At 45.3% G+C, this 60,948-nt stretch overlaps 4 protein-coding genes across 11 annotated transcripts; 2 read left to right on the plus strand and 2 right to left on the minus strand.

Moving 5' to 3' along the window:
* Positions 1-3,257: 3,257 nt before the first annotated feature.
* Positions 3,258-11,091, minus strand: LOC133417082 (ALK and LTK ligand 2b-like). 3 transcript variants are annotated; one of them, XM_061704568.1, is made up of 5 exons: positions 10,779-11,091; positions 7,270-7,323; positions 5,613-5,693; positions 5,441-5,515; positions 3,258-4,147 (listed from the first exon to the last, which is right to left on the minus strand). In XM_061704568.1, exons 1-4 carry the CDS (start codon positions 11,062-11,064, stop codon positions 5,451-5,453), a joined length of 486 nt encoding a protein of 161 aa, XP_061560552.1. In that variant the 5' UTR covers positions 11,065-11,091; the 3' UTR covers positions 3,258-4,147; positions 5,441-5,450. The 3 variants fall into 3 exon arrangements, with proteins under 3 accessions (XP_061560552.1, XP_061560554.1, XP_061560553.1); XM_061704570.1 differs by lacking the exons at positions 3,258-4,147; positions 5,441-5,515; positions 5,613-5,693 and adding exons at positions 6,267-6,551; positions 6,646-6,817; XM_061704569.1 differs by lacking the exons at positions 3,258-4,147; positions 5,441-5,515; positions 5,613-5,693 and adding an exon at positions 6,578-6,817.
* Positions 11,092-28,891: 17,800 nt separating this feature from the next.
* On the plus strand, positions 28,892-32,303 carry fam110c (family with sequence similarity 110 member C). Of its 3 annotated transcripts, none has more exons than XR_009770311.1 (2): positions 28,892-31,712; positions 32,240-32,303. XR_009770311.1 is itself a non-coding variant. In XM_061704438.1 (1 exon), the coding sequence occupies exon 1, from the start codon at positions 29,695-29,697 to the stop codon at positions 30,661-30,663; it is 969 nt and encodes a 322-aa protein (XP_061560422.1). In that variant the 5' UTR covers positions 28,892-29,694; the 3' UTR covers positions 30,664-31,828. The 3 variants fall into 3 exon arrangements, 1 of the variants encoding a protein (XP_061560422.1); XR_009770310.1 differs by having other exon boundaries at positions 32,210-32,288; XM_061704438.1 differs by lacking the exon at positions 32,240-32,303 and having other exon boundaries at positions 28,892-31,828.
* Positions 32,304-32,380: 77 nt separating this feature from the next.
* Positions 32,381-46,713, plus strand: fbxo25 (F-box protein 25). 2 transcript variants are annotated; one of them, XM_061703816.1, is made up of 10 exons: positions 32,381-32,481; positions 32,826-33,022; positions 40,319-40,422; positions 40,513-40,562; positions 41,058-41,150; positions 41,230-41,323; positions 41,937-42,121; positions 42,933-43,115; positions 43,379-43,525; positions 46,001-46,713. In XM_061703816.1, exons 1-10 carry the CDS (start codon positions 32,386-32,388, stop codon positions 46,088-46,090), a joined length of 1,239 nt encoding a protein of 412 aa, XP_061559800.1. In that variant the 5' UTR covers positions 32,381-32,385; the 3' UTR covers positions 46,091-46,713. The 2 variants fall into 2 exon arrangements, with proteins under 2 accessions (XP_061559800.1, XP_061559801.1); XM_061703817.1 differs by having other exon boundaries at positions 32,856-33,022.
* On the minus strand, positions 45,872-57,282 carry si:ch211-225h24.2 (uncharacterized protein LOC564539 homolog). Of its 3 annotated transcripts, none has more exons than XM_061703820.1 (4): positions 57,001-57,282; positions 53,587-53,637; positions 49,485-49,597; positions 45,872-49,146 (listed from the first exon to the last, which is right to left on the minus strand). In XM_061703820.1, exons 1-4 carry the CDS (start codon positions 57,073-57,075, stop codon positions 48,762-48,764), a joined length of 624 nt encoding a protein of 207 aa, XP_061559804.1. In that variant the 5' UTR covers positions 57,076-57,282; the 3' UTR covers positions 45,872-48,761. The 3 variants fall into 3 exon arrangements, with proteins under 3 accessions (XP_061559804.1, XP_061559802.1, XP_061559805.1); XM_061703818.1 differs by having other exon boundaries at positions 49,485-49,600; positions 57,001-57,278; XM_061703821.1 differs by lacking the exon at positions 53,587-53,637 and having other exon boundaries at positions 49,485-49,600; positions 57,001-57,281.
* Positions 57,283-60,948: the final 3,666 nt, after the last annotated feature.

Here is a 60,948-nt window from a genome sequence, read left to right on the forward strand (position 1 = left end):
CATCTAGCTCCATTTGTTCTAGCATACATTCTTCCACGGTCGCCATTGTTGTTGCTTGTTACTGAAAGGAAAGTAAAAACGGCTACTGGAAATGGCCCAAAAAATGCAGAGGAAACTCCAACCTGTGGCGTCGTAGCCAATAGCAGCCGTCGCGACACCCCCGACTTGGAGGAGCCAATGGTTGTATTAGCTCTTGCTAATTAGTGCTATATTTCTTTCAAAAGTTTCTTGTTTTCATAGAATGTGGCCGTAACCTTTTAATGTCAATTGATATTGTCTGAATCCAGTCCTTCAAAGTCTATTAGAAATGATGCTGGATGGGGCTGTGACTCATTCGCAAGGATGTAGCCAAAGTTTAAATGAAGTAAGTGGTCATTGGAGGGCCTGCCAATTGTTTCATATCCGGGCGGCATCCATGTGTTCCGTTAGCATCTGTGATGGTGTTAAAAGGGGGGAACTAATGGAAAAAGTAAGTCATAATCTTGCAATAATAATTTTATGAGCGAATCCCAAGGAGGAGAATATTTTATTCTGTATTATCTTAAGGACCAACCAGTTCAGGGTGTACCCCGCCTCCTGCCCGATGATAGCTGGGATTGGCTCCAGCACGCCCGCGACCCTCATGAGGAGAAGCGGCTCAGAAAATGGATGGATGGATGGATGGATGGATGGATATCTTAAGGACATTAACTGTTCTGACTTCCGGTATTGCAAGTCTCCCAAACATGAAGAAGTCATCCACTAATGATCTGCTCTGACACTAATAATGGACTTCAGTTTTCTGGATAATAACTGGGGCTGTTTCTTTCACTCACTCTGCTGCTAGGCTATCTGTGCACGCACAGCTAAAGGGCGTCAATGTGTACTCTTTGTGAACAAGTGCATGAGAAAAAAGTCGAACAGTTTAAGGACAATGTTCCTCAACGTACAATTGCAAGGAATTTAGGGATTTCATCATCTACGGTCCATAATATCATCCAAAGGTTCAGAGAATCTGGAGAAATCACTGCATGTAAGCGGCGAGGCCCAAAACCGACATTGAATGCCCGTGACCTTCGATCCCTCAGGCGGCACTGCATCAAAAACCGACATCGATGTGTAAAGGATATCTCCACGTGGGCTCAGGAACACTTGAGAAAACCAATGTCGGTAAATACAGTTCGGCGCTCCATCCGTAAGTGCAACTTGAAACTCTACTATGCAAAGCAAAAGCCATTTAGCAACAACACCCAGAAACGCCGCCGGCTTCTCTGGCCCCGAGCTCATCTAAGCTGGACCGATGCAAAGTGGAAAAGTGTTCTGTGGTCCGACGAGTCCACATGACCTTCTTGAAACCTTTGAATGTCGAACTGTTCAATGTTTCAGTAGTTTTTCCACAGCTTGCTTTTCGACGACAAGGCGCCGAACGGCAATACTCACAACCGCTTTTTGATCCGTGAATGTACCAAATTACATTTCCTGGTTCACTTAGAAAAGGTAGGTCAACAGTCCTCTTCATCCTGTGACCAAGACAACACCGAACGGTCGGTTAACAGTGCCTCGCTGGGATGTTCTTAGTGGGAAGTGGCCACTGAGCTGGGAGTGTCTCAGAATGTCATCAACAGGTGACAACAGAGATACAGAAAGACTGGAAGAGTCACAGAAAAAAAGGCATAGAAGTGGATGTGTTCGGAAATAAAAATATAAAAATGAGAATTTTGCAGTTCAACTCTTTATTAGTGAACATCAATTTGTGTAAAAAGTTTTGTCACACTGAACATTAAAAGTTTAGAGAAGGTCGTGTGAAATTCTCTAAAGGTTATACCGTAGTGCATTTTAGGTTCATCCTGAAATTTCTCCCGAAAGGGCAATATCCCCAAGTTTTTTTGAGTTGTGCATATGATGTGGTGTGTTATGGGGAAGCTTGTTGACCAGATGTGAGGTGTTCAGTTACCATTTTCTGATGGATTTGTTCAGCAAACCCTAAGAAATGAGTTACAGCATTCATGACAGGAATGGGACAAGTGTATGATGAAGCGTGGCAGTACTATTGTCTACTGAGAGGCAGAGAGAAAGAAGGCAGTGGTAAAATGAAAATGTTGTCTGAGGAGTTGGTGAGCCAAACTGAAACTGGGCTGAACTGGTGCTAGCGAGTAGAAGTTCTGTTTTTTCACTGATAAGCTTGAGAAAGTTGACGGAAAGCCAAACTCCGGGATGGAGACGGGAGAGGTGAAAGTAGGCAGAGTGATGAAATCGAGGTGTTGTCTGATGAGTTGTCGACAGAAAGGAAAAGGTACTGACTTTTAGAAAGGGCTGATTTGGTGCCAAAGAAGTGGCAGACGTTCTGTTTTTGCATTGTTAAAATAGGGAAAGTTGACGGTCAACCGAGTCAATTTGAGAGGGAGCTGGGTGGGCGGACAGGTGTGCTTTATAATGAGCAGGGGTGTCCATTAAAAAGACGTTGCTTGGATGGCAGCATATGTTTCTCCAAAACCTGTATGTACCTTTCAGCATTAATGGGGCCTTAACAGAATCAGAATCATCTTTATTTGCCAAGTATGTCCAAAAAACACACAAGGAATTTGTCTCCGGTAATTGGAGCCGCTCTAGTGCCACAACAGACAGTTAATTGACCGAGAACACGTAGGAGACATAAAGACATTGACAAAAAAAAAAACATGTCACTGAGCAAGAAAGGGTTGCTAGTTAGAAATCTGAACTAAAAGTCCAATATCCCTAACTTTTTTGTGAGTATTGTATTTAAAAAAAAATAAAAAATCCTGGTCCTCACATTAAAAGCCATAAATACTGTATAACGTTGCCCATGTCTCTCGCCAACATCCTCCAACTTATTCAAGCGAGTCTGATGCTTATCCTGTAAAATGACCTTAAGTGACAGGAAAGGGGCATGAAATAGAATTATTCTTTTTGTGTGGGGGTAAAACGTTTAAGGGGTTTGACGCATGTCCAGAAACAGATTGTGTTTGATTTAGGATGTCATTTCACTGACTTCAATGTTAAGGACCTAATACTGTACGCTGCATCAAAATCTCTTTTGGCCTTGTGGAATGAAGTTGTAATGTGTGGCCAATGCAAAGTGATTATCCTTAAGCAGCGTGTTGTTTTCAAGCACCCCCCAAAAAAAACAAAAAACCTTTGTACGTCTTGTTACTATTCATAACTGCAGCTGCATCGCTTCGGAATCTGCCAACGTACAAAACGTGTATTTCCTGGTGGGCGCTCGCTGCATTGAAAAATCCATTCGTACAGGTCAGACATGATCATTTATTTCCCATTAACATGACGGCTTTCTCTAATCTAACATTTCCTCAACGACATGTTTCAAGGAAAACAAACAAAAAAAAGGTTAGACACAAGCATACGCACGGACTCTATATTCGCGCTCACGCCTCGTATAAAGCTCAGGCAAGGGGTTGCTAGTAAACAGTTCATAAACAGCGCGGGTCAACTGTGTCAGCGTTCTGGGGGAAAACAAAACAAATTGAAAAACACCTGCCCCAAAAAAGCACTGACAGAGGGGGCGCCGCCGCCGCCGCCGCCATGCTTGGCTCAGCAATCACCTCATCATCATCATCAACATCCCACGCATTGTGTCGGCAGGAAAAAACTACCCCTGGCTTTTTGTACCAATTATATAATTTATTTAAATATAACTTGCTTTTATATATCATATACAGCTATATATCGCTTATATGCCGGACATTTTTTTATGTTTTTGATTGACACACAAATGTGGAAATGGTCGAAGCAGTCCAGTCGAAGCTTTTCAAATATATAAATATAGATTTTGATGGAATCTTCTGTGACTTCCCACCGTGGTTCGTGTCCCGTGAACATCTCGTGTCGGCGCTCGGGCCAACGGAGTCGGTGTCCTTTAGCGAGCTAATGGATCGTCCTGATGTCTCTCGTCTCCATCTTTGCAAGATTTCCAACATATTTGAAAGGGCTCTTGGTCCCACCGGGTTCTTTGTGTCTTTGAGCGCCGTCCATATTGTCAGTAGACTTCAGGAGAAGCGACACTTGTTATGCCCGAGTTCAACAAAAGGGCTGGTCTCAGTGTTTTTTTCCAGACGGCTCTCCCAATGTCTGAAGCACTTTTCCCAGCCAAGACCATTAGAATTCTGGATAGCAGGTGTTTAGCTTGGACCTTGAAAAAAAATGAGAACAAAAAAAATTTAGTGCTTTCTTCTTTAATTTTTTGGCAGGAGAATTCAGAAAATTCTCCCTTTCCCTTGTGCTACTTTTAATGCTCTGTGTTCACGCAACACCTGCACTTTCTAGTGAGAACTAGACTTTACACCGATTTCATCAGGCTGATCGGTATCGGCCGATAATTAGCATTTTATGCTGATCGCCGATCCGATCAATGACGTCATCGATCGGCTCCGCGAAAGACATTAACTCTGCGTCGCCATCGTGCACAGTATATTTGAATCCAAAAGCTAGTTTATCTTTAGCCTTGTCGCGCGTCTTTTTACGTAGTATTGGAAATACCTGACGGTCAATAAAGTTATTTAAAAAAAAATATATATATATATATGTGTGTGTGTGTATATGTATACGTGTATGTATGTCGGCGGTGTGGGACAGACAACACGTAATGCCGGATCAGACAACAAGACAAATTTGCTCTTTCACGATTGTACTATGTCAGACTGCTGCAATAAAATCTTGTATTCCGATACCTTGCGCATCGCGTTTTTTACGATCATTGGGCTTTATCTTGTCAACTCAAAGGCGACCGGATACACTCGTTACCGTGGCGACGACAACGAGCGGAGCGCCGACGTTGTATTGTAAGGAGAAAATAGGGGAAAAAGTGCGTTGGTGCTCAGGACGGGAGAAGTGCTGACGTTGGTTTAAGGCTCGCTTGAGGTATGTTCACGTACTTTGAATCCGATGCGGCTCGCAAGCAGACAACAAAACGTTATGTAGCCTAGCAACTATTTTCTGAGGTATCATGGAAAAGCATTTTTTTTCCTTCCAATTAAGGTTGTACAGTATACTAGTTATGATGTCACTTATAACCCACTGAGTTTAAACTTGTAGTAAATACCAGTGGTGGTGGAACACTATCGGAAGCACTGACCTACATTTACAACCTAAATGAATATTTGTTCCATGAATTTGTGTTCATTTATTCAGCAAAAATACCAGTTTGGTTCCCAACAGTCTATTCCCCTCATCAGCATGAGCATTTTTCTCGGCTGCATTGCTTCCAGGATGTGCGAGATGTATTTATGTATTTATGTATTTTGTCCAGTCAGGTTTCAGCTTCTATGTGCCACCACGTCAATCTAATCTGCCCACGACCTGAAAAATCAGCGGTCGATGTAAAACAAATGATTAGCAATGGGACTGCTTCTTTCAAAGGGGTACAAATCCCAACTAAATTTTTGTAACGCTAGTCCTGTCAGCGTTGAAGGTAGAATATGAATACCTTGCTCGTGTTAGCCCCCCGTGCACATGGGGCTGCCGGCAAGACGCGTGAGAAGCCGTGCACATCTTTTGATATCTGCCAAAAAGAAGAAAATAGAGATGCCTTAAATGAGAGTTTCTTGGACGCTTTTGTTGGGCAACATGCGGTGGATGATCGTGTTTAGCTTGCTTACATGCAGGTATCGTGCAGTCTCTGGTCTGGTAGTACACGTGGTACACATGCTTCCAGCACTTGGGGCTGAAGTAGAGGGGCCCTGAAAAGGCAAACGTGGAACATACTTCAAAAAAGGCTAACATCGTCATCATCATCATCATCACCAAACTCCTCTCCTCCAAGCTTCTCCAGCTCAGCGTGTCGCCTGCCATCTGCCAGTGGATTTACAGCTTTCTGACGGGCAGGACACCGCAGGTGAGGCTGGGGGAGGCCACCTCATCCACATGCAGCATCAGCACTGGGGCACCCCAAGGTTGTGTCTTCTCTCCACTACTCTTCTCTCTCTACACGAACGACTGCACCTCAACGCACCCGGCTGTCAAACTCCTGAAGTTTGCAGATGACACCGCTGTCATCGGCCTCATCAAAGACGGTGACGAGTCTGCATACCGACAGGAAGCGGAGCGGCCGGAGCAACCTGGAGCTGAACACGCACAAGACTGTCGAGATGGTCGTGGACTTCAGGAGGCATCCTTCGCCACAGCTGCCCCTCACGCTCTCCAGCTGCCTCGTGTCAACCGTCGAGACCTTCGAGTTCCTGGGGATTACAGTCTCTCAGGACCGGAAGTGGGCGACCGACATCAACTCCGTCCTCAAAAAGGCCCAGCGGAGGATGCACTGCCTGCGGCTTCTGAGAAAGCACGGCCTGCCACGGGAGCTGTCGGGGCAGTTCTACACAGCGGTCATCGACTCGGTCCTGTGTTCTTCCATCACGGTCTGGTTTGGTGCTGCTACAAAAAAGGACAAACTCCGACTGCGACGGACAATCAAAACTCCTGAAAGGATTGCCGGTACCCCCCTTACCCACCGTTGAGGACTTGAACGCTGCCAGAACTAAGACAAGAGCGTGCAAAATCCTCTCGGACCCTCCACATCCTGGTCTTCCAGGTCCTTCCCTCTGGTAGGTGGTACCGAACAATGCAAACTCAAACTAGCAGACATTCCAACAGCCAGTTGCCTCTTGCCGTCAACTTCTCAAACAGCTAACTTACAATTCCTCGTCTTGAGTTTGTTGTCACATTCTGTCGGGCCAATTCTATATGACTCGGGCACTCGCTGTAGTCGTCTGGCCACGCTGCACCCTTTGCATATCTGTTGTTGCCCAATACCGGCCACTCATGCCAGAGTAGCATCTGCTCCGTTTGCACACAGACTGAGGAGTATCTGCAACATTTGCACAATCGACATTGTCCCAGATGATCGCGCTACTCGTCACTTGAAACCGCATACACTCCTTGAAGTCTCGGCGCCCTTTGCACAATGCTCATTGCACCGGCCTATTGTCCCAGAAAAAATTCTAATAATTGTACCGGCATTACCAGATAACGAGCAACCTTTTATTGCTCAGTGTTTTTCTCAATGTCTTTGTCTTTTAACTATTCTCTGTCAACTGACTGTCTGTTGTCGTACGAGAGTGGCTCCAACTACCGGCGGCAAATTCCTTGTGTGTTTCTTGGACAAACTTGGCAAACTAAAGATGATTCGCATCTATATTTCCTTATTTCCAAGTATTTTGCAGCGCCTTCACCCGTCCGCCATTAATATTGTCTCCCTCGTACCGGTTGACACCTTTTGCTTTCAATTTGGCAACGCTTACTTAGGAAGGAAAGTCTTACCTGTGATATGTTTCAGGTATTTGCCCTTCCTCCGGTGATCTTGCGGGGATACGGCTGGTGAACAAGACAAAACAGGAGGGCGTTACGCGTCGGTTTACCCGCATTTGGTGATGATATGGCATTGGTTGTACTCTGTCATGCCCAACCCTGATAAGCGCCGCTATTGGCAATGAGTTGTCAGTAGCGTTATCGTCAAACATACTCTTGTGAATGGGTGGGCGCACAAAAAGCCAAAAAAACCCACCAAATAGCCTAGAAGGCACGTTTGACATTCGTCGTCTCGCCTTGGACCGTTTTTTTGCTCGGCTTTTGAAAGCAACTGTTTTGCATGAATTTTAACTGATGCATGTGATCCAATTTATATAAAAAAATAAATAAATAAATAAACAACCATTGAGGGTCTGTTATAAAAATCCCCATAAATGTAACCACATTTGTTCCTTTGCTGCATTATATTTTTCACAAATTGAGCACAGCCTTTGTGAAAACTGAAATGGGCCCTTGTTTTTTGTTGTTGAAAAGGTCCCAGTAGGCTTACGGCGACCATTAATGTCAAATGGCCTTAAACTCGGTCTCTGCTGGGGACATTTATATTCATGGACTGATTACTGCCACCGACGTGTATATACGTCAGATGTTCATCAACAGGGTGCTCACAGCGAGCTTGTCTGTGAAGTTCAGGTTTGTAAACCGGTCTCCTGACCAACAGATCGCTTTGGATTTGAAATCAGCACAGCTTTTGAGCCGAAGACAAAGATTGGTCAGTGAACCTCGGCTTGTTACGGCGATTATGAGGGAGACAAATGCCAACTGTAGCTATTAGAAAATGTGTGCCGCCATTGAGAGAAAAGATGACAGTTTATGGAGTGAATGATGAACGGCATGTTTATTAAAAAAAAAAAAAAAAAAAAGTCACTGACGAGCAATGCGGGGAGTCAGTATCTCTCACGACGTGTTTCTTAGTTGTTTTCTCGGTAATCAGTTTATTATTTTGCCATTCAAAAGCCCTTTTGCAGAAATGTTTCCAATTGAGATGAGAGAATTGCAGAATTAGGACTTCATAAACGGATTCGTCGTTTATTATGCCCAATATTTACATTGAATTGAAACCGCAGCAGCGGCTGCCTCGCTTCGCCCCCGCCGACGGCACTTACGGCAGCTAACTCTTTAACAGGCGCTAAGCGCACGTTCGAAATGGGCTTAACGGTTAAGTCTTTGCCGTCCGTTTGTGCGAACAATAGTGTCTGTCAACTGCGGACTACGCCACTTTACGTCAATTGGAGGGAGGCGTTTTAGTTGCTGTTAATTCCGACCTTAAGTGGGGTCGCTGGGGGTCGCTGGTCACTTTTATGCACCTTTTTGGCCCTGGAGATATTACAAACTGTTACTGTTTCAAATAGTTTTTTTGATTTGAGGGAGGCGCTTGTATAAGTAGGTGATCCAAAATGAATGTTAATCTTACGAAGGGGCTCTTGGTGTGGTGTTATGCACAAACAAACACTCGACAAATGACGACGCACATTTTTGGCCCCTGAAAAATGGTATTGGTTTTGATTTCGAGGGTGGCGTTTATTTTCTCCAAGTTATGTTTAATTGAGGCACCGGTCGGCCCCCTATGAATTCTAACCTTATGGGGCTGGGCACTGGGAGCGCTGGAGCCTGCTAAGAAACGCTTAGCACTTGTCTCAAGACACCATTTTTGGGCCTTGGAACAAAAAAAAAAAAAAAAAAAAAACCGTTGCTGTTTTCAATCAGTTTTTCATGAATAAGTCCATTTGTATGCGGATGACACACTTTCACGTCTTTGGCTCAATTATGGGAGCTCTGCTCCACTTGATCACGATCACATGCATTTCTCCAAGTGCGTGAACGCTGCACTCACTCGAAGATGAGCGCACGCAGCTCTTGCGCAACGACGCCGCCGCTCGCCCAAAGGATCGAATGCGAGTTTCCGCTGAGCTTCTTGCTCCCTTCAAAACGCACACGAAAAACTACCGCCAGAAAAAGGAGGCAATATAATGTGAAGGAGACTTTGAAGTTCCAGGACGCCGGCTACGTGCGCTTCTGCACCGGGTCGAGTCGCAGGAACAGCAAAATTAGCTTCCGCCGTTTTCCTCCCAGCGCAGTGGATACCCGCAATACAAAAGATTAAAATTAAAAGCTGACATTTTGCAAAGGAGCAAATGGATTGTGCTCTTTTTGTCACTTGTTGGAACGGAACGTCATTTCTTGCCCATCGTTTTCGCAAACGGGATCTCCCGGAGCTCGGAATGCAGCGGACGCAAGTTGTGATCTGGAAACCGAGTTTTCTGTCCAACGCTCAAAGAAACACCTTGACGACAACTGCGACTTGTGACTTAAAGCTCCCCTGCTATCTTATATCTTACCCCTTGTCGAAATGTCTTCCACGCGCCGAGTAGCAAGAAAACCCTCTTTTGTATTCCGCGTATCCACGACGCTGAAAGGACGGCCTCACTTGCAATTTTTCTGCCAGTTGAGGGCCTCCAGTTTTTTTGTCTGTTCATTTTACACAGAGCACGAGGCTAACCAGAAGCTCATTTACGATCGCCGTCGAGATCGGAAGTGCTTCCGGGCGCTCGTGCACGTTAATGCATTGGATTCGCTTTGCATAACAGGACTTTGTGAAAGTACCCGAGACGCGGACTCGTTCACTGCGCTGGCGTTCCTCAGCCGCCTCTAAAAGGCTTCGTTTGTATTTGCAACCGTGAAAGAAGAAGCCGAGAGGCCGGAGGTGAAGGGAGGCAACGTCGAGCGTGGGGGAGGCTGCCATTATCGGCGTGTCATCGAGAAAAACTGGTAAGTCGGGGGGGCGGGGGGGTGCACCTCGGCCCTGGCGGAGGGCGTTTCTCCCCACTTATAGAAGAACTCGAGCGCCTTCGTTCGCGTTAGCGGTTATCCCGCCGCAAGTGCGACGTGCGGTTAGAAAGCTAGCTTGGAAAATACATCTTCCTTCCTTTCGGAGGGAGAAAGACGCGAGAGCAAGAGCAAGAGCAAGGGGGGGGGGGGGGGGGATACCAACGAAAGGCCAACGTGACAGCTAGCGTTTGGACGGGGGCTTTGCGCGTCCGCTTTAGAGCGCCTCGTTGTCGCCGTGCGGAAAAGCCCAACCCGGTGTGATCTATTGTTTTTCAATAGCCCAAAGGCTTTTAGCGGATATACTTTTGTGGCTTAAACGAGTGGGCACAAGAAAGCTGCCAGGCGGAGTGGCATCCGTTTTCCAGGTGGTTTTCGCGTCTTTGACAGTTGGACGAGGCGTGGCTTCGGCGCATGCCACGCCCACAACGCTTGAGAGTGGAGAATTGTGAAGCCTCATTTTCCACACTTGATGAAGAAGACGTTGAATCTCGACGCAACTTTTTGGCCCTGGAGAAACTACAAATAGCAACTTAGGAAGCTGCGGCAAGATGCCCATTTATGTCGCCTTTCCTTTTGAGACCCCCCCCCTCATACATGTGACCCTCCACGTTTTGTAGACTTTGCCGACTCACCGGTTGTCCGATCCCTTCTGTCTGTTTTCGATCTCTTCGAATCCTTCCGCTGCCCGTGGGGCATTGTCGTCGTCATGGCGACGGCGCTCCTCCGACGGCTCCAGGGGGCTTCGGCCGCCGTCGTCCCGGTGGCGGTGGCGGTGTCGGTGTGGCCGCGGCTCCGCTCCTCCTCCGCGCGCCTCCAACCTCGGCTCACGCTCGCTCTCGTCGTCGGCGCGGCGCTGGCGAGCGCGCACGTGAGAAGCAGGACCAGTCCCAGGGCGGCGGGCGCGCGCATCGCCGTCATGGCTCACACGGATGAGAGACGGGACCCTCCCTCTCCCCCCCCAAAAAAAGCGTTGTCCTTCTTCTTGATAGCTGCAAGATAAGAGCGGATGAAAGTGACGAACACTTTAGGGAGCCACGTGATTGCAAATTCCAGCAGGAATTTGCAATCACCCCCCCCCCCCCCCTCCCCCCCACCACCACCACCACCACCGGACGGGGACCCCATGTTTATTGACAATTCACACCAAAATAAGCCAGTTAAATGCTTTTCCTTTGAATATATACTTCCGAAACCAACACAGTACGCAGAGACCCCGTCGTGTCATTCCGGAGAAGTACGATGCACTTTTATGGTCGGCGGTGGGCCGAGGAGCCGAACAAGTAAGAGTACCGTTACTTTACAATAATAGCACTCGAGTCAAAGGTAGTCACAAAGTTACTTTTACTGTCCCTCCTTCCCAAATAAGCCCCCCTCCCCTGCGACAAATAAAGGTTCTCGACGTAAGGGCCTTCTATTCTGGTGCCCAGAAGTCGACTTTTTTTTTTTTTTTTTTTTGCTTGTACTTTTGGGTCAAGTCGCAAGTCCTAGACTTTGAAACAGGACTCGGGACTTGATTTGCAAGTTGAGGGCGAAGACTTGAGACCGACTCGTAACTCGCAAAGCGGCCACTTGCTCCCACTTCTGCTATCTAGCGCCCATTCCGGTGTTAAATCCGACCCGAAAGCGCTCCGTCCGGCACGCAGAGATCCGTTTGGTTATGATGCGCAATGCACAACATTCATTCAGTCCAACAAAATGCCTTTGCAAGAAATGAAACCATTTCCCCACGCGTGCACACACAGAACCCCAAAAAGTGACTTTTACCGAAAAGTGACACAATAGTAATAATAATAATAATAATAATAGTCGCCAATGAAGATTTTTTTTAAAGGTGAGTCAATGCAAAACGACCTATGAGCGTGTTTTGAATGCATACGCGCCCAGTGCGTCTTTATGATACCTACAAAAACCTCCCAGCACGCACAGAAACCCAGTAAGTCACTTTTATTGATAAAATCTAAAAAACAATAAAGATGTTCAAATACCAAAACAGACCTTAAAGGTGCGCTGTTCCAATCCCGCTGGTTAAGTCCGCTCAGCAAATCAACTCGATGCGCAAAGTGTCCTCTGCTTCGGGTGACGAGCGGCCATCGGGCTGCGGTGCGCCATGTCCGCGTGGGCGGGGAAGCTCCTCTCAGCCTCCTCGTCTTGTGCGATGCCAGCGACGATGACGACTCTCCTCGCTCTTCCTCGCCCTTCTTTCAATATATGCCCCCTCTCTTTCCACCCCACCTCCTCCTCCTCCTCCTCCTCCTCCTCAGTACTTCCAGCGAAATTCCCAGTCTGCTGTTTGCAGAAATTGCGCCGTGCGTAAAAGGTCTCCAAACTGGATTACGCGCGGAGTGTTGCGAAACTTTGGCCATCACTTGAGATGAACTTGGCTGCGAGTCAGCGGCCCGCCTTCTTTCATGCAGACGTGGATCATCGCGCATTTACGCCCCCCCCCCCCCCCCCCGCCGTTGCGCCAGTGTTTTCAAACTTGGCCGATTTGCTGCATCAGAAATGGAAATCTGGAAAATGGAAAAGCACAATGCTTTTGTGAGGAAACCATCAAAACTGAGCAAGGTTAAATAAATGTTGAGCCAAAACAAAATATAAGTTTCGACCAACTTCTTCGACTTCAACTATCTTCGTTAAAAAAAAAAAAAAAAAATACAAATACCGTAACAAAAAACAATCTCAAATTTTAGGGGCGCTTGAGTAGACAGTGGGGGGGGGGGGGGGATTGAATTTGCACACGATCAAAATGTGGTGGGCTAATTTTGCCCTCTTCTCGAAAATAACAACGTTAGTTTAGCACGTGAATCGTGTGCAACCTTCCGTGTTCGAATTCAATTCAAAGTACTTTCTCTGCTTCAAACTTCCACCAAAGTACATCAACGGTGACATTTGGAAGGTTTTGTTTGTTTTTGGGGGGCCGTGCTGGTGCTGAAAGGAAAGCGTCACCTCGATGTCCGGCGACTGAAGAACTTTAAGAAGGTTCGAAGGCCACGGGCCGCCCACACTCCGGTCCCGGACCACGGGCGAAAACCGAATTCCACCGAGGTCACGTCGCAAAAACCAATCGCGGGCCAAGTTGACTGTCCCGCTCAGCGCAAAGCTAAAAAGAACACACAAATCCGCCTTCTGCTAGCTTAGTGCTTCCACGCGATGCGAAACGCCGTAGGTGAGCTAAAGAATAGCATCGATAGTTGCGCTAATACTCGAACACAAACGGTGCATCGACGCCTGTAGGAATACACACAGGCATATATTCTTTATCCTCAGTGAAAAACAACTCAACTCATATTGTTGCAGTTTGCTATGTCACTCTTCGTGTCGTCATGATTGTATTACACTGCCCCCCTGTGGCCGAGTCAAACACAGCGGGAGTAGGAGCAATGGAATAGTCAATCTGTGATGCGGAAGCTTCAAGTCTTCACATTCTGTTTATGTTTTATGCACAGTATACTCCACATTGGTTGGATGTGTGCAAATGTCTCCCGTGCTGCAACCGTTTCAATTTTGAGGCCATAACAGAAAAGACAATCGAGAGGTGAATGCACAAATTTCACGGCAGTCCAATGCAAACGCGATCTGAGCGGCAAGACTTCTTCAACTCGATTGTGGGAAATATGCTGAACGGCGATGAACGGCATTCATTTGGGCCACCGTTGCCTTGGGCGAACCCGCTTGACGGCTCGAATGGCGGCGGCCCACGCAAATACACTTTTTTTTCCTTTTTTTTTTTGCATAACGGTGGGCGACTAATAGCTTCGTAGCAACCGTGTGAGTTGCACAGTTGACTTGTCACCCTTCAAACTCTGCAGGCACAAGTGCAAAAAAAAAAATCATCTTATTACTCAGTGAAGCGTTAGACTTTTATCTTTATACAGTTGTACTAAGGGCAAAGAGTTGGAATGTTACGTGAGTTAGAATGTGATCGGTTGATTGCATCACCAGTTACGAGGGTGCGCACATGATCGCAGTTGTCTATTTTTACTCCCCCCGAAAAGATGTGCACTTCATCCATCGCAGCCATCGTGAAAGGAGATTGGGAACGTTTTCCTTTATTACGATTATTATCATCACAGCATTGCACAGGGGTGTGCAGACTTTTGATGGCGACTGTAGCTGTTTGGAGTCTCGTCTAATTAGGGATAACAGTTCGGTTAACTGTCACCCCAAAAATGTACTGTTGAATGAGGACCCCTGCCGTGAAGCAGATTTGTAATAAAAATCTCATAAAAAAAAAAAAAAAAAGTAAACGCAAAGCGGCAAAACAATATCCAAATATTTTTCCGGCATCTTCCTGTGATTATTTGGAAGGTCTGCCGGTGGTGTCAGCAGGGGGCGTCATTACGCAATCGCAGCACATGAGAGGTCAAGCTTTCATCCTTTCATTCATCCTTTCAATCATCCTCGTCCTCGTCCTCGTCCTCATCCTCATCTTTGAAATAGTGAGCAGTTTTGAGTCATGAGGTTTTTTGTTTTTTTTTCATGCCAATGCAAGACGAGGGGGACTGTGTGTGTGTGTGTGTGTGTGTGTGTGTGTGTGTGTGTCCACATGAGTCAGCCGAGGTAGCCACGGGTCCCCGGCCCCCCGCCGGGCTTTCGTTTTACTGCCTTGCTTCCTAATCAATTCATTGGATGAGGATGCGGTCTCTCTTCATTTATTTTTCCTGACGTGCCGCGTCCAATCGGGGGAGAATTTCACTTCCTCTCCACAGGATGTGTTAGTCAAGGGGACGGTCCCAAAAAAACAAAACAAATATTTTTGTTTTGTTGAAACTTCGAATGAGACAACCACAACTCATGAAAGTGAGTCAGCAACCTGCAGTCACATTACGTGGTTGTTTTTTGTGTTTGGTGTCGAAGTGTAGCCAAATCCATTTTCCTCGAGTGCTGCCCGTCACTTTTTGGACAAAAGGCGCGCATGTCATCGAAGCCACTTTGTCCGTTTGGAAGTGGGAGCAAAGCTGGATCGCAGGCGGTACCGAACCCTGAGCCCCTTTCGCGCTATCTGTTCGAGACCCTGTAAAGTGAACCCGAAGGACTTTTGCCAAAACATTGTACGTGTTTGGAGATAGTTTCAGGAAATATGTGCAAATACTGACAACTATGTAGTACTCACCTGTGAAGAAATACTGTTTTTCAGCGTTTCTGTGAGGGCCAGGATTTACCACTCGTCCCAATTCCGGTCGCGGGCGATCGGGGGCCTCGCGTCCAAAAGGCGCGTACGCACAAAAAAAACAACAACCTTGTTTTTCCCGGCCAAGTTCCGATGTAGCAAGAGCGAAATGAGCGCGGAAAGGTGGCGACTTCATGGCTGGCGTGCGCACGTTTCCGCAGCCGTCGGTGCTTTGGCGACGCTTGGAGGGGATGCTGGGAAACCGTTCGCATCAATCTGCACATCACAGACACGTGAGCGATTCACGCCCGCCCGACGACATTTGATTTCAACAATGTAAAAGAAGCGAGGACTCGGAATTCACCTGTTGACCAGTGTATTTATTGAATGGCTGATATTTGCGAGGACGCCTATCAATTGATCAAGGCGATCGTCGAGGCCGCCTATTGCCCTCGCAATCTCGGCCAGTCGGGCGGGCAGCAGCGGCCGGTTGTCGGAGTGGAATTGCAAAAGGGACGGGGGACGAAACCTCTGCGTTTGTGACGCCGGTGATGCCAGCACTGAAAAAAAAAAAGAATCCTTTCAATTTAATTTGAACATTTACATCGGTTGCATACGATTCAAATGTGTTAAATTGACATATTCTTTTTAGGAGGGTTCAAATGTGTCATTTGAACACATTTGAATCACGTGCGACCGATGTACATGTTCAAGTGACGTACATTCAAAGGGCTCGTTCTTTTCAGCGAGGGACGCCGGAGGAATCTGCCGCGTCTGTGACACCAGAGACGCCGCGGACGGTGGACGAATCCCCCGGACGTGTCGCACGTGTCTGTTAAAATAACAAATTGAGTCATCAAACAAGAGTCCAAGTTTTTTAAGTCTTTTTGAATTCAAAAGATTTATTACAAAGAGCCTACCGCAGACAAATTCCTTGTGTGGTTTGTTTGGGACATACTTGGCAACTGAAGATGATTCTGATTCTGATTCTGATTCTGATTCTGATTCTGATTCTGCTACATGCAACATTTGCGCACGACCGTTCCTCCCATAGGGCTGAGCGCGGCGTACTGCACGAACACATTTGGAGGTGATCAGAGTCAGCCGCGTGCTCGCAGCGACTCTCCCCTCGAACGGGATGAGGCCCTCGCCGCCGATTCCTCCGCCTGTTTTGTCCACACGTCGGCGGCGGGCAGTCGCACCTGAACGTCCGACCACTTCGGGCGCTGTTCCGACTCCGCAGCATTGACAGCCGCGCACGCGCTGTCCCGTTCGCTCCTCTTGCGCCCCAAAGAGGATTTTCTCGCGCACCTCCACTGCACATTCAGAAAATGTCTTTTTCTTCATTACCTTGCTCATTTGCCTTTTTTTCCTGATCATGCAGAGATCGGGATCTCAGGCGCAGGGTTCATTTCAATATGATTGGCACATTTAAATGTGGGCGTGGACGGGGAGGGGTCGGCTACTCCCAACACGTGCGCTCGATTCTACGACGATTGGGCGGTTCGAAGGAAATGTGCTTGGATTCGTGCGCACGCGCACGTTCGTGCATCAGGATATTTCTGTGCGTGCGACGTTTTCTGGACGCGAGCGGACGCCGTGTTTGAGCGGGACGTGGGGCCCCCCCGGAGCCCATCCCAGGCAACTTTGGGAACGAGGGCGGCCGGCCGGCCAATCGGAGGTTCACATAGAAACAAATGATTCGAGACTCGCAGCTCACGTTTGTTCCACACAATTAGGCCGATTTCAAAGTGACCGCGTCGGCTCACTGTATGTTTCAGGGTTGATTTTAAGCTTCTTTTGCTACGAACCCTCGCGGGTCCCGAGGTCCTCTGGCCTCTTCGTCATTCCTAAAGTCAGTTGCTTTACATTCCCTTCGATTATGTTTGCATACAAGCCACTGCTGCTTGATTAAAAACGGGTAAGAAGAAAAAAAAAAAAAGGTTTTGCGGGGGCTGGAATTAATTAATGGCCTTTCAATCATTTCAATGGAGAACATTGATTTGACCAATTGTGTTCCATTGATTTACGACCTTGGTCACAAAACGGATTCGACTTGTAAATCAAGGTACCGCTGTCCTTTACGTTGTTAGATAAATATTGATTTTGAGACGGTCTAGATGATGCGTGTAGCACAGCTGATTACGCCGTTGGTCGTGGTGCGCTTAAGCCGCGGGGTAGGTCCCGCCTCGGGGCCCAGGTAGCAAATGCACGGCCCGCCGTTGTTAATAACTGGTGGCGCTCGCATTGTGCGCGTGTGAAATGTTTCGCGTTGTCGCGGTGTTTGTTTGTCTTGCTGGTTATCATGAACAATGGGCGACAGAAAGTCGCTGGCTCATGTGTCCCCCCACCACAATTATGGTACAAGAGGCCTCAGCCAGGTCATTTCCATTCCCCACAAAGGCTCATCACTAAAACATTGAAGCCACATCAAGCCAGCGCCGTTCAAGCTCCGTTTGACTCGAAGCTATAAATCGAATTGAGATTTGTAAATTGTTTCAGGTACAGGATGGATCGGAGCCCCCTTTTTCTCTCATTCTTGCAGCGCTCCGACACACACGCACATCCGCACTACAATACTGTTACGGGACTCGTGCGTGCGTGTGTGAAACTGATGACTCGGCATTAGTCGGGAATCAGAACATTTCTAGCAAGCTGTGCGACCTGCCGAGCTGACGTTTCCACATCGTTGTCATATAAATGTACGAAGATGTCACCAACGCTCGTGGTCGAGTGTTTCAAGCAGTCGCAGGAGCCGGGTGCGACGTCACGAGGTCACGTCACATGGTTACGAGGACGCTATTGTTTCCGTGTATGTGTTTTTCCTAATAGCGAGGCAGCGGTTGAAGGTGGACTTTGCAGTTTTCGAACCGCTAGCAAGATTGGATTGTAGCCGCACGTCGCTCCTCGCGTCTCTGACAAAAGCCACGCCCCTCACCGACGCGAACGTGCACGAGACATGCGTTGTACGAACGTTTGCCCTTTAGTTTTTTGTCTCGGGAGGTGTCCGGTTCCTTTTTCTCCCAACTTTTGTTGCTCTTAAAATGGCTTCCCTTAACCAGGATCCCCCGCTGCGTCGCAGCCGTGGTCGGTCTCGGTGCCATAAGATGCGTAAATCCACGCTTGGCTGGCAACATCGGCTTCTACTAAGCCAGCTAGTTAGCTCAGCTGCTAGTTAGCGGTCGCTGGCCAGCTCTCGTCAATCATCTCCCGCGATGTGTTAAATGAACGAGAGCACCCCTCCGTGAGCCACGTGATCGGCGACAACTGTGCAAACAAAGCATCGCGGCTCTTGTCAGAAGAAAATCTATGATCTGAAACTTAGTAAAAAATAAAAAATAAAAAATCCTCATTAACAAACACATTACAAAAATGTGCGAAAAAAGCAACAACAACAAATCAAGAGGGTGGGGTCAAATACTTTTCATAGCATTGTATATTCCATGCTGCGACCATCCAAAATGAGACGAGATGAGATTGTCAAACATCTGCGGTAGTTCCTGCGCATGAGTCGTCCGTGCGCGGTGCCGAACGTGTGAATCATGACGACGAATCGGCACGAATCCAACATCCTCCCAGGGCAAATCTTCTCATGGACATCCACAAAGGAATGCGATTGCACACATTAGCGAACTTTGACGACTTCCCGTCATCCGGTCAGCCGCTGTTCCGTCGAAGCGCCGTTTTCCCGAGCGTTTGCCTTTTCCTGCCCGCGCGGTGGCTACGGTTACTCGGCTCATGTTACTATGGTAAAGATACTCAGAAGCTCTCCAGAATCTGTGATTTCATTCCCCCCAGGAGACGTCGAAACCAGCACGCTTTGCAAGTATGCATGAGCAGTGGTTAAAAAAAAAAAAACAACCAAAAAAAAAAAACAACACAAGCGAGAGAGAGAGAGAGAGAGAGAGAGAGAGCAATTATGAGCCAAAGTCCCTCGGGAGAATGCGAGCGATGCCATTCAACACTTTACACTGCTGCTCCGACTTGCTAATGTCAAGCCAGGAAAACCTTTAAGGGATAAACATAGTGGAACAATGTGCAGAACTCTGTAAGAGAATGTTATGCGGCTGTTAGCTTGAACGATGACTCTGCGTAAAACTGCGCGTACGTTGCCTGGTGGAGGAAGTTCAAAGTCTCAGACGTTCGCTCCATCCTCACGGAGAAACATTTGACTCTGTATTACACCGATGATGTTCTTTTAAAAATATCACTTTGTGACCGATTGCAATAAATCCGATCATTGCGTTTTGTACAAAATCCTACAAAATGTTAAAGGGGGACATGTTGTCTTTGTTAATATACAGTAATAACCAAAGTCCTACTGATTGGTTTTGTGGACGGTGCATGGTGCACATTAGCGGTCTTCTCTTAAATACAAAACATTTTCTCGGAAATCCTACCAAAATCTCAGAAGAACGTGTGTGGTGTACTACGTGTTCATGCAAATATTTATTTCTTTTGGGGGGGGGGGGGGGGGGACTTTTTTTTTTTTTCCTACAGATGACAACTAATTACTTTTGTATAAAATACGACTGAATTCTCCTGCCAACAAATTTCACAGTGTAATACCTTAGTAAATATAGAAATATTGCACTAATTACTTACACTTATTACCTTCGGTTCAAATTTGTCTAAATTCTCCAAAGAACGTTTTGCATTATATTTGTATTTGCATTTCTTTGAAATGTATTTTCAACGAATAACCATGTTTCAAATCCTTCTAAATTCTGATGAGAAGTTTATTTATTTATTTATTTTTGCAACGAGTCATACCTTAACCGAGTTCCTGTAAATATAGAGATTTCCTACCCACAACGTTTGACTTTTTCGATAAACTCCCACAAAACGGTTCCGGCAACATTTGCTGCAAATTTCATTTTGTCAAACCCCGCAAGTCGATTTCTTCTTCTCTCGTTTTACGATTTGAACTGTCAGTTGCTCTTGAGAAAGTCACATAGTGTAAGATGTAAGCATTGTTTTCTTAAATTCATCACATTTCAACGGAATAATCGCAAAGCATTGACTTTTTGTCTCGAATTCTACAAAAAAAATAAAAAATGCCCGCCGCTTAGTAGCGTTCTTTTAAATACGTAACTCATCGACTTTTTGTACAAACTCCTGCTCAATTCTCACGTGAGCAAATTTCCGAGTGTCATACCTTAGTAGTGTTCTTTTAAATATGCGCATTTCCGACCAATGACGTTTCATGTAAAAAGCCGTGCGTGGCGCCAGGCGAGTTTAGCCGACGAGGCCAACGACGCGTCGCCGTCTGAAACGACCGCGCAGCCGGCGGTCTGCGACGGTTCCGAGGAAAAGCCACGTCGGAAGCGACGTTCCAGAGAAAAGCGCGATCGCTCGCCATGAAAAGGCACTCAGACGCTCGCCGGCACGCCGGCACGCCGGCTCGGGTTTCACCAGCTGAGATCTCTGGAAGCGCCGCAACACTTACAGCATTAGCCGTGACATCATCCGCATACGTAAATCCTTCGACAGCCCACAAATTTTTTTATTTTGCAATCTTTGAGGATTGATTTGATTAAATCCTTCTCCTTTCTCACTTTTAATATGTTTGTAGCGTTCTCTTAAATATGTCACGCCGTACTTTTTGCGCGAAGCCCTCCGTCGGGAACGCCTTTGGCAGAGTAATACGGCAAATATATTCATTTGCAACACTTTGCAGTCCATCCGGGGGCAATTTCGCAGCCCGTTGTTGTCCGAAGCGACGGAGACGGGCCGAAGAAAGCGTAGGCTTCCGAGCGTAACGCACAACATCGCAGCGATCGTTACCGCGATGTTGCACACAAATCTTCATGTGAACATGTATTGACCGCAAACGGGACTTTTTGTATAAAATCCCAACGTGAATGTGTTCCACCGTGTGCTAACTTAGTCATTGCTCTTTTGAAAATGTCCCCCCCGCTACTCATCGCGGTGTGTTACGTTTTGCATGAAATCCGCCTAAATTCTCGTGAATGCATTCTGCATTTCGCGGTGTTTTGCAGTATATTTTTGGCGTCGTTTCCCAGCCCGTCGTAGTCGGAAGTGGCGGGGAAAAGGCCAATTTTAGCTTCTTCGTCTCAACATTCCATCGATCATTATTGCGACGCTGCGTAAGTCGTAAATGACGACACAAATAAGACCCGTGTGCGACTTTCTTTATTAGCTTAAAGGCTGTGTTACATATTTGGGACGGATTACGCGAGCGGTGACCTAAAAGCTGAGCTGGCACATTGATCGCAGAATAACGCTTCCGGGATAAATAGTCACCAGTCCCTTTTCCAAAAGTGTCTGAATCTCCCCGTGAAAGCCTTTCTTATATCATCTTGTGGCACCAGGAAGACGTCCGCAATTTCTCGCTCGCGTCGACATCATAGTGGCTCCTGTGCTCTAAACCACTGCGACCCAGTTTCTTGAGATTTTCTTCCTTTTGGGGAATTCTGATTCGGTGAATTTTCCGGAGTAATTTTGACGTCTGCGTTTTCTTGCTGACATAAACTTGCTTGAACTTGGCTCACTTTTTTTGCTGCTGTCACATCCACATTTTCTCATTATTTCGCATTTTGTATTTTCTTGCTTTTCACAAGAGAACCCCCCTCAGTACCACCCATTTTGGGGGACTTTGACCGATCTTTCGAGGCACACAGAATATTGTGTTCTATGGCTATATAAACATGGCACCCACCAAAAGAGAGATTTTAAAACAAAGTGTGTTTCTACCTTTTCCCATTCTTTAGTAATTAGCGGTAGAATATAGGTAAATGATGCCAAAATTCTAAATTGTATGATGCACTGCTGCCATCTAGTGTCCATTTGTATGGGCATTAAAATCGCTCTCAAACCTAATCCTAAAGTGAGGCGTGACGTCAGCTTCCTCTGAAGCCTATGGCGCAAAAAAAACCACAAAAGACGTAAAACTACGTCTTTGGGATTAGGTGATTGCGTTTATAAAAGACGTAGAACTACGTCTTTGGGATTAGGTGATCGAGTTTTAAAAAACGTAGAACTACGTCTTTGGGATTAGGTGATCGAGTTTTAAAAGACGTAGAACTACGTCTTTGGGATTAGGTGATCGAGTTTTAAAAGACGTAGAACTACGTCTTTGGGATTAGGTGATCGAGTTTTAAAAGACGTAGAACTACGTCTTTGGGATTAAATGGGTGAATTTCTCAATTTTTCACCATTTTCTCGCCATCTTTTCCCACCGTTGTTTCATCTGCTTTTTCTTGCGATGGCTAACGCTAACGCTAAGGCTAACATGATCACACAAACATCAAGCCTCTTTTTCACTGCCATTTTTTTTTTTTTTAGACTTTCTCAATTCTAAGAAATTGCGACGCCTGAATTTTGTCTGTTTCTTGCACTTTTAGCCATGATGACGTCTGCATTTCCATTTTCTCAAACTGCCATAATCCCGCCTCTCCTCTCAACCTTTGCGACTCATTCGCTCGATTTTGAGCATTTCCAATCTCTGAACGTTACTTCGGCCAAGACATCGAGTCTGTATTTTCTTCCTATTTTTCCATTGTAAGTCACGATAACGTCTGCACTTTCTAGCTATTTTGTTTTCGACATTTTCTTGGTATTTTGTTTTGGCAATCATGACATCCAAATGTTCTTTGCTATCGTGTCAGTTTTGATCCTTTATTTTCTCCCTTTTTCGTTTTCGCCGCTACGACGTCCACATTTTCTTGACAGTTTCTCAACTTTTTAACCATTGTTTTCTTTTTGAATGATGTCTGAACTTTTGCGATCATTTCTCAATTTTATCGATCATCTCTCACGAGAATGATGTCTGCATTTTCTCACTATTGCAAAGACATCAATGGACCTCCAGCACTTTTAGCCATTATGATTGATCGGATGGATATTTTCTCAATTTTGAGCAATTCTGATGCCGAAGGTGTTTCTCAGCCGATAGGAGATTTGCATTTTCGCCACAATTATCTTCGTTTTTGGCCACTAAAAGGTCAAAATGATCTCGCTGGTTTCTTGTTGTTGTTTTTTCAGCCATTATGATGTGTGTAAATCTCACTCTTTTGTTTTAGCCGTTGACGTTTGCGTCGTCTTGATATTTTGCCCGTCTTAGGCGGTGATGTCGTCCGCTACAAGCCGAGACTTCATCAACTGAGACCAGGGAAACATTTAGCTGAAAACAAGGATTGGTAAGAAAACAAAGGAATGACAAGTGAAAGAGAATTATGTGCGTGCGTGCGTGCGTGTGTGCGCGCGTGTGTGTGTGTGTGTGTGTGCCGGCCCGACTGAGGGGAATTTGACAAACGGCTTGAAAGGTCAAGAGTGTCTGCTTTTGGGATCAAGTCGCTGAAAAGGTTGGCACATGACTTTCCTGACTGAGATGCTCAGATAATGACGACGTGAGGCCGAGATGTATGACCTGCGTCATGACGCGTTTACGATTCATTAGAGTGAAAGTTGGAAGAATGAAGGTGTGTGCGTTTGTGTTTTTTTTTGTCACCTCCGTGTCGGCCGTCGCGCGTGTTTAGAGCGCAGCTGCACGTAAACAAACGTGCCGAGTGTGTCTAGCAACAACCGCATGTAAGCTCGCTTATGGAGCATCCCGGTCAAATAAACGCGATGGCAAGCATTGGCGGTCCCTCGACAGGTGGGAAAGGAATTGATCAAGTCTTATTATTATTTCTCTGACTGTCAAAGCAAGAATCCGACAACAGTCATTCCGATAATTTCAGAACAAGCCCAAAGGCAGCTTGGATTGGCTCCGGCTAACTCGTGACCCTAACGAGGACCAGTCGAGGGTGTCGGCCGCCTTTCGCCCGAAGTCGCCTGGGATAGGCTGCGGCGCCCCGTGACCCTAGCGGTGTTGAACAATGGATGGATGGATGGATGGATGGATGGATGGATGGTCCCAGATTAGCCCAATAAGTCTCAAGACTAAGAAATAAGAGGTTTGAAAAAAACAAAAACAAAAAGTACAGTTGCGAACGCGTGCAAACGATTTGGATGTAACCAAAATACAAATGCACGCAATATTCACAGGATGTCATTTATGATTCTTTGAATGAATCATTTTTGTAGCGTAAGTAAAAACAATGTCATTTCGGTTTCCTCGTGCCCCTCGTTTTCGGCCTTTTTCTTCTTCAATTTGTGTTCCTCATTTGTTTGTGTTCAAATATCTGTGGTATGGTTTGTTCTTTGCAATGACAACTTTGTTCTTGTATTTTCTTCCATAACGCCTTTGAAACATTTGGATGATGTATTTTTCGCAACTATTTTATATCGATAGATACGATATGCATTTGTTTTCTTCAGCTCGGCCGAAGCGCACCTCGGAGGCTCTTTTGTGATTGAGGGCGATACAAATAAACTCGAGGGACTGACCGCACCTTGGCGGCGTCGTAGTTGAAGACGAGCTTGTTTTATTTCCTCCCATTTGTCGTCTGAGTGTCCCAGAGGCAGACGCATCCTTCACCGCCGTTTCCTGCCCTCGTCCACAAACGATGAGTCATGGCCCGCTCGGGCCCAGCTTTTGTCTTTTGTTGGTTTTTTTTTGGTTTGTTTTCTTTTGTCTTTTTTTGCCGAAAACGGGCTGTCATAAGGATCGTTGGCGGCGAGCATAACACAAAACAGGGCTGTTGTTTTTCAAGACATTCTTCAGACGAGAGAAGATAAAATTTGTGATTTATGAGGTGAGCGGTCAGCAGCTGAACGGCCGACGTCGACCGAAAGCAGATCTTGCCCGTTTTACCGAGCGTCTATTCACAAAAGAATCGTCCTTTAAGTGTTCAGATCGTCCTTCAAAATGCTTTTACGTGTCAGTCTACAGCAGAAAATGTCAAAAAGCGCGATCCTTACCTTGCCGTCAGCTAGCGCTGTGGAGACGGTGCAACGCGTCGTCACCGGCAACCAAATTGTGAAATTGAAACTCTGGACTGGCTGGCTACAACAGAGCCGAAGGTCTTAAAAAAAAAAGATACACACGAAGAAGAGGAATCTTACATTGCGGTGGGTGCAAAAATTGCCCGGGTGAGCAGTTTTACTCTATTTGAGTTTTATTTCGGTTTTAGCGTGCAACGGCTGACTTTTTTGTGACATGACAGTCAAGGATGCGAACGTTCACTTTACGCGATTCATTACGGGTAAAGATTAGTTGCAATTCGACATCACAGAAAGCTTTATGATGAAAAATATACGCCTGAAAGCCTCCCACTCTTAAATTCTGTGCCCCCAGGGAATTTAAAATTATAGACCACGTTACTTCAATGCCTTGCAAATGTCACGAGCCGTCGTGGACCTTGGCCAGGCCTCTTTGTGTGTTTTTTATTTTTTCATTTTTTTCATTTTTGTTTTTTTTAAAATGACGATGAAGTTCTTTTGAAGTCAACCTCAGCTCTTCTTTTAAAAACAAAAACAAAATCATTACAAACTGCCGTTGACAGATGTTTTATTCCTCAAAACTACATTGAATTAACTACATTAATTGTAAGTCACTGAAACATTATGCAGTTTGACAATTAGCACAGCGCCGAAATACAGTGTAGGAAGATTCAATACTGTACTTAAAGCGTTAAAATAATGAAATGTACTGCACAGAAAGGTTTAATAATAATTGCAGCTAATTAAGTGTTTAAAACCAAACACTTTGTAAAGATTAAATGCAAATGTATTCAAGTCATGTTAAATACAACTGAACTGTACTTGCAGTGATTCTTTAACGTGCCGCTAGAGGGAGCCCTCGTCCACGTAGCACACTCTGAGAATCACGAGTGTCGTGGAAACATCGGCAAACACCCCAAAGCGTCAACAAGTTCCACTTCCAGATCCTGGACAGACTCGGAGAAACTCGGTTTTTATGTACATTTGCCCACTGTTACGTCACAGAGGGGTGGGCAGGCAGAAGGGCTTGTTCGCAAACACATTTAAAAAAGAAATAGATTCTTCGCAATAATTTCACACTTCGCACTATTATATTATGCGGAACGCCAACGACAGGCGAGTGAAAATTCGCATAGATTTTTGAGGTACTAATTCTAAATCTTCAAACAGCTGCTACCTTAACACAGTCGGCAGCAACGCACGCATACCTGGAGAACAATACTCACGGGCATATACGGTATATTCCTCGCGTCGTACTACGCTGAAGGCGTGCGACTCTTACTTCAGACTTATTACAAGTCCGAACCCATCCAAAAAAAAAAAAAGTATATTACTTGAAAATCTGCGGTCGAGAAGGTGCACAAATGATGGACTATTGCAAGGGTTCGCCACAAGCCATAATAAAGTCAAACATTTTCACGATACGTCCTCTTCAAGGGAGGAAAGTGCTCATCCTTTTCAAATCTTCCTGGTTTGCCTCGGCTCACATTTGTATTTATCGATTTAGTTATTGATTTGCACTCGGTGAGGCGTTTGGCATCAGGAAGCCAGGAAACGCTCGCAAGAAGCACGGGGTGGTCCTCGGTGACTTCGCCAAGCCTTTCGACGCTGGCTCGCCCCGCGTCCGAAATGCGACACAGCGGCGATGATGCCGTGAAGAGTCAAGAGGGCGGCCGAGGCCGAGGCGGGCGGTGGCCGTCTCCCCGACCGTGGGCCGATGTTAGCCAGACGCGCGAGCTGGATCCCCGCCGCGCTTGTGATGGATCGCTAACAAGGGTGAGGAAAAAATGACGGCGACGTGGGGGTACAAGGGAGCGTCAGCTGCCTGCGAAGAGTCGGTAGCGCGTTGCTTTCTTCACAGGCCACAAGTCACGACAGTCTCCTTGTGACACGCCAGGTGTAACAAGAAAGAAAGATATTTGTGGTGAATAGACCAATAACACCCATCAAGTGAATTTCACTTAAAAGGGGAGTTTGCGGTTTTAAAAGAGTTCAATGTGGCCTCGCTGCGCTAATCCCTCGAGCCCGATCAAAGTCGTGTTTCGCTGGCGTGCGCCAGCGCGATGCTCGAACACGGCCGGTCATCGTGACATGCCGTTATGAAATGGCGTCATATCACAGCGAAAGCCGTCGTCCGGCTTCACCAAAATAGCAGCGCTAGCAACAGAAAGTGAGCAATAGCTCTGGAAACAAGCCAACGGTAGCCAAGGCTACTACGTTGGTAGCATGACTTATTCGTAATTCAGCATTACGATAACACTCAATAGTTTCACTTTAAAGTTTGAGTTTTTTTATTTTGTGTGTGTGTGTGTACACTCAATTAAGAGTCAGCAATTATCTTCAAACATGAATCATGTATTGAGAAACAAATCTCTGAATTCAGCAGTACCCTATGCCTCCAAATTCAAAATCTGGTTGCCGTGAAACTATTACCATTTGCGTTGATATCAATGTAGAAGATCTTTGCACGTGCGGTGTGTGTTCAATCAAAATTAGAACACATTATGTTTCCCTTTCCAGTATTGTCTTGATGAAAGAAGTCCACGATTGATCTGTGACATACTCAATATGAGTCATTGATCTCTACTCCACTGGTACCTGACCAGTGTGCTCCATGTAGCATGGAAAATATTATGTCAATGACAGTGAAACGGTCCAACGTGTCGAACACATTGTCATATTTCAACGTGTCGACATGTAAAGCTCGGCAAAGAAATCGTTTTTCAAAAACAAAAATCCCGGTTTAGGGTCCAAAAATGCAGCCACCCAGACAGTAATAATACAAAGTCACCAGTTATCAGCCCCTGGGAGACTCAAAATAAGAATAATAATCACACTAATAATCAGGTTGTGAGTGCAATTCTCACAGAGGACATTATTTGTGTTGCAGATTTGAAAATGGGGCGCTTTTTGGCAAGGAAGGAGAAAGTGCAAATAAAAGTGGCTGAACCCCCGAGTGGCCTATTTGGATTTGAAAGGAAGCCGCCCGGCCAAAGGAGATCATACGCCTCGATGATGAAAAAAAAAAAAAGGAAAGAAGGAGAGAGAGAGAGAGCTCTTGGAAACAGATGTGGAATGATAGCTCAGTCCAAATGAATAAATCAATAAATATAGGAAACAATTTGAGGGAAGACAGCATGGAAGCTGCAGTTGTGTAAGTAAAGTGCATGAAATTGATTCTTTACGATTCTGGCACCTGGCTTAAGCCGCAAGCCTTTAAGACTTCGGCCTGACTGCACACAATGCATTCTCGTGCTGCCCTCTGCCTTTGGGAAGGCAAATGTTTGGCTTACGGCGGGAGCTCATGTTTCCATTTGGATATCAGAGCACCGTTTTCATGGGGCAAAATGTCAATTTGAGGAAGACAGAAGCAATTGGTTCCACCGCTGCCATTGAGTGAGACAATTTCAAAATGCTCTTTATTTTTGGTTGCTGGTGCTAAAGAGAAATACGAACATTTTGAAAGCAGCGTGTTCAAGTCAATAAATAAGCAAGTACAGGCAAGCCCTCTTTATTGCAGGGGGCGAGTTTCAGACCCACCCGCCAAAATCTACAATATAGCGAGATCATGTTTTTTTTTTTTTTTTTTTTTTTTATAAACGTTCCACCCCTCCCCCATGCTTTGACATCCATCCATCCATTTTCTGAGCCGCTTCTCCTCACGCGGAGCCTATCCCGGCCATCCCCGGGCAGGAGGCGGGGTACAGCCCGGTCGCCAGCCAATCGCAGGGCACGTACAAACAAACAAACCACTCGCACTCACGTTCACACCTCCGGGCAATTTAGAGTCGTCGGTTAACCTAGCATGCGTGTTTTTGGGATGTGGGAGGGGAGAACATGGAAACGCCACACAGGCGGGGCCCCGCGGGGATCGAGTCCCGGTATGCTTTGACATATTTAAACAGATCAAAGCCACTTAGACTTATTAAAACACACTTTTGTTCAAGTATTCCTGATCACCTGTTCACACCTTCTTGCTGACAAGAAATAGGAGACGATCATAAAACATCACTCTGCGGAAAGGAAAAGGTCTCTGGCACGCTCACGCACCCGTCAAGTGCAAAATTAAACAACCGAGTAAATGCAAAAATGTATCTGTGACCAAGCCGAAAGGTAAGCACAGATGCGTTGACTTTTATTGGATGCGCAGATGAGCGTTAGGTCTTGCAGGGACTTGTGTGTGTCGCTAGTCCTTTTGCGTTTTACAACGGCTCACTACTCGTGAAGTGCTCGATGAACAAACGGAAAGTCAGAAATGACTGCAAAAATCTTTTCACGGACGGAAGGACGCTAAAACATCACAGGCATTTTCTCTGCCCGCCCCCTTAAGCCCAGGAAAGTGTCAGCTTTCGCTCGTCTTCCTCGCGGTCCTATCAGGTGTACTTCCAACAGTCCCGTGTTTGGCTGCAGGCGACCTCGCACGGGATGGGTGGGGCGCTGAGACGTGTGTGTCTCAACAGGGCAGGGAAAACATTAAGAAACGTGCTCAGGCAAAGTACGAGATCGAATGGAATCCTGGAAACCTCGGGAAACATTGCCCTACCTGGCGTACGAGGACTGAGCTGCTCCGAGGTATCGGTCCAGCCGCTATGGAGACCCCCAGCGATACCTCCAAAATCCTGGAGAAGGGTCCGGAGTACCTTCGAAAGCAAATGGAACTGGAGAGTGAGGTAAAGGGGCCCATGAGCGCTGTGGAGAGACTGGCCGCAAGCAAACCCAAGTACGTGAAAAGCCAACAGGCGGTCAACTGCGCTCAGGAGCCGCCGATCGGCCTGGCTTCCGACCGCAGCACCTCGAACGTTTCGTCCGACCGGAGCTCGACGCGTCTCCGAGGGTCTCGGCAGAGCAGCTCCCCGGTGCGGGTACGGCGCTCCGGCTCCAAAAAGCGACCCGACTCCATCCTGCTTTACAGGCAGAAATGTGAACTACTGAGAGCGCCCGGAAGTGACCGCAAGCATCATATAACGCGTAAACTGCTCCGGAGCTCTGCGAAAAAAACAACGGCCTTACCTGAGGCGGCGGAAAAGGACTCTGAGCCCGAGGGCGGGGAGGAAGAACTCGGCACGCCTGAGGAATCCGCGAGGGAATACTGCTCAAGGGCGAGGACGCCGACGCTTGGCAGAAGGCAGAACGGAGCTAGCAAAATCCTCGATATGGGTCCATCCGCTAATCTGCTGAAAGTTCCCGTCAGGAGGGGCAAAGGGGTGAGTCGATCGCGCTCGGACATCAGTTCCAGGTACTCCAAGAACTTTGCCGACTTCGACGCCTTCTTCAAGTACTGCGGCCTGGACGGGGAGGTCATCGAGTCTCTGGGCAAGGAGAACTTCTCGGCGCGCTCGGACGAGACGGCCGCCGGGCTGCGCAGCGTCAGCGTGTCCGCGTCGGACGGCGGCTTCTCCCGCAACAGCGACGACAGCGACGGCCTGCAGGAGGACGTCCTGCGCGAGAAGATCCGCCAGGGTTCGTCGGTCATCGAGCGGAATGCGAGGATTATCAAATGGCTGTACAGCTGCAAGAATGCCAAGGAGAGTGGCAAAAAGTTGAGAGACCTGGACTGAAATCCATCCGCTCGTCCATTTGCGACACCGCTTGTCCTCGTTAGGGTCGCGGGTAAACCGGAGCCTTCCAAGCAGACTTCGGGCGAAAGGCGGGATACACGCAGGACTGTCGCCAGGGTCTGGACTGAAATCATTACTTTCTACTTCTGACTTCGAATCGTGACTGTTGAGCAGATATGGAATTGATTTGATTTGATTACTTTTTGAGTCCGGACAGTCACGGACAGACAAACCAAAACCAAAATAGACGGGGGGGGGGGGCACTGCAATTGGTGTCATTTTTATTAGAGGAATGAATGTTTTCTTTTCAAATCGTCTGCGGTCCCGTCGTCTCACGTTGTCCGCCGTGAACCGGGACGTTTTCACCGACCGCCGCCAAACCGGGTGGCCTCGTCGAGCATAACAGGATGCACGAAGAAGCAAGTCGACCGTTTTGGTTGGAAGCAGCCATTCCCGGCGAAGACCGGGGCTCGTACGAACTTTGACGAACTCCGACCAGGGAATTCGTTCCAACAAGCCCAATCGTGGTTCAGGTAGCCAAACGGGCACCGCAACATTTTGAAGCGGCCTCACCTCCGCCATCTTATGTGGCGCGGCGAGGAGTTGACGTGCGGTTCTGTCGTCTTACAGTCATTCCACTCCTGTATGTGTGTGTTGGCGTGTGTGCCCGTGTGCCTATGTTGTCGACCGGCGCCCACTGAAGAATCTCGAATGGCGTCCGATTCTGAAGCAACATCTCTGCTCGCCGACTCACTGCGTTTGTGTCGTAAGGAACTCGCTGGACGCGTGTGACACAAAGAAGCTGCTTGTTCATATGAATGCGGTGTAACATTATCACACTAGGCTGCATTGTCTCTCCGCCACTCCCGCGTCCTCGGTCTCTAAGCCAGGATTGTTCTTCGGGAAAGGTTGCAATCGGGGGTGCTGGCGAAACTGGATTTGTCTCCCACTTTGTCTGTGCACACTGGATACGTTTTAGAGGTCTGACTGACATCCCTGACAAGTCATGTCCTGCCTGTAAGCGAGAGTTCAAATGTACCACCCCCAAGGTATTTTTTTCTTTTTACTGCTGCTTCCTTGTTGCGTCACTTTGTTTGTATAAAAGGGAAACAAAAGGCTATTATAGTTCACGTATTAAACAAAATTGTAGCTTGAAAATCATTTACTGGTGCTTTATGATGACTCATTCTTGACTCCAGAGACCATTTCAGTTTTTAATCTGTGAATTGTTTTCAGGTAATGTTTTGGGCTTCTTATAGCAGTTTCTTTAGTGTTTTATTTCATTTTTGAATGAATAAAATGTCCTTGACGTCTTATAATGGCCTACAGGCCGTAGCTTTTCCATCAGTGCTCTAGTACCAGTCACAGAGTCCTAGTGCAAGAGGAACACAACTGTGTTGTCGTAAATGATAGTACATAATGATATGCAATACAGGGCTTCCACGGTTTACGACGACACCGACATATCTTTACTCATGTTTATTAATATGATGCGTCACGTCCCATCCCCCCCCCCCCCCCCCCATTGGACAAACCAAAACAGTAGTACGTGTGCGACGTCCTCTGTCACGTGCAGGAGAAAACCCACAACAAAACAGCGAGGATTAGAAGGTGGGGCTAACAAGACTGACAGTTTGCCCGGCCAATCCGCAGCGGCCTTCAGCATAGCAACAAGGCTAAATTCCCGGGCTTCGTCCAATCGGAGCGGAGGGAGGCGGAGCGATGCGTTCACTTCCGTCAATATTTCCAGCAGTGGAGCGAGAAGACCAAGCAGAGACGAAAAAAAGACAAACAAAGGAATTGTCATCCCTTGTCAAGGTTCGTTGAAGTCTTTATTTTGCTTCCAATAATGTCTTTTATATTGGTTGTAGTCTTCCACTCACGACGATACATGGTAAACTGACAGTCCGTCGCTAACTCTCGTAAAAGAAGGACATGCTACGTGTCAGCTAAGGTCGCTTCGTGTTTGTCCATTAAATTAAGGCCAACGTGTTGCTGTTAAACCTCACGCTGTTAAACTTGTCGTGGAGACAAGACGGAATATAATTGGCTGCTGTCAATGGCAATGGCCCTGTGTGTAGAGTTTGTGGCTTGATGACGTCACGAAACTCGTATTGTCATCTTAGGACACTATTTGGTTTGTGTCATTCGATTGTTTTCAGGTTCTTTCTAACATTTGTCATCGCGTTCAGAGTTCCACTGGCACCAGGTCCGGTCCAGTGCTCACTGTTCCAGCGAGGATGCCTTTCTTGGGCAAGGACTGGAGGTCGCCGGGATGGAGCTGGACCAAGACGGAACACGGCTGGAAGAGGATCATCTTCTACGGGCACGACGTGGACCACATCCACACAGGGATCCAGTAAGAACGAATCCTGTTTACATATCGCCAGGGTACCCTTAGAGTCCAGTCACGGGGTTCATTCGTGGAGGTCTCAAGTCGAAACCTCCAAGTTTCAAGTTTCAAGTTTCTTGTGTGAGTTAGCAATCCTAACACATTCAGTCTCTTTTTTTTTTTTCAAAGCAATTTCCCAGATTGCTGGCCGTTTTAGAGCATTTTGGTTGATCTTGGTTTCAAGAGCCACAGAATATGATGTTCTGTGACTATATAAACACCGTAGCTTACCCACCCAAAGAAGGCAGAGACTCTTGTTTCACCAGAAACAAAGTTCGTGTCAAACTTTGTTCTTGCTTTCGTAATCCGCAGCAGGGGCTTCGATCTGGGGGGGAAAGAGGGACAACTGTCCTAGGGCCCTGAGCATTTGGGGGGCCCCTGGCTGTCTGGCAAACACCCCGTCGACATATAATATCCTGAAGAAAAACTCTGCCCCCCAACAACAAAACAATGCAAAACGCCATAGACGGGCTAATGAGTAGCATCAGTGTTGTGGCGTTAGAACCTGATATTTGAACACAAATGGTGAAGATTCACATGTAGACTAAAATAACAATACCCACTTTATCCTCTGCGAAGAACGAGTAATATTCCTGCGGAGAAGTTGTGACGTTTCCCTGTATATTCGTATGTCTATATTGCACTGCCCCCAGGTGGCCAAGGTGTGCACACCAGGAGAAGTAGCACAATGTACATTGAATTGAAGAAGAAAAAAATGTGTTTTATTTCTTCATGTTCCAGTTGGTTATGTCATTACTGTTTTTTTTTTATAAAGTCCAATATCACACTTATCAAAAAGACATTCCAAATGATTATTATTACTTTTTTGGGGGGTTGGGGGCCGTATCAGATTCATGGTATTTTGGGATTAAATTCATATGTAAAGGCACCGCTCAATGTTGTGATCAATAGTTTTCCCAACATACTTTCCTCCCTGCTTCTTTCCACTCGTAATCAGGGAGAACACAGCATATTGCTCGTTCATAGTTTTCAGAGATAAGGAGTCATTCTTGACAGCTGCCTAAAGCTTGGGATGCTTATCGGCACCATTGCGGACATGTCGTCACATTGTTCCCCGCATTGCGCAAGCGCTAACGCGCCATTTTCATTGCTGCTCGTCGGCGACGTCTCACATGGGTCACAGTGTTGCTATTTTCTATCGACGGCTAACGTGCCGCCACACTGAGCATGTGAGCGAGCAACATCCTGGCACCGAAAGGCCCGAGTCACAACGCGGGACAATCGCCGCTGACGTGGCGGCTCCTGGTTGGCGCCTCGCCAAGCGGCAGGCGGCTTGACCTCATTTAAACGGAGCTGCAGACTCACAAATAGCGAACGCTACGAGCACGATCGGACGCTCACACGCAGACGAACCGGCCAACTTGCCTCCAGCTCCAGATTTTGCTCTCTTGTCCACGCCCCCTTAAAGGCACACATGCAATACACAAATGTTTTGATGTAATACAGTAATATTTGATTCATTTTAAGAACGCGCAACAAAAAAATGGTGGTGTTTTTTGGGGGGTATGGAATGGATTCTTTTCATTCAACCATGCATCCATTTTCTTTTACCGCTTATCCTCACACGGGTCACGGGCTGCTGGAGCCTATCCCAGCTATCTCCGGGCAGGAGGCGGGGTACCCCCCTGAACCGGTCGCCAGCCAATCGCAGGGCACGCATAAACAAACACCCATCGGCACTCACATTCACACCTACGGGCAATTTAGAGTCTTCAATTAACCTACCATGCATGTTTTTGGGATGTGGGAGGAAAGCGGAGTGCCCGGAGAAAACCCACCCAGGCACGGGGAGAACACGCAAACTCCACACAGGCGGGGCCGGGGATTGAACCCCGGTCCCCAGAACTGTGAGGCAGATGTGCTAACCGGTCTTTTCATTCAAATGGGGAAAATTGATTTGATTTGGTCAAATTAAACTTCAACAACTAAACTAAACAAGGTAGTTTGTTACATGTTACACATTATGTTCTTTACATAATATTCTAGTTTCTAGAGATGGTGAATTATGGGGTTATTGTTTGCTCTAAGCTATAATCATCAAAAGTAGACGTGTCTATTGAAGGAAAATCATGAAATATTTCACTGAGTGTGTAGTCGAACTTCACATTTTGAATTGAACGACCTAACTCCATTTTTGTGATACTCTTCTAATTGAATGCGATGAATCTGTCCATGTCAATGCACTCCAAGCTACCCGCAGCAGACGTACAGAAATACATGAAGTGCAGACAACGGAGTCCTCCCGCTCTCGTCTGACGTACTTTGGCACATCCTTCGCCTCTGAGGACTGTCGGCGTTTCTGCAGCACGATGTGTGCGAGGGGCTCGTCCTCTCGTAATTCAGCTGGACAGATTGCCGTGCGTCCCGCGCAATGCCATAAATCCAAAGAGACGAGGAGGATTAGTGTTAAGCACGCTCACCCCTCGGAGTAGTCGAGTGCACGGCCAGTCAAGCGGAAACGGCACAAACACATGTTGGCCACTCCATCAGGTGTTTGTCTTGAGAAAAATATGAATGGTTGGGTTGGACAAAGCAGGCTGGAAAGAACAAACACGTTGTGTAGCTCGTAGCAACATTAACATTTAAGAACAAATCATTGAAGTGCATTTACCCACCCCCCGCCCCCTCATTAATGTACACACTGCACCCCATATTGACAGGGAAAAAAATGGAAATGTTGACATTTTTGCAGATTTATTATAAAAGAAAAACTGAAATATCACACAGCCATAAGTATTCCGACCCTTTGCTGTGACACTTGTATATTGAACTCCGGTGCTGTCCATTTCTTCTGATCATCCTTGAGATGGTTCTGCACCTTCATTTGTACTGATTGGACTTGATTAGGAAAGCCACACCCCTGTCTCTATAAGACCTTACAGCTCACAGTGCATGTCAGAACAAATGAGAATCATGAGGTCAAAGGAACTGCCTGAAGAGCTCCGAGACAGAATGGTGGCAAGGCACAGATCTGGCCATGGTTACAAAAAAGTTTCTGCTGCACTTAAGGTTCCTAAGAGCACAGTGGGCCTCCATAACCCTGAAATGGAAGACGTTTGGGACGACCAGAACCCTTCCTAGAGCCGGCCGTCCGGCCAAACTGAGCAATCGGGGGCGAAGAGCCTTGTTGAGAGAGGTCAAGAGCCCTGACTTAAACCCATTTGAGCATCTCTGGAGAGTACCTGAAAATGGCTGTCCACCAACATTCACCATCCAACCTGACAGAACTGGCGCGCATCTGCAAGGAGCAATGGCAGACGATCCCCAAATCCAGGTGTGCAAAACTTGTTGCATCATTCCCAAAAAGACTCATCTGCTTATATATATTTGAGCTATCTTAGCTCAAAAGGGTGCTTCTACCAAATACTCAGCAAAGGCTCTGGATAGTTATGTCTGTGTGATATTAAAATTTTTCGCTTTTACTAAATCTGCAAAAACCTCAACAATTCTGTTTATTTCTATCAATATGGGGTGCTGTGTTTACATTAATGAGGAAAAAATGATTTTGGCAAATGGCTGCAATATAACAAAGAGTGAAAAATTGAAGGGAGTCTGAATACTTTCCGTACCCACTGTACGGTTTCAGCACTTCCCTCCAAACATATTTCATGTATTTAGAAACGAAACAAAAACACGGACATCTGCTCAGAGCCTCTTGAAGCCTTGGCGGAGGTCTGTTGATTTCTAAATATCCTGACAATGCCGAACCAAAGTATTGAAATATTTGGCTTGCGTTAGTGTGCGTTTACGCCCTGGTGTTAGCAGCCGGGCTACAAATTCTGCGCTGTCGAAGAAGAACGGAGCCCGGCCCCGCATTGTATGAGTGCACGTAATGCCATCGAGCGGAGTCGCCGGTTAATGAACCTCTTTAGAGATGATCCTTTACGAACAGAACATTCCACAGAGGTCAGCGGGACCTCGGAGGAGTCTCGGTCTGGAGGTGCGCCGCCAGCTGATAAAACCTCGTGCGTCTTGACTCTTAACCCCAGTCAGGGACGGTTATTTGGAGTTCGCCACGTGCACACAACCATTGTGGAAGGGCCTGGAAAGCAGTTAGCCATTTGCATTGATGCTGCCCGGAAGACGTCTGCGGAGTCGAGAAATGGCCGCTGGTTATTGGAGAAATGCTCGTCTGCATCCTGACTGCTGGCCAAGTCCGGTGTCTGTCCTTCAATGCGTATGTAGCGGAGTGGAAATTGAATTTCCCTTATGGGGGATCGAAATTTGGAGCATCGATCAACTACATTTAAAAAAGTAAGTAAAGGGGGCAAAAACTCAGAATTAATTTAGTTGTTTTTTTATTTTTCAAAAACAACTAAATGTTTATTTTTTGAGACCAAGGATAGATTTTTAAAAAAACATTTTTTTGGGAAACAAAGTTGTAATCTTAGGAGAATAAGATTTCTGGGGGAGAATTATATTTTTTGTCCCAAAAAATAGAAATCTTCTAGGAATTAAGTAGTATATATATTTTGTAATTGTTTTATGTTTTGAGAAAAGTACAAATATTCTTCAAGTAAAAAAAAAAAAAAAAATGTGTGTCTGTGTATGTATAGTATATATATATATATATATGTGTTTTATTTTCAAAGAATAAGTAGAATTTTTCAGGGAATAAATTTTTTTTACGTAGTTTCATAATAGTGGTATCAAAAGTCATAACCTATTCAAACTTAATCGCTGGTTGTTTTGGAGTATTAAACCTGACGTGTGTATGTTTTGAGTTATGTTTGGCAGTGGAATCAGCACATTGGTGCCAAACGCTTGATCTGCAAAAGGTGATATAAATAATGATTTACAGATGCGTGCTTTGGCCGTTTGCATTATGTCAGACGGAGAAATTGATGTGAATGAGTCAGCACGACCTACTTTTCCATAAACTCTTTACATTAAAGTAGTGGATCAATCACCAATAATGCATGAAAACGACAATACATGCACATACTTTTTATTTTTTTTAAAACCTCAAAATTACTTTGTTTTGGATTTAAAAAAGAAAAATCACACAAAATTTGGAAATGCATGCTGTTTGTTGGACAGTGGCATTTATTTTTTTAAAATATTTTTTTATTTCATCGTGGTTAAACATTTGTGCTCAACTGCCACACTTGATTTTTAAAATCGACAGAAGGGCCACATTGATGAGGTGTAAAAAAAAAAAAATGGAGTAAAAATGTGTCTGTAACTGATTTTTAAAAAAATAGTACGTAATTCTCATTTTTCTGTTGTATTATTTATAATTTATTATAATTGATTAGACAATTATTTTAAAAAGTGTACTTTAGTTTGCTCATCTTTTTTATTTTATTGTACAATAAATTAACCAATTATTTTAAAAAATGTTAAATGCATACCTAAAATTGCTTGTTTTACAGATGTTTTGTATTTTTATTTGCAACAAATTAATTAACCAATTATTTAAAAAAGCAAAACTGATGAATGCATGTGCAAAATTGTTTATTTAATGAAGATTTTAAAATATAAATATTTAAAATAAACCAATCAACAAATTAATGAGAAATGATTTTAAAACATTAATAATTCATATATATATATACTTTTTTTTTAAATAAACCAATGTTGGTGTAAAAAAAAAAAAAAAAAAAGCAAGCAACTATTACAGGACTATTGATCATGTAAATGCTCGGTGGGTCGAAATAAAGCAATTGGGTTAGAGTGAATTGTGCTTGTGTGAGGTAGAAATGTCAAAATGTTACTCAACGTCAGTGAATTAAGTTTGTATGACTGGGGTAGCTTGACCCTGGAACGTGTTATTTCGAGTTGTGTAAGATGCTTTTCAAACATTGTTTTGAAATGAGATCAACTAACAAATTAATCAACGACACAGACGGGAACAAATATAAAGTAAAGGCTTTACAGGGGCGTGTCTCTTCTTCTTTTCTATGGGATATGTTATATGAATAGACTATTATATTAACATGACAAGTCTAAATGGATCGAAAACAAGGACAAGGGTAGGACTAGATAAGGTTTTTTTTTTTTACTTCTTTCTACTCCCTTTCGAACATCTCCGTAAGAATGTCTTCCTCAATGTTTTTCTTTTCTTTTAAAACTTTCCGTTCTGTCTTCTGTCACATGTTTATATGTTTAATAAAATAAAATAAAATAATGTGCTCATATTTGAAGAAAAAAAGTTGGATTTTCCAGGAAAAGAAGAGAAAACCTTTTAGGTTAAAAAGCTGATTTTTTTTTTTTTTTTCCAGGAGAAAGAAATAATCTTATTTTTGCCACCAAAGCTGCATATTTCAAGAATAAGGTTTGTTCTTTCATAAGCAGTATTATAATTGATTTCTTACAGAAATACATTTGTATTTTTCTTTAGGAAATCATTGGGTAATTTCAGAATTTTTTTTTTTTTTTTTTTTTAAAGGAAAATCTTAACTATTTCAAGACAAAAAAGGAGCTTTTATAGTTTGGGGGCGGCTGGTTATTTTTCAGGAAAAAAATGTATTTCAGGAAAACAAATTTTGAGAGAGCTATTTGTCAAGCATTTTTTATATATTTTTTTTTAGAAAGTGATTTATTTTTGGAGGGGATTATTTTGCACAGTAAAAGCACTTTTGGAAAAATACATATTTTTTGAAAAAGTATTTTTAGGAGTACAAGGAACATTATTTTGTCAAGACATACTTTGTCTTTCTTAATCTTTATTGTAATTATTCTTTTCAGTGTAACCCTAATACACGCTTCTGGGGAAGCGGATATGCTGTGAGTTATCGCATTATTCGATTAATTGGCCTGCACGTTGTGCAAACTTTAGACTCTTAGGGAAAAACTGTGGTACATACCAACAAATAACAAAACACATTATGTTCCTGGAAACCAAAATTCTCAGAAAAATTATTCATTCATTGATTTTCCGTACCGCGGGTCGCAGGCACACTGACGCCAATCCCAGCGGACTGTGGGCGAGAGGCGTGGTACTCCCTTAACCGGTCGCCGGCCAATCGCAGGACACATACAAGCAAACAACCATCGGCACTCACATTCACCCCTACGGGCAATTTAGAGTCTTCAGTCAACCTACCACGCATGTTTTTGGGATGCGGGAGGAAAGCGGAGTGCCCGGAGAAAAGCCACGCAGGCACGGGAGGAGAACACGCAAACTCCACACGGGCGAGACCGGATTTGAACCCCGGTCCGCACAACCGTGAGGTGAATGTGCTGACCAGATGAATGATAGCAAACCTAATCTAGTCAAAGCATTTCCTCATCCAACAGATTCACCTGTGACGACAAAGAAAATCTGTTTGTGGAAGACATTTGCGAACTTGCCAGCGTGAAAAGGAGAAAGGACTTCTACAACCACAGCACCAAATCTCATTGTGAGTTTCTGCAATGATCACATTCCATCCCGCTCTCGTCAACCAGCCGTCATGAACCTCGCGAGGTATTTCCTTTTTGTGCTTGTGTAGTTGTTTTCAGGGATAAATGGATCTACGTGCAGAAAGGCAGCACAAAAGAGGTGAGTGCCGCCGTCATTGTTATTTTTTCATTCCCTGTAAAGTGAATATTTCTGAAAATTTGACACAACACCGATAAGTGTTGTTAACAACCTTGCCAAATTGGAATGACTAGAATAATCGCCAAGTATATCAAATGAGGCTTATAAAATCTTAAAAAACAAAAACAATCAAGCTATTCTCGAATGTCGTGGGCGTGTCCGCCGATTGCGCTGAAACCACGCCACTGGCAATCAAATAGGAGTACTACGACCAATAAAAATGGATACCGCTTCGTCAAGCATCTTTCTCGTACTTGCACATAACTAACTACGTGTTTGCGGAAGTATATAAGCTTAAAGCTTTCAGTGGCTGGAATAGATCCCACCGGGTCATCGTGACAACGTGGCACTCTAAAGCATCCGCAATGCCACGAAGCCCCTGTCTACATGCAGGCTGTCACGTTGGACAGAAAAAATAAAAAAAAATGACCTGCCTCTTCCGCCTTCTTCACACAGCGTCATGGCTATTGCACTCTTGGCGAAGCGCTGAACCGCCTCGACTTTTCCAGCGCTATCCACGACTTGAGGAGGTTCAACTACGTGGCAAAAGTGAGCGAGCGGCCCGCCGTGTCCTCGTTGTGGGCCCGTTCGTCTTTCCTGACTGTGCCTTTTCTCCGTGGTGCCTTAGCTTTTCCAGCTAATAGCCAGATCCCAGCTGACTTCCTTGAGCGGAGCCGCCCAGAAGAACTATTTCAACATTTTGGAGAAGATCGTACGAAAGGGTACGAATGTGGCCGTTGTCGCTACTCCGCAATGTTTTGTGTTTCGAGGTGGATGTTCCGCAATGTTGCATTCTCGTGTTTATGTTTCACAAGGTTGTGTGTGTCCATGTCTCTGTTCCGTAATGTCGTGTCCACGTTTGTGTTCTGCAATGCTGTTTGTATCCCACAATGTTGTGTCCACTTTCATGTTCCACATTGTTGTGTGCGTCCACATTTATGTTTTGTGTGAACATATTTATGTCCCGCGTGACCATCTTTTTACTGCGCAATGTTGGGTACGTCTGTGTTGGCATCCCACGATGTTGTTGGTCCACGTTTATGCTCCGTAACAGAGAGTGTGTCCCGTGTGTGTGCTCCACACTGTTGTTCATGTTTTATGTTCCGCAACGTTTTACACGGCCACGTTTATGTTTTGCAATGTTGTGTGTGTCAAAATCTATGTTTCGCAATGTTGTCTGCGTCCATGTTGATGTTGCGGGCTCACATTTATATTCCACAGTATTGTGTGAATCCCTGTTTCTGTTCCGCACTCTCGTGTACATCCGAGTTGATATTGTGTCCTCCGCAGTCTTCGGATCCTTGAAGTAATTCTGAGGTTTTTGCTCGCCGCCAGTGGTGGAGGACCACTACAATCCGCGGCTGGTCAAGGAGCTCCTGCAGGATCTGAGCGCAACACTGCACAGTCTGACCCTGCACGTGGGCCGATGCGTGCTGGTGGGCAACGTCAACGTCTGGCTGTGTCGACTGGAAAACATTCTCAAGTGGCAGCGGCAGCTCAACGACCTGCAGATCCCCAAGGTACGCGTCCGCTTGGCCTCTGATACGATGTTAATGTTGTAATCGAGGGTGTATATAGTGTGCGGGATAGAGACCGAGCCCTGCAGCCAATAGCGAATGTTCGCAAGTAATTGACTCCTCCGATTGCCTATTGATCTCACGAGATGGCAAAAAAGCACTCTATGAAGCTCCTCAACTCACTTCAACTGGTTATTGGAGAAATGCTCATCTTCCTACTGACTGCTGGCTGACTTCGAGAAAGACAACTTCTTGTTTTGAGAAAAAGGGGTTTTAAAGAAAAAAAGAATTTATGATGAGGTTTTTCCAGGATTGTTTTTTTTTTTTTTAATCTGACCTTTTAAATGGGATTTTTTTTTTTTTTAACCATAAATGTATTTTGAGGGGAGGAGGGAGCTGAATTTTTCCAGGGATCAAAGTTTTCTAAAGAAGATGTAATTTTCAGGAATTAAGATTTTTGAGGGGGGAAAAAAGTAGTGAATTTAGTAGAATTAAGTTTTTTTCCCGGAATAAATATGAATGCGCTGTATGTGTACGAAAGTTATTGCAAATACACTGCGGGGGGTGGATAGGGACTGAGCACTGCCGCCATGAGCAAAAACGCCCTCCCCCACAAAAAGCTAGAATTGCCTGAAGATGCCCCAAAATGGCAGCAAAGCACAATATGAAGCTCCTCAACTCACTTTAACATAGTCCCTTAACACCAAGATGGTGCCAAAGTACTTTGGACAAAACTTTGGTTAACCTCTCCCCCAGGATAAACCGGGCTTCACTGTGTTTCAACGTCCTCATGAATGAATGCTCGTCTCTGCAGCAAATGCGCTCGGGCGTGTCCTTCAGCGACCTGCCGCTGTACATGCAGAACAAGATCCTGCACAACCTCTCCGACGCCTGTGACATCATCAACCTGGGACAGGCCACGCCCACGCTGCACGTCCTCAGCGAGAACCGGACGCTGTGGAAGCGGCTGTGCCACTTCCACTTCTCGGACAAGCAGGTGAGAGGAGTCGCAAGTCCCCGCCCCCCGACGACCGCTCGAGGGCGGCATTGCTTCAGCCTCCTCGCCTTTGTGTTTCCCAACTGTTGTTGAGCCAAGGCACACGTTTTACATTGGGGAAAAACCTCACGGCGCACCGCCAAGCAAAAATGAGTCGCTGGAAATCTGTCCTAATGCAACCTGAATTGAATACAGAGTTGAACTTAGTTCGTCTCATTTATGTTCTGTCCCTTTCTGTGTGTGTCCATTTTGGATCCTTCTAGCACTTCTCCAGGAATCTGGTCCTCACCAAGAGCGACAGCGTGGACTGGAAGCTGATGTACTTCACCCTGCAGAAGCGTTACCCCATGAAGGAGCAGTACGGCGACACCTTGCACTTCTGCAAGCATTGTAGCATCCTCTTCTGGAAGGTAACTGCAGCTCACCAATCCAATCATCATTCCGTTCTCAATCGGTAATTGAAAATGAAAAAAAACGACACGGTGTCTGATTAGTTGTTGTCCTTTTCCAACTTGCTCGCTCCTGTGGACATTTCTGTTCGTCAACGGGAATCCAACCGTTTACCGCCCACCGACGTGCGTATATTTGTCTAGACCGCTTTTCGACGGGCAGGCGTGGAAGAAGGTCTGGCAGAGCTCGTCTGTGAAATTCATGTTTCTAAACCGCTGTAATGACGACCGGAGACCTATAGATGGCGGGGTTGTATCGCTTTGGATTTGAGATCAGCACAGCTTTTGAGGAGAAGATCAAGATTCGGGGGGGAATCTCTGCTTTTCATGTCGATTATGAGGGAGAAGGTGTGCTATGTATCGTGTTGGAAGTCGGACAGGTTTAGGCACCTCACACTCTAAAACTACAGATTTTTCACGGTTCAATTTAAGACTCTGGTCAAAACTAAGAAATTGGAAAAACAACGTTATTTTGTGGCCCACTTGAGCAAATAACACTTTCTTGCTGAATGGATTTGTTGGACCAAAATTGCTCATTTTCTGCATTTTTATTTTTTTATTTATTTTTTTTACAGTAATTGGAATCCTTTTATTTTCACCAAATCCCTTCTTAGCATAAATTGTATTGACGTGTTGTCAACAATAGCTTTAATAACAACGATTTCCAGGGGCAGTTGTTTATAGTGTCGCTATCCGGTAGAATCCTGACTTCACCAAAATCTTTTCAGTATTGCCATCGTATACAGTTGCGCACCGCCACCCCAAAATCTTGTTCAATCGCTCATTTATTACACACGCCAAAAAAAATGCGCTGTCATTGATTCAAATGTTAGGACAAATGACTGGTTACCTCATTAATAGGCGGGAATGAATCTGCTCACACTTACCTTCAAGGCTGACCGTGTCCTTCTGCGATCCATTTTTAACAAAACAAGCTAACTCAAATGTATCCGCCCAAGCTATTTTCACTCGTGATTGTCTGGAATAACATCCAGATTTTCAACCTTGAGGCAACATATTGCCGCACGGCTCCCGCAGAGCGAGGGAAGAGGCGGAGTTTTATGCTACTTGTCAAGAAGTTCGAGAGAGTTGATGGGTTTGTGCTCAGGTTCCAACACTTTAAATTGGTTAAAAAAGTGTACAATTACCAGACAACCCGGGGACAGACCAATCGTATGGATTTGTGGAAAAAATCTGAAATTGACCATATACGAGGTGTCGGCCTGACAGCGACGATAATATAATAATGCGGTGAGTCCTTTTTGTTTTTCGATTACCAATTGAAAGAACGACTGTTTCACAGGTTCCAACATTGTTTGCTTGTCCCTGTCCCTATGATTTGCCCCTGTGCCCTTTAACCTTTACTCTTTGCGCCTGACTCCTTAAGGATCGCCACCTGGCCTTGTTGTTCAAGGTACCCATCGTGCCTTTCCGTTCGTTTGCCCTCGCTTCGTCACCCTGAGCCTCATCTCCAGTGCTTTGCTTCGACATGTCTCGTTTTCGCACTCTGCAGACTTTCCAACGTCCCCTAAAGGCACCATCGTGTGTTTTGTCAAGTGTTAACATCACATTGTCACGTGACATCTGGCATCTCGGTACACCCGCTCAATCAAAAATGCCTTCAGAGATTGTTCATTGTGAAAGTGAGCGCTATCTATCGAGCTAATGATTCTCAAAGATTGATGGTACGCGGGCGCCCTCTGGTGGTAAACAAAATATCATTGCCTAAGTACAGTTCCTTGTGTTGGCCTTTTAAGTTTATCCATCCATTTTCCTTACCGCTTCTCCTCACGCGGGTCACGGGCTGCCGGAGCCCATCCCGGCTATCTTCGGGCGAGAGCCGGGGTACACCCTGAACCGGTCGCCAGCCAATCGCAGGGCACATAGAAACAAACAACCATTTGCACCGACGGGCAATTTAGAGTCTTCAATCAACCTAGCACGCATGTTTTTTTGGGATGTGGGAGGAAAGCGGAGTGCCCGGAAAAAAGCCACGCAGGCACGGGGAGAACATGCAAACTCCACACAGGCGGGGCCGGGGATTGAACCCGGGTCCTCAGAACTGTGAGGCAGATGTGCTAACCAGTTGTTCCACCGTGCCGGCTCTTTTAAGTTAAATATAACAAAATTATTTTTTCCACCTTTTGTTTTTTTCTCCCCCACCACTTTTAAGTTTAATATAACTAAATATTTTTTTGGGAGTGGCACTTTCTGTAAAAATGTCAACCGCTGAGTGAGTGACTTCGTTATGGAGGAGACGAGTATTGTTTTCACGTCAATTTATGCATTTCTTTTTTTACCCGAGTGTTGTTTGTACCAGTTAATGATTATGGCGTCACTGTGCCTTCATGCCATTTCGTGGTCATTTTGTGAGCGTGTGGTAAAATCTTGTTTGCGCTTTCTGAATCGAATAATATTCTGCTTCTGTTTTGGCAGGACTGTGGCCACCCGTGCACCGCCAACGACCCGGACAGCTGCCTTGTGCCCATTTCCCCGCAACACTTCATCGACCTATTCAGGTTCTAGACGTTTCCTTTCGGCCCGTAGTCTCCAAATACGATACGACATCCTAACGTTGTTTACCTTCGCTGCAAAAGGGCTTCAAATGAGGCGCATTTCAACATGTCCCTGCATTGCGCACAACCACGACCGTGGCCACAGGGAAAAATCCATACTAAATAGTATCTTGCTGATTTTTGCACAAATAAGATCAAATACTGTATATCTACTTGTACAAAGTGTACAGTGAGTTTTAGCATGTAGCTAAATGATGAAAAGTATATTATCTTTTTAAGAAAGTTTATGGCGGGTGTTTAGAATTCTAATTGATCGATTAATCGATTGATTATTACGCCCATCCCTCGTCTCATGCTTGTAATCGTGATGTTTTTTTGTTTTTTTTTATCCCCCCGCAGCAACCGAACGCACGCGTCTGTTCATGTTGTGTTTTGAGTATTTGTCAATCCCCTTTAAGAGCCGAAAGTTGTGAAATGTCAAGTTTTATTTATGGGCTTTGGGGAACTTTTGTATCCTTCTTCCAACTTTTTATAATATTCCTTCCTGTTCCGCGTGTTTGTCGTACTATGACAACTACGTCCGTGGGGCAGGAAGTAGCATAACTAAATAATTAAATATTTACTAAAAAGGAATGCAGTGGTCTCTTTTTTCTTTTTTTTTTATGAAGTAGTGGTGGTGACGGGGGTTCATGTTTTTTTTTTTTATTTATTTATTAACATCAGTGTTTAAAAGAAAAGAGCTGAAATCTGCTCCATAAATGCAATTTTGCATTTACACGCACATCCTTGGCTGCATCACTTAAAACATTACAACACACAAGATGACAATAACAAAAGTTATAATTATACGGCTTTTTCCATTCATTCGACAGAAAATTTCACAAAAAATGAAAACCTGTTCTCACGTTCATTTTTTTGGGAAATCATACAGATTTAATATAATTTAAAGTTTTTTTTAATTCTTATTGTCTGTATCATGAGAATTTAGTTGTTTATCAGTTGGACAATATTTTTATAGAATTTCTGAAAATTGTCTATATTGTAGATAAATACTCTCAAAACTGCTATGTTCATAAAATAATTTTTTTTATGGTAAATAGAAAATATTTTGGTACAATTAAGAATTTTGGGGTGGTTAGGGTTAGAACATTAGAATCTCTTCAAACTAATTCAAACGTAATTCAACACTATTTTATTTTTTCCCGTAAAACTGCTATATTAGGATAATTTCATTTTTTTTCCATATTAAACAGGTAACCCCTAACGACCTTTTAAAAAAAAAAAGAAAAAAAATAGAATTACACGACTTTGCCACAATTTCAATGGCTGCCGTAAAATGAAACGTTTTAACAGTAAGAACAAATGTCTGTTTTCTACCAACGATATTTTCACAGCATTTAAGGCGATCAATAAGGCATATTCAGCTAATAAAATGAATTAAAACTTTTCAAGTAACCCAAAATATACTTTGTCTTAACTCTTTATTTTGTCTTTGCGTGAAAGCAAAGCATAAACAAAAGCATAACATTAAAAAAACCTGCTTTTTTCCCCCCCTACTAATTGTGGCATTCCATTTTGTATGAAATCCTAAAAAATTCTTGAGAGCAGACAACACGCGGAAGAAAAAAAAAACAGCACTCTATAAATCCATTCAAATGTTATACGTTATACTGTGGCTTCAAGGCACTTGACACGATAGTGGCAGTTGTTTCCAGTGGTACAATCATAAATATTCAGCATGAGATCGTTGCATGTATACGTACAGTACTTATCTTTCCACACACGCTGCTGTTCCAGATGCCATAAACGGACGACATCAAACAAAAACAAATCGGCATTGTCTTCCGGCTGTGCAGCGAGCGCGGCTTTAATGCGTGTCGCTGCGCTTACGTGATGGCGGCGTGAGACTAAAGGCCTCTCAAATTTAGATGCCTTACTGCAAATAAACCCCAAGGATTTTCTGCAGTAACGAAACACCCCGCTGGTGTTTGCGTAGTACCGTGGTGCCTTGACATACGAATAACTGGACGTGAATTTTCTGACAACCACGTAACTTTGCGCACACTCGCAGCCAACAACGAGGCGCTCTAAAGCGGCCACGCCAGCGGGCTATCAGAAGAGAAGCTGCATTTTCGGGGTGTAGGCATAACGAGCACGTTGCGATTGGGCCGGATAACCGCTGATGCGAACCGAGGCGTTGAAGTTGTTCTAAAAAGTGGGCGAGGGCCAACTCGTGTCGGTCGCCCAAAAGCGTCACCGGGCCCCGTTTTAGCCACACCCCAAAAAATCAGGAAAACGGAAATGGTGAGAAACAGTTTAACACTGTAGCTCCTCAATTGAGTACTTCAGAGTTGTCGCTCTTTGCACAATTTCAGCAATTATCTTCAAACACGTACAGTGGACACCGCATTTTGCGGGAGTAGGGACCGGACCCGACCGCGAACAGCTAAAATCCATGAATAATTGAATTGATCATTATAACTGCCGTGAAAAAAACTAAAGATGAAAAAAGGCAAATGAGTGAGATATTGGGTAAAAAGATTTCTTGCGGGTGCCGTTCATGCAGGAAACCAGATGGAAAAAGGCAGTTTATTTTACTGCCGCTGTGTAAGGGGCTCCGGCGGTCTTGGCAGTAGTACACGTCGTTGGAGAAAGGGGGCGCTGAAGTGATGGAATGCGGACTACTTGAGTCCTTCCCAGGCGCCGTCCGACACGATCCCTCGGCTCATCCTGCCGAGTCCGGCCAGCTTGACTTTGGCGCGGGACGTCCACGTGACGGCGCAGGCGGGGTCATCGGGGCGCGACAGGTCAGCGTAGCGGGACGAGTCCTCGGCGTCCGGCGAGAAAGCCGAAGGGTCGACGAAAGGCGGCGAGGACGAGCGTCCGTTTGGCTCGCCGTCGTCGTCCTCCGGGGCGCCGCCGTCGTCTTTCCGGGATCGAGGCGTCTCCCGGCCTTCGGCTTTGTCCGTTTTTTTGGCGGGTGAGATCTGCCTCATCGTCATGGTGACGCTTTCCCAGAAGCAAAGAGCTTTGTCAGGCTTCTCGCATTTCACTTTTTTGTCATTCCTGCAAAGAAACATCACGACGACGTGTTTATATGCCAGCCGTGACCTGAGCCCTACCCATCTTCGAATCCCTACGTTGATTCCCTAAACCGAGACTTGAAATCCTACTTTGAAACCGTAAACCTGGCTTGACAGCCTAACCTTGTCTTGAAACCCTACCGTCAAGCGCTAACCCTGAAACACTAACTTGCAACCATAACCCTTGTTTCAATGCAGGCTTGAGACCCTACTTTTGAAACTCTAAACCATGGCTTGCAACCATACTTTGAAACCATTAACCTGGCTTGAACCCATAACCCTTGTTTGAAACCCTACTTTCAAACCCTAACCCAGGCTTACCCTCGGCGCTGCGCTGGCGTCTCTCTCGTCAACAAAAAGTGTTCATCGTCTTTTGAGGAGAACATCTTCTTGTCCTTCCTCTCCTTCTTGGACATCATCTTCTTCACCTTGGCCTCCTGACACAAGAAGACATTTACAATGTTGTACATATTACGGTAAACGCCCGCTCTGTGTTCAAGTTCCAGTTGTTTGAAGGTTTCCAATTACCGCGGCATCCACGCTAATCTCCGTTTGCCCGTCTACGGCGTTTCGCGTGATATGTTAGCAAATGCGTATAAACAAATTATGTGATTTGCTTCAACACTTTAGCGTTAAAATTTAGCATCTGGTGTCAGATTCGGAGTATGATAACTGTGAGCAAAAATATGACAGTTTTGACGGGAATGTAGTTACAGCTCGAAAACGTATTACATTTGACCCCTCTATATTAACAGTCCGACAGCCGCAAGCTACCAGATTGATTTTTATTTTAATTTGTTTTTGATGGATGCGGAAAGGCCCAATTATTCATCTTTAGTTTTTTTTTTTTTTTTTTTTTACCCGGTTCCCTGCTTATTTGCATTTCTTTCCCAAATTTGTTTTACATGGCAACGGATAAGGAAGTGTCAAATGATTCACAGATTTGAGCTATTTGCAGTCAGGCTTGGTCCTTACCCTCCACGAAGAGCGGGCTCTACTATTTATGTAGTTGGACGTAACTGGACGTAACCGTTCATTTCAAGATCATGATCGTTCATTATAGGAAAATGTTATCGTTTGCTACCTTGAATTTGTCGAAGAGTGGATGGGAGGCGCGCTCGTAAATGTCATATCGTATCGCACGTATTTTCTCCTACGGCAGTCTTCCTACTTTTTGGAAGCACGTTTTGTGTAGCTTTCCTCGAACAAGCCGCGGTACCTGGAAAATTCCCAAAGAAGCCGAAAGCTTCCCTAAGATTAACGAGGGTTCGCCGTATTCATGGATTTTTCATGCCACGCCAGATGATAGCGATCCATTTCGGGTGTCATCACACCACAATTTTAGTAGTGCAGGTCATAAATCTGACACATGAAGTTGTTGCACTGCCGCAAGCCTCAGTGAACTCGTCAGCGAGATTCTGGAACAAACTTTGTGGGCTTGAAGGACACTCTTCGTCCTCCTCCACACATCTGTGCCTGCCTGCCTCTGCTTGGCTCTTATCAAAACATTCCCACTACTCATAACACGGCTTTGATAAAATGCCCTTTTGCTGAGACTGTTTCTTTTTTTTTTTTATTCCCCCCCCCCCATGTGAAGAAGCCGCTTCTGCGAAGCAAGACGCAAACCACTGGACAGTCATGTCTGCGATGTTTACGGAATGTTCAGATTAGATAGCAGGAAGGTTTATCGGAACACTTTGTCCTCCAGGTACACACTTGTACCCAATACATGCACAAAAATACTCAGAATTGACTACTTACTCTTTATAATCATGAAACGCGATGACGCGTTTGACAAACAACAAGGAACACGTAGCTAGCCCTGTTAGCTTAGCTGGCAAAGTGTGTCAGTGCCACGGCTAGGAACTACAGTGAATCCTCGTCGGTCTGAGATACAGACGCCATTTAAAAAAATAAAAAATAAATTCTTTATAGTTTTGGACATTTCTGGTGACAGTGACATTCAACATTCTAAATATAGTCAATTATTGTTGTAAAATGCTTTTATATACACTGCATTTGCATGGATGGCTGGCTGGCTCCAAACTTGCGGCAGTGTGTGAAAACGTATTTGCCGAAGCCATCCGCCACGAAATGGGCCCGAACAGACATTTCTCCCCAAATAAGTGAAAGCTATTTCTTTCTCAACTCTTCTGACTTTGTCTCAGCTTTGCACAAGACGCAGCCGCGTTGCCACTCAGCAATGTGGATTGAAACGACGTGGCAGAGAATGCAAGTGAATGCTCACTTTTGTGTGCTAATAAGAAGTGGGGGGGGGGGGGGGGGGGGGGGGGTTTCAGCCTATTTTGGGCCTTGTTTTTGCCTCCATGCCTATTGTTCTGCAGCCCCTTCAAGAAAGTCGCCTTTCCTTCCCTTCTCCGGCCCGAAGCACAAACACGACAGTTCGTGAAACGCGTCCCTTCAACAAAGTCGCCTACACCCGACACGCATACCCCGACGGACGAGATCGAAAGATACTCGACAAGTACACCCGCATCATCTACAGCTGTCCGCAAACACCGTTGTTTACAACAAAATACGCCATCTGAAGATCTCACTCATGATAAGGTATATTTTTGACGCGTTCGCATTTCGACAAAGGGTTAGGCTTTCAGGTTAGTGTTTAGAGCCAGGGTTACGGTTTCAGAGTTAGGGTTTCAAGCCAAGATCCTGCTTCAGAGTAGGGTTTCAAGACGTTGGATTTCAAGCCAGGGTTAGTGTTTCAAGTTAGCAAGTTTGAAATGCGGGTTTCAACACAGGGTTAGGTTTTCAAATTCGGCAGGGTGAGGGTTTGAAAGTAAGGTTTCAAGTCAGGTTTATGGCTTCAAAAGGTGTCAAGCATGGGTTAGGGTTTCAAAGCAGACAAAACACAGTTCGGTTTTAAGTTAAGTGTTTAAAATTGGGCTTCAAGTAAGTGTTCGCGTTTCAAAGTAGGGTTTCAAGCCCGGACACCCTTTACGGTGCAAGCAAACAAGAAAGCAGCCAGATTAGCAGTGATCGAGTTCTGCTGATGTTAACTGAACGGCGAGTTACATGTTTACTGATAAACGCTGGCGCCTCCGCACGACTCTGCTTCACGTCAGCGTGGCCTCGTCTGACAACAACACCGTGTGTGCGTGCGTGCGTGCGTGCGTGTGTGTGTGTGTGTCCACCGCTCATGTTGTTGTAAATCCTTTGTGCTAAAACGACTGTGTCGTGTGCCGTGTTAGTACTGTACATAGAGTACATACGTAGGCTCCGTTGTATTTTGGGGCTCTCTATTTCCATCAATAATATTGATTATTGCTAATCCACAGATTTACAAACTCATTGCAGCTGTGGCAGTGTTGTTTACATGATTCTATTGTCAGCCCCACATCTCTTTAGCCACGTATGCTTTTCAAAATCTCAAAATGTCGAACCAAGAACAGACTGGGGTTGATTTGAAAATGGATTTGATTTGTTTATGAATATCATCAAGTGTCTTGTGGTTTATTGATTTTGGTTAGAATGGATGGAATATTATGCAAAGCTATTTTTCCTTGTTAATGGCTGAGACGAATTCATGGCATTTGCATTCATTTCAATGGGAAAAGATGATTTGAGAGGAAAGATGGGGGTAAAAAAAAAAAAAAGGTTTATCATTGCCTAAAGATGACGGCAAAGCCCTACTTTTATATCAGACAGGGAGATGGCTTGTCTAAATGAAGTCCTCCCCTTCATTTCAGTTTATTGGCAACAAGATGCCTTGAGATGGCGCCAAAGCAATACTTTTATGTTAGATAGGGCTTTGGTCTGGGAAGAAAAGGTTTTTCAGCGAGTACCTGTAGCTGAGGATAAGGGTCCCAAAATAATTTGCAAATATGAAATCCAGGAATCCTAGCATTTAACATTTGTGCGTTAATTGTTCTGTAGGGATAAATAAAGTTTTCTACATTTCTGAATGACTCTGTTCTTCCTGTAAACTCTCATTCACTGCCATTGACGGCTGTTGAATTCAAATATCCATGTTAGCATGGAGGACTGGCAGTGACTGCTCTTGAGGGCCCCCTCGTGGTCACTGGGCCTTAAGCAAATGCTTTGTTCACTTACACCGTGGGCCCGTGATGTGTTATAGCTTTGTGCTAGCCTCTGGTTACATTAAGCTTAACACATTCACTTCCATTGACGGTTTTAAAAGTCAAATATCCATGGTAACTGGGAAGGCTTGCAGTGAATGAGTTAAAGAAAAGACTAGCTAGCTTGGCTATACTACGTCACTAAGGCTCATTGCTAGTGCTAAATTTTGCTGAACAAGATGGATGTTTTTTCATTTTTTTGTGGGAGCGGGCGGGGGGGGTTGCATTGTATGGTGGAGTGTGTAAAAAGATAAACCGTGACCCAGGGTGGCTAGTGTAGATAGCACGTCTGTCTGTGTTAGCGAGCTAGCCGCAAAGTTGTTTACCTTGGATACGACTGTGATGGCTTCCTCTTTTTCTCCTTCTATGCCTTTGTCCTGAAATGTACACGCACACGTGCCAGTTAAAACAAATAGCACAACCCCCCCCCCCCCCCCCCCCGCCCAAAAGCAAACACACACCACCACAGAGGTGTGTGCGTTAGTTTTGTGTAAGAAAGAGGGCAGTCAGTTTAGTGGGTCCATTAGACCCCGAACACAGCTAGCACAAAGAAATGTACTGTTGCTTTAAGGCCGCATGGCACGAACGTTACTTCCACGAGGAAGCGCTATTTCGGTTCCATTGTGCTTCAGTCTGGACTTTTTGTAAATTGCAGCTGGTCATTTTTGCAATAATCCATATTTGACTTCACAATGTAGCTTCGTTCATTTCCCATGTGGCACTTTGGACTACGAACAATGGTCAACTTTTGTTTTTCCCCCCCTTACACTTGTGTGACAAGGAAGAATGTTCTATCGATTTGCAGTGGCGGTGGAAGATGAAAGTGACAAGACTTACCCACGCTTGGTCAAGTTTTTGTAATAATTAATATAATAATACCAGGTCTGCTGCTGACATGATGTACAACTACATTTACGGTTGTACATTTTTGTGCCTTCGCACACTAAAATGGGCCATCCTTGTTTTGTTTTTTGTTCTTTTTAGGATTTACCACAATGGCTTCAAAGTCGATCGCACGTCAAAGCCTACAGGAGAGCAAATACAAGTCTTGTTTCTCCTGACTGTACTTGAACTCATCAAAAGCGCTTCGGAAGGCCTCCTGCAGCCTCTGAAAGGAGAGCGAGCGGTGAGAAAACCGAGGGCCTGCAGAGAACTGTCAGGAAGACATGCAATCAAAATGGGGAATTCTTATTATTACTCGACCTTATGACCTTCTGAAGGCTTGAGTACTAAAAAAAGTAGCAAGTAGAAGCACCTAAACTCTACATGACACCTTTGTCAAAGCCTGAAAAGGACAAACTGCAATACTGAGTGACAACAGCCTCGATATTTAATCAGTCGTATGCTTAAATATTGTAGGAGATCCTCAAATGTGCGTCCAAGTGTCACAAGGTGGACAATTGGGAATACCCATCGATGGCCTTTCCCAGCATTTTTCGAGTCGTCGGGATGATGTTGATCAAGCGTGACCCTCGGCCCCTCTCCGGCCCGGCCCCGCCCGCTCCTTGTGACTCCCACTCTGGGAACGGCTCAGACTTCTGCTTGGGACTCCGCGCCGAGGCCAGCGGGATTTATTTAGCTAGGTGCGCACCGAGGCGGGATCAGAGCGACATTCCGAATTCCCGGGTGAGGACGACATCTGGGGGCGGGGGGGGGGGGGGGGCCTGCCCCGAGGGACGCAATAAAGGTTCAAAGGTTGTAATACAAACTGCCCAGATGCAGAACTGCTGCGTCAGTGCCCAAAAGAGAAGAGACGACATTAAACCTGGTCGCACGAGTGGAAAAACAACTTTTCCAGTCGGGCCGGGCAACTCATCACTTTTATCGATTGATTGGAGTCCAGTTCGTCCGCGGCTCTTCTGACCCCTCGACTGAGTTTTTTTTTTTTTAAATAAGGAACGGATAACATGAGCGCACTTATGTATTTTCACATTGTCCGTGGATAAAATACACGTACAGTGGTGCCTTGCGGCAACGAGTTCCATTCATTCCGCAACGCAAAACTCTTGCGGCCCCGCCCCCGCGACACCTCCACGCAGACCAACCGCTGACTAACGAGTGCTGACACGGCGCCTTTCACGGACCTCGCACGCCGCCGTCACCTGATTCCACTTTGTTCCTGTTACCCTTTGACACTGATTGAGTTAAGTCCCTCATGATTAAAACAAACAACAACAAAAAGACAACTGTGAGTCCGTTTCCAGGGACTTCAAGACGCAATTCCTCAACTCCGCACAATATGGAAAATTCTTAGTGCTGCCCACAGAACATTTCTAGCTACTAACGCTCTCATGGGCAGTAGTGATTATAATAGCTTTCGTTTAAAAGAAAATCTCATAAAGTGCTCCAGAGGTAAAAGCAGAAAAGTGAAAAATCGACAAGAAAACCACAAGATCGGAAATGACACGAAATGTGTTAATACAATCAAACATCAACTTTCGTGCAGCATGAGTGGACAGTAGTAATACAAACTTGTGCCTGTGCTAACTAAACTTACTGAATGCTAAATGAATGCAACAAGACTTGCTTAAATTTGTGTGAGTGCCCCCTGAATTGCAGGTTTTTGTAGTATAAAGGGACGTTTGAATTTACAGTTGCACGCCTTCAGTGCGGCGCCACTTTGAGCCACAAGATGCCGGGCAGATCTGAGGTCTGCTGGAAGAGATCCAGTGCAATTAAGAGCAAGAAGAGGAGGCAAATGAGGAACGGTGGAATGGGCGTGCTTTGCTTCCTCAGGGCCTGGACAGCTCGCCATCATCAATGGAAAAATGAATTGACAAGTTCATCAATATTTTGCAGAAGAACCTGAGGCCATCAGTTCAAGAATTCAAACTCAAAAGAGTTGATGGCTGTGGCAACAGGACGGTGATCCAAAACACAGAAGCAAATCAACAACAGAATGGCTTCAGAAGAAGAAAATGCGCGTCCTGGAGTGGCCCAGTCAAAGTCCGGACCTCAACCCCATTGAGATGCTGTGACATGACCTCCAGAGAGCCTTTCATAGCGGGAAGTTTGCCAAACTGCAACAGTTGTCAAAATTCGGATCTGCAACAACGGGAATCGTTTGCTTCGGGTTATTGCTTCCAAAGGGTCAAGGGTCAGCCAGGTATGAAAGCCGAGGCTTCGCTCGCGGTTTCCTCCCTGTCCTGTCCTGTCAACGGTTACATGTGATGCTCTTTAAAAATAGGACAACAGAATTGTCCGTGTTTGTTCGTTCTTATTTTGACGATCATTCCGCATCGTCTGACCGACTTATGCAGAAACTTAAGACATTCCGAAAGGTTCGCAAACCTTTTCCTCCCAATTGCAACATTTGACCAATAGCCGACGTAGAAAATCAGTTCTATAAATCGATGTTACTTAGGAGTAGCCTACTGAACTACAATGCAAGCACTGGAGTGGAAAAAACGCTCTGCGGATTTGTCAAAGCCAAAATCTCTGCGTTTGTTTCTTGTTTGTTTGTTTTGTTTGTTTTTTCTCCTCCTCGGCCTGATTCCAAATTGATGCCGGTAAATGTTGAAATGAGACTTGCGTCGCTCTCTCCTGCATCGCTGCAGACCAACACTTGCAGAGCAATTCGGCAATATTTCCAAATGTTTGGCAATGGAAAGCGCCGGAACGGAACGACGCCGCCCGCAGACCTCCGGCGGCGGAGCTGCGCGACGTCACGGCCGGTATGCCAGCGAGCCGAGGGCAGCCGAAACATCGTCGCCGTCCCCTCGCCGCCCTCGTCGTCTTACCTCGTAGCGGCAAGACGTGTCGTCTTCGTCCGACGCGTAATCCACCAACACTTGACTCTTGCTTCTCCGGAACATGGCTCCACTTCCTGGGATTCCGAGAAGACCTCTCAAAAGACCCTTAAAACACGCCGAATGGCCCTCGGAAAGAGATGCGCGTGCAGCTATTGTTCATTCATAAAAAGTCGGGCGCTGCTGGCTTGGCGTGTGCGCGCATGTGTGCGTGCGCGCGCGCGCGCGCGCGCCTGCTCGGTGTGTGTTTCCGCGACCACGTGGGTTGGCTCCTCCCCCTCCGCTCTTCCACGCCTCCTCCTGCCGCTGCAGCCGCTCGTCGTCACTCGCTCGCTCGCACAATAGAGAGCGCTCCTGTGACGTCACGCCGCTACGCCCTACGCGTTGTGTTTCCACTCTTGTGACAAAATCTGCGACCGGACGTGCGTGCATTCAAATACGAAATTTGAAAGACTTTTCGTCATTTGTTGATGTTCGTTCGAATGAAGACAAAACCTGGATGAGTGCTTCTCCAACTTTTGACACCCAAGTACCACCTACAAGAAAGACTCCGTTCTTCAAGTGCCACCATGGCGACCAATGGGAAAACAAATGAGCGTAGTAGGCCCAAGTGCTCATCAAAAAGGAATGATGGTGAGCCCTGAAACTATATTTACCCAGCACTTCAATAGAACTGTACTCAAGTCATTATAAACGATTGCGAAAAAAAAGTTCAATACAAGTTGGACCTAAATGTTTAAAAACATTCCATTCTCAAAGATTAAATGCAAATATATTGCGCTTTCGAGTTAAATATAACTGAAGTGTACTTAGAGAGGGATTCTTTCGCGTACCACTAGAGGGCCCCCACGTACTGCTCGTGGTACTCGCACCACACATTGAGACCCGCTGACGTGCGTTACACGTGGAAGGTAAATATTGACGTAACGCAAGTGTCCGTTTTCTCTGTTGCTGTCAAAAGCAGGCCACGGCGGACATCGGGATTGTCTCCACGCACCATAAAAAAAGGCTCAACGGCACTTCATATCTGAAAACCGCCATCAATTGTCGTCGAAATGCAGGCGGACGTCTCTCCTCATGCCCACTTCCACCTCTGAACAGATTAAAACTATCGGGCCCATATTTGGGATTTTCTGGACGTTAAGCTCTCCGTAGTCGCTAACTCCGACCGAAAGCAATAGAAAGAACGTCGCTTAAGAGGAACACGTTCAACGTCCATCCAATCCGGAATGCTTTGCTATTGTTCTGATATATTCAGAAGTGGAAGGCAGCGTAGGCGGAGACGTCCGGAATACATTTTGTTGACAATTTTCTGGTTCGGCTTTTTCTCTTCTCGTGACCGTCCGTAAAGAACAAAAGCAAATATTCGCCGTACGTATTTTTACACAACAACGAGTCAACCGTGCACCCTGAACCCGATCAACGTGTCGATCAAGTGACCTCGCGCGGCGATGTCCGGTCCGGTCCGGTCCGGTCCGGTTCCCGTAAGTCCGCTCGCCTGACTCGGAGCTGCTTCGGTCCCCGTCGCCGTTGCCGCGTTGGCGTACAGTAAGTCGGTCGGGAATGCGCATGAAATCCACGAAGGAATCCGGGCACGCCGGCAGAAGATATTTTGGGTGCGCTCAGTCTACGTGCTCAGAACCTTTGGAATAGTTCACACTGACCAACAACGAAAGAAAACGTTTGCGACATCCGACGCCATCCCGCGTCCAAATATTTAATTGACTACCTATTAGATCTATAGCATCATCGTTTTTCAGAATGAAATACTTCTATAATTGGAGTCGGTTAACTGCAGGTGAAAACACTCACTTTACCACCGGGCGGAAAGTCAAGATTGCACAGGCGTGCTACTGGCAACGGAAGGTTGGTGCAAAGCTGGCCTTCGACCCACACTGGCGCGACAACCTGCCGTCGCCGCCACCGCTGGGAAAGAGTCGGCCTTTCTCCAAAGCGGCTTCGATCCAGAACTGGGTCACCGCTCGGCGGGCGCCGTATCGGCCCAAGAACCTGACTGACGCGACGCGCTCCTTCCGAGTTGGTCTCATTCTGCCTCGCCCGCTATTTGTTGCTTCCGGCTAACCGCGGCTATTTTTGTGTCTTTTTTTTTTGTTCCCACTTCGAACATGTCGCACGAAACAACTTAGGCCCGATGCTGATTGGGGTCGTTGGGTTCCTCTCCATTGATTCGCGAAAGAAAAGAAGCTGTGCTGACCTCTAGTGCCAATTGACTTTATGTGTCACAATGACATGTTTTCCTTTCACGGGTAATACTGTCATAATTCATGTACTGTGTTTCCCAAAAAGACATCCAATTATTGCCTTTCCAAAAAATATGACATCAACTCATCATTTTCCACAGCAAACTCCTCGAACTTTGAGAAAAAAGTCATAATAATAGTAGAATAAAGTCCTATATTTTTGTGAATTTTCAAGATATTTTCTTGATAAAAAGTTGTATACAATCAGGAAAGATTGTTTTATACATTTTAACATACATTGTTGTAACATACAGTTAAAATTGTTGTATTCTGAGATGTTCTTTGAGAAAAAAGTCATGGAGTTGAGAAAAATGCCATATATTTTTGAAAAAACATGTATTTATGAGGAAAGAAGTCGTATATTTGGGAGATTTCAGTTGTAATAGAAGAACAAAGGTTGTATATTTTCAAGAAAATAGCAAAAATCTGTGTATGTTTGTGAGGAAAAACAGATTTGTATTGTTGAGAAAATAAATTGTATATTTTGTTGACATTACAGTTGCAATCTTACAAGAAAAAAAGTTGCATGCGTTCAAGGCATTCAAGACAAAACTTGTATTTTTTTTTTTCGTGACTGAATGTGTGAGGGAAAAAAATGTGTCATCTTTCAGGGAAAAAGTCGTATATTTTGAAGAAATTAGGATTATTATTTGGGAGATGCAAAGTCATAGCTTCAAGATGAAAGTGATACTATTCAGCGTACGAAGTCCTATATTTTCGCTTCAAAGGAGAAGAAAGTTGCATTTATTCTTCTCGATCTAAAAACTATACAATGAGGTTCTTGAAAAAAAAAAATACGATTTCTAATCTCTGTTCATAGTTTTCTTTCTTTCTTTCTTTCTTTCTTTCTTTTCAGTGTGACCCAAATACTTTGGAGTTTTGCTCGTCCGTATCTTTTCTAAATGAAGCGCTACTCGCATATTTCTCCTGTTCTTTATCTGCCCTTTAAACATACACTCCGTACAGAGCGATAAATCGAGTGAACACGCCTTATCACGATTCGCGGCACAGTGCAATCGTACCACGAAATACCACGGGGACATTTTTGGGACTGTATCACGTCGCAGCCGAACACAAACACACTCATCAAAATATGCACAGTACAAAGGCTGTTCGTACAATCTTTTAATGTTCGTACAATCCTTGAATGTTCGTACAATCCTTGAATGTTTACATTTGCAAACAACAAGCGCTTTGTAAGGGAATACCGTATGGTGGGAAATTGTACCCCAAAAAATAAATAAATGAGCATGAATCTGTCCAAAATGAAAACAATAGCAACACCATGAAATATTGTTTGATTTTTTTACTTTGAAAAGTAAATACTTTACTTTTGAACCCTAACCCATTGAAACAGATAATTGTGACAATTTTGCATGAGGGGCAAGTGGACAAGTGCCCCTCCAGATCCAGCAGATGTGGCTGCGGTTAAAAAAAAAAGTGTGATTAAATGCTGTTTTTGTATATATTTAATGTAACCAAATAATGTTTTGAGCAATTTGAGGATTAGTCTCCAGACATCACATTTTCATAAAGCTTTTTCAAATCACCACAAAGTTCTGTCATTATTTTTTATGGGTTTTTGGTTGTTGGTGGCAGTTTTACATTGGGGCAAGTGGAGTTATGCCCCACCCAATCCAGCAGATGGCACTGTGGTTTACTTGCTTTTTATTTTTGT

Source organism: Phycodurus eques, chromosome 18 (assembly GCF_024500275.1).
Source record: "Phycodurus eques isolate BA_2022a chromosome 18, UOR_Pequ_1.1, whole genome shotgun sequence".
Lineage (NCBI taxonomy): Eukaryota > Metazoa > Chordata > Actinopteri > Syngnathiformes > Syngnathidae > Phycodurus > Phycodurus eques.

What these genes read in the sequence shown, in the direction of transcription:
- LOC133417082 (XM_061704568.1), bottom strand. Translation starts at nt 11,064, where the DNA reads ATGACGGCGATGCGCGCGCCCGCCGCCCTGGGACTGGTCCTGCTTCTC. An exon ending in CAGAAGGGATCGGACAACCG is followed by an intron (nt 7,324 to 10,778) that starts GTGAGTCGGCAA and finishes CTTGTTCACCAG; the next exon opens with CCGTATCCCCGCAAGATCAC. An exon ending in AGACTGCACGATACCTGCAT is followed by an intron (nt 5,516 to 5,612) that starts GTAAGCAAGCTA and finishes TCTTTTTGGCAG; the next exon opens with ATATCAAAAGATGTGCACGG.
- fam110c (XM_061704438.1), top strand. Translation starts at nt 29,695, where the DNA reads ATGGAGACCCCCAGCGATACCTCCAAAATCCTGGAGAAGGGTCCGGAG.
- fbxo25 (XM_061703816.1), top strand. Translation starts at nt 32,386, where the DNA reads ATGCGTTCACTTCCGTCAATATTTCCAGCAGTGGAGCGAGAAGACCAA. An exon ending in AGAAAGGCAGCACAAAAGAG is followed by an intron (nt 40,563 to 41,057) that starts GTGAGTGCCGCC and finishes TTCTTCACACAG; the next exon opens with CGTCATGGCTATTGCACTCT. An exon ending in GTAGCATCCTCTTCTGGAAG is followed by an intron (nt 43,526 to 46,000) that starts GTAACTGCAGCT and finishes CTGTTTTGGCAG; the next exon opens with GACTGTGGCCACCCGTGCAC.
- si:ch211-225h24.2 (XM_061703818.1), bottom strand. Translation starts at nt 57,075, where the DNA reads ATGTTCCGGAGAAGCAAGAGTCAAGTGTTGGTGGATTACGCGTCGGAC. An exon ending in ACACGTCTTGCCGCTACGAG is followed by an intron (nt 53,638 to 57,000) that starts GTAAGACGACGA and finishes TGTACATTTCAG; the next exon opens with GACAAAGGCATAGAAGGAGA. An exon ending in CCATCACAGTCGTATCCAAG is followed by an intron (nt 49,601 to 53,586) that starts GTAAACAACTTT and finishes TTCTTGTGTCAG; the next exon opens with GAGGCCAAGGTGAAGAAGAT.